General features: G+C 47.1%; 1 protein-coding gene across 1 annotated transcript; it reads left to right on the plus strand.

Moving 5' to 3' along the window:
- The first annotated feature begins 27,365 nt into the window (after nt 1–27,365).
- LOC135921537 (mucin-5AC-like) lies at nt 27,366–59,159 on the plus strand. The gene is made up of 7 exons (XM_065455850.1): nt 27,366–27,572; nt 42,367–42,664; nt 45,204–45,466; nt 47,264–47,413; nt 49,865–50,176; nt 53,371–53,679; nt 58,768–59,159. Exons 2-6 carry the CDS (start codon nt 42,403–42,405, stop codon nt 53,644–53,646), a joined length of 1,263 nt encoding a protein of 420 aa, XP_065311922.1. The 5' UTR covers nt 27,366–27,572; nt 42,367–42,402; the 3' UTR covers nt 53,647–53,679; nt 58,768–59,159.
- Nucleotides 59,160–60,439: the final 1,280 nt, after the last annotated feature.

The raw sequence follows: 60,439 nt of genomic DNA on the forward strand, positions 1-60,439 counted from the left end.
CGCCGCGCATGCGGTGGAACTGCGACGGGAGTCTCGTGTACGGTATTACATGCCACGTTTATATGCATACACGTTTGTATTGAGACCACTTTTTGTTCTTTTTCATAGTTTGTTCACTAGCGGCTTGCTGTGTGCCTTGTGCCTTTGACTTGTTTACCCCCCTTTTGCTGTGTGTGTGTGTGGCACCCTAAATTTTGTGCCCCACTCCTGCGATAACCCTCTTAGGGTTGCATTATGTATGTATGTATGTATGTATGTATGTATGTATGTATGTATGTATGTATGTATGTATGTATGTATGTATGTATGTATGTATGTATGTATGTATGTATGTATGTATGTATGTATGTATGTATGTATGTATAAATAAGTAAACAAATAAATAAATAACGGCGTCGCGTTTACGGACGGGGAGACGCGCACTTGCTGCACATCTCGTCTGCGAGAGCGTCGAAGCGACGTTGAAGCACTTACGGCGTGTATAACTTCACCGTGCAAAAGTTAACGGACCGGGGATATCCCCGCGATAAAGATGATTTCCTTCACCGCCTCTGTACAGATGTCACTTTCGAGTGAGGGCCCCAGCGCTGCGCGGGGCCGGGCCTGATGCCCTCGGGCCTCGAAAGGGATCGGGCTTGAAGCCGCGGGCCCGGGATGGGTCCGGACTACGAGCACATTGGCTTATAGGCCTGTTGTGTCTATAGGCCACACCGTTGGACCCACGTGAGCTAGCTCTCAGCATATATTCAACGCATTCTGCAAAGCTCAAGTAACAAGTCGGAAAAAACTGGCTGTTAGTGACCTTCGCAAACAAAATTTTAAAAAAAGAGTTAGAATGATCTTTCTAAAGAATGATTCATTCTTTCTGTTGCTGTGAAAACAAACTTTGTTCTCGGGAAAGAAAAGAAGAATGATTATATTAGGAACCACTGGTGATACGGTCTGGCTGTTATCGCTTTTGCGATTCCACTATTTCATCGCTCTCCATAGGACTATATTTACTGCAGTTGCGTCGTCTTACCGCCTCTTTTTATTATTTGCTGTACCAAATTGCTCGATGGTCATTATACAGTACCCATAAATGACTTCCACCCTATCATTGTTCGCGGTGTTCTTCGTGGGCCTTAAACTATGTACACGAGCAGCGCTTTGCCGTGTGTCTGGCGGGGTTGGTGTGGCAGTGCACGTTATTTTCATGCCCGAATTAGAATATGCGCGTTTGAACTATGCACAATCCTGTTGCACCTAACATATAACTAAGTTCTTTTTTTTTTTACTGTAAGAACTATTCACAAGAGCCGTTTCATTGTGATAGCAACGGGACACTGAAGGAGCGCTCGCGCCGGCGCCGCCGTGCTGTCACGGTATCGATGCGTGTGGTCCGGACCGTACGTGCTGTCGTACGCATTGAACGCGTCCCGCCGTGGTTGCCCAGCGGCTATGGTGTTAGGCTGATGAGCACGAGGTCGCGGGATCGAATCCCGCGGCCACGGCGGCCGCATTTCGATGGATGCGAAAACACCCGTGTACTTAGATTTCGGTGCACGTTAAAGATCCCCAAGTGGTCGAAAATTTCCGGAGCCCTCCACTACGGCGTGCCTCATTATAAGACCGCGTGGTTTTGGCACGTGAAACCCCATAACTTTTACGCGCTGAGCGCATCCCGCGCGAACTTGCAGCGACGTAATTGAGGTCCGCCAATACGAGCGCACTTGGCAATATCAACTTTTTTTCATTACCGTTTATCGAGGTGTTGTCGTCGGGCCGGGGCAGACCACATTACGGGGTGTCGCCGAGTCAATCACGTGCTCGATCCTGCACGGAGGCGTGCAGAGTCGAGCACGTGATTGACTCGGCGACACCCTTCGGGTGCGCGCTTGCGGAGGCGTTGTTGTCCGAAATTTTGAGAGGCGACGACGACGGCGACGAAGAGCGACCTTGGCTCGGTCGTCGGCGACTTCGGAGCGCAGACAAGGTCGCCACGCCGATTCTTGTCTGCGCCGCGGCGTCGATCCGACCGGCCGCTGTGACGCGGGCGCGTCCCACGCACTTGCGAGCGAGACTGCATGCTCCCATTTCGCGCCTTGAAAGGATCGAGCCCGCCGCGCTGAACCGGCGCTATTTCGAAAGTTCCACACCCCGCGAATGTGCGTATACAGTATAACATAAGCAGGAGGCCGGGAGGACGTGGGCGCCCAAACCCGACGGTGTATCGCTGTCTTTCTTTCCTGGAGCGCTTTCGTGAAACTGAAAAGGACGCGAAGGGCTGTGCGCATACAGTGACCGTAATTTCCGGAATACACGGTGCGCAGGTTATACGTGCTTAAAGATTGAAATCTCGCTTGGTTTCTTTATGCTTGATTACAGACACGTTAAAAAAATATAAGCGAGGCCCTGACTACTCCCGCAGTTTTTCTTTATCGTGTTACATCAGAGATAGCGAAATCAGCTCCACGGTGATCGTCACCGTGCGCGAGCAATATTTCCAGCTGATTGCGACAGCTTTCGATAAGCAGTTAGTGCAGTTTTATAAGAGTATATCCCAGGGTTGTTGTTGTTGTTGTTGTTGTTGTTGTTGTTGTTGTTGTTGTTGTTGGAGCCTGAAAACTTATCTTACTGCTTGAGAATAACCTCGATCCTTCTATATTAGGAGCGAAATGCGGGAAGTTTGGCTACATGAAATGCCGCGGATATCCCACAATATTAACTAACAAAGGTAGCGGACAACTGAGACAAGAAAAAATGGCTGTGGCTTAGGTAAGGTTAAGCCCAGGATGCGAAGCATACTAGCCTTTATTTTAGTTGTTGAACCACTGTTTAGCCTGGTGAACTGCTGTTGCTTGGCTATATTTGGTTCGGCTAGACGAAGAAACAACTCATGCATTACTTCTTCGCCTTCAAGAGTGGAACGCGACAGCGTTCCCGTCGACCCGCCAAGGGGTGTAAGACAATGGGCTACAGGGCAGCGACTACGCGCCCCGCATTGGACGCGGTGAGCGTCGAGCAAAGCAGCGTTCGGCGCGGCAACGAAATGTGCGCCTGAGCAAGAGACGCACGCCTTAGAAACAGCGCGTTTCTAAGGCAACACCGCATTCACTAGAGGCGCTTTTGTACCGCTTTGAAGCGTTGTACTCGTGGCTCAGTGGTAGCGTCTCCGTCCCACACTCCGGAGACCCTGGTTCGATTCCCACCCAGCCCGTCTTGCAAGAGTTGAGCCAAAGCCACTTCTCCTCTGTCGTGACGTCACGGTGTCACGTGATTTCATGGTCACCGCCGCGCCTGAGGAGCTGGGTTGAGCACTCGTAATATGCTTCGCATAAAAGCACTATATATTCAGTCGGAAATGGTTCTTGCGGGCCATAGTCCGGAAAATACGGTAAGCGGAGTTCTGTATGCCAACGTGGTATGGTGGGAGGGCGTTGGATATGCATACTGCGCGAACTGCTCAAGTTGGTGACATGTACCTGCTGGGCGGCGCCCTTGCGTGGGACAGTAAACTGTATATAGATGCGGGCGATTCTTTTGCATGTGTACTGGGTATTACGTGTGTCCTTGGTAGTTTTTTTTATATGATCAAGGCAGAGATTGGGTCTATATCATGGGTTGGGGGAAGGGGGGTTCAAGGAGTCCCGATTGGTTGCGCTAATTCGTTGTAATTGCCTCGTATGACGAAATTAACAAAGCGCTGCGTTCAAGTGGCTCCTTTGTTTATTTTTCTTTCTTTCTTTGCCTGGCGCCTTGCGGTCGCCGGCGGGGCGAAACCTAGTCTGTGGTGCCAAAAGAAGGCGTTAATATGGAACGAACAGTAAGAGAGAGAAATAAATTGCTTTATCAACACACCATTGTAGTACTTAGCTCCCCTCACCCACAAAAAGTGCAGGAATGCGCAACCAGTGCTGGTAAAACACGCAAACACATACGCACACTCCCATGCACGAACACAAACACACTCGCACACACACACAAACAAATAGATGCACACACTCGCACGTACACACAAACACATGCACATACACACGCACAAACACATACACACAAATACATATACACATTCACAGATATACATACACATACACACACGCACAAACACACACACACAAGCACATATACACATTCGCACACATACATACACATACACACACGCCCACGCATAGACACACGCGTACACACAAACACTCGCACACACATACACACACATACACACGCACGCACACGCATGCACACACATACACACGCACGCACACGCATACACACACGCACGCACACAAACATACATACAAACACATACACACAATCGCACGCACACACACACACCGAGGCGGCGTTGTGCTTACGTCACCCAGCAACCTGCGCGCTGCGACTCCGTGCTCCTCGCTGTTTCGCGCGCTCCGACAGCCGAAACTTCTCGTGCTACAGTTGCGCTGGCAATCGCATTTTTCGAGATAGAACATTTAATACGGCTTGTACGAATAGCTTGCAAATGAGCCGAAGTTAATTAATGCTTTTTGTCAGTTAGCTACTGATAACCACGTATCACCCGTAACCCCGTGGTCGCCATCACTGAAGGCATGCCTGGGAAGGAACCGTCCTTTTATTTCAAAACGGCTTGATTTGAATATAACTTAAGGTTAAGGTCATTCCGCCCTGCGAAGGTGGATGACTCACGGAGCTGTGAACATCGCGGTAAGAAAACTTTTGCTGAAGGCTTTACTGCATCACCCATTGCCCCTGGTTAACGACGGTCACAAAGTCACAATGGCTTTGTGCTCGCTACGGTATACACTGAACGGCACACTCGCAACTGCAAACACATTCTTTGATAATTCCAAACCGATGCAAGTATGCCGCTGGTCGGTCGGTTGGGCCAACTCGGGGTGGCATCGCAAGCGATACGTCTGTAAAACACGAAACGCTTAAACCACTGCCTTTCCAATCGCAACATATCGACTTCGTAATCACCGACAACCACCACAGCGGTAGTCTCACCGCAACTAACCCCCGCAAAGTGGATAGCCATCCGAAAAATCAAGGGTCGGCACTGCGACGGCGATTTTCGCCGAAAACTACGGAAATCGCACTTCCGGTGCGACGAAAATCGCATACGGGGATGGATGGGTAAAACTTTATTGTATCTATTTAAATGTGGTTGGGCCCCTAGACGTCCGGGAGCCCCCTGGCCGACATCTCTAGGCGAGCACGGTCCGCCAGCCAGAGCTGGTCATCCGAGCAAGTAGCCTGAAGAACAGCCTCCCACAAGGAAAAGGAAGGCTTGGGAATAGGCTATATATACCGCCATGGGCGTGGGGCAGCTCCAGTGGAAAATATCTGCCCGGCGCGTTCGACAGGTGGTGCATTGTGGATTATGGAGACCAGGGTGAAATAAATGTGCCAGATAGGGAGAAATAAATGCTTTGGTCTGGATCAGGCTCTCTGATTTATTTATTTTTTTTATTTACAGAATACTGCAGGCCAACTTGTGACCCAGGCAGGAGGGAATACGGTCATACAGTAATGTAATTAAATACGTTCAAAGAAAATAAGTGCCTAAGATATATGAAATACATTGAATCATATGAGGTATACTGAAGGATGACATAAGTACACAAAAAACACATTCTACAAGCATACAATGCAAGGGATTGAATTGAAAGGAGAGAAATATTTACAGTACCAGTTTACACAGTTTTTGCACAGTTTACACTGGTTTTTTTTTTCGTGCTAACACGCATGAAAGTACTTATGCGATCACAAGTTTATTTGAAATGAATTTTCAATGGCATGTAATATGTTATTGGACAGGAATACATCGGTCGGCAGAGAGTTCCAATCATTTATTATTCTAGGAAAGAAGGAATATTTAAAGCAATTTGTACGCGCAAAAATAAGGGTTATCTTGTCGGGGTAATAATTGCTGGTAGCTCTAGCTGGTAGCGGCTGGAGAGGGTGAATGACCAAGTTGTAGTTCCCTTTTCCAAAGGCGGAAAAGCAATGTTAGGCGTGCTACCTTTCTTCTGGATTCTAGGGTGGCAATATTATTTTCATTAATCAATTGAGAGGGGGAGTCATAACGTCCATAACAATTATATATGTAGCGGACGGCAAGCCTGTTTATCTTTTCCAGTTTTTTTAATATTTTTTTTTGTGAATAGGTCCCAGACGACGCAATCATATTCTAATCGCGTCCTTACGAGTGTGTTGAATGCCAATTGTTTCACGGACGGATGAGAATGTTTCAGCTTGTGTCTCAGTAGGCCGAGTTTACGTCGAGCTGATGCACAAACATTATCAATGTGTTGCGACCAGGTTAGACGATTGTTGATGGTTACACCCAAATATTTGAAGGAGTCTGTTTCAGAGATCGCGGATTGATTAATAGTGCATTGATATGTTAGAGGGTGTTTTTTGTTGGTAATGCACATAAAAATCGTTTTTTCTTCATTAAGTTTCATTTCCCAGGTGTCGCACCAGTCAGAAATCGCAGTAAGACATTTATTCAGGATCACTTGATCATTGGCATCCTTAATCTCTTTGTAAGGTAAGCAGTCGTCCGCAAACAATTTAATACTCACACTATCGTCTATGCATGCTGTTATGTCATTAATATATACTAGGAAAAGTAGCGGTCCGAGCACGCTTCCCTGCGGCACTCCCGAATTTACGGGGAGACATCCAGAGTAATGGCCCTCAACATCGACGAATTGTCTGCGCATGCTCAAATATCCACAGGTCCAGTTTACAATGTTAGGTGGAAACCCATAGTTGCTTAGTTTTGTTATCAAACCAAAATGAGAGACCCTATCGAAGGCTTTGCTGAAATCGAGGAATATAACATCAACCTGGCCGGCTTTATCAAGAACGGAGGCAAAAGCGTAGACGCTATAGAGAAGCTGAGCAGTGGTAGACATCCCCTTACGAAAGCCGTGTTGGCACTGGTACAGAATATACGTTTTTCGAGAAATTCCGTCATGTAATTTGAGATAATATGCTCTAAAAGCTTGCGAGATGTAACCGTCAGTGATATAGGGCGATAGTTTGATAGTAATGTAGGGTCGCCTTTCTTAAATACAGGCACAACAGAACCGCCAGTCTGATGGAACGATGCCGCAAGATATCGACGAGCGGAAAATTACTAGAAGAAAATGTGAAAGCCACTCGGCATAGCGACGAAGAAAAGCGTTAGAAACGCCGTCAGGACCGCATGTCTTTTTTGTGTTTAGATTTAAGAGCATAGAAAATATACCCTCGTATGTTATAAAATCAGAATTTACGTTTTGCACATCTTCAGCAATGACCTGAGAGCACTGATTAGACTCAGAGAAGATAGAATGGAAGAAATAATTAAATTTGGATGCCTGGCGTTGCTTATCTTGAATTATCTGACCATCGATCTTTAGGTGGTCAAGAGCTTGCCTCTTCTTATAGTTCAAATGTCGCCAAAATTTTTCAGGGTCAGTCTTAAGAAATTGGGTGAGCGTGTGGGAGCAATAAAACTGCCTACCTGTTCAAATTTGTTTAGTGAGTGCTTGTTTTAGCTCGTCGAATACTGGGCCAAATGTTTTTTGCCTTCGGAATCTTTCACGAAATGACGTGACGAATCTTCGTCACGAGTTCGTCCTCGACGCCATCTCCAAGCTCGACCTGGGCTCGTCCTTCCATGCCTTCGTCAGGTCTTTCTTGAGCAAACGATGCGCCATCCTCAAGGCTGGAGATTTGGAATCGGAGACAATGGAGCTGAGTAGAAGAGGCACCCCCCAGGGATCAGTCATCTCACCACTCCTCTTCAACATCGCAATGGTTGACCTCTCAAGGTATCTAGGCAAGGTCCAGGGCATCGGTCACACGATCTACGCGGATGACATCACTGTCTGGTGCGCGGGTGGCAGTGACGGACAAGTCGAAGCCGCTCTCCAGGAAGCTGTCGACACTACAGAGCGCTTTTTAACCAACACGGGACTCCGGTGCTTCCCAAAGAAATCGGAGCTCCTTCTCTACAGCCCAAGTAGAAAGGGCCGCAAGCCACAGAACTGGAAACACCCCCCCCCCCCCCCCCCTGAAATTGACATTAATCTCTACACCAGTTGCGGAGATCCCATTCCCAAAGTCGCGTCCATTCGAATCCTGGGAATGACACTCGAAGGGACAGGCACAAATAGCATCACCATTCACAAATTAGCAAAGAAGACGGTTAGCGTCATCGGTCTAATCAGGCGGGTAGCTAACAGAAGGAGAGGCCTGAGCGAAGAGAATCTGTTAAGGCTAGTCCACGCTTTCTTGTTGTGCCATTTTACGTACGTAGCGGCCATGCACGTCTGGAAGAGAGCCGAGCGAGACAGACTAAATGCCATGATAAGGAGGGGGATCAAGAGCGCGCTCGGACTACCAAACTACACACGCACCGACCGACTCCTGCAGTTGGGTATTCATAATACCCTGGAAGAGATTGCAGAAGCACAAGAAAGGGCACAGATTCTCAGGCTCTCCGGCACCAGGGCGGGCAGACGACTCCTAACTGAGATGGGCGTCCCCCCGGCCACTGTCGAAGACGCCTACCAAGGCCTACCGAAAGAGCAGAAAGATAACATCATCATATCGCCCGCCCCGCGCAATATGCATCCCCAGCGCAACGTAGAAAGAAGGAAGGCCAGGAAGGAAGGAAAGAAGGAAGGTGGCGCTCCTACGCCGCGCAACAGAACTCCCTGGCGGCAGCTGCTTCGTTGACGCGGCCCAGTATGGCAACAGCGACAATTTCACGGTGGTGTCAATCAACCACAGGGGCTCGACCGTTAACGCGGCTTCGGTACGAAGCACGTCGTCGCGTGCGGCGGAGCAAGTGGCCATTGCCTTGGCCCTCCTGGACGACGGACATGCCAATATCTGCAGCGACTCCAGGGCAGCCATCCGCGCCTTCAGCGTTGGCGCCGTGTGTAAGGAAGCCTGCCGCATCCTCGACGGCAAAACCATCACCACCCACACTCTCACGTGGTTCCCCGCTCACATGGGATCCATCACGGGAGGCCTCAGAAACCTCAACGAGCTGGCCCACTCCAAGGCGCGAGGTCTCACTTTCCGCGACCATGGAGAACTCCAACGCCGGCCCGCAGCGGTGGATAATAGAGATCAACCGACCACATATAACGAAATTGCGCAGCACTTTTATCTCGACAGGAGAGAGTTTCCCCTTCCACACAAGAAGTTAAATAGAGCGCAGGCATTGACCCTCAGATTACTGCAAACAGGCTCATATCCCAGCCCGGCTTTATTCCACAAACTTTATCCCGACACCTATGCCACTAGTTCTTGCAGGCATTGCAATGACATCGCTAGCCTAGATCATATGCTCTGGCGTTGCCCCTCGTTACGAGGCACGGAAGAAATCAATGAAGACAAGTGGCTCTCCGCTATCAAGAGCCCTGATGCCGGGGTGCAACTATGGGCTGTCCAGAGGGCCTACGATGCGGCGGTCGGGCAAGGCTTGGCTGTCCCAACGTGGGAGCGGCCCGCAGCGCGCTGAGTCGCGTACCTCAGGACCTTATTAAAGTTTCGCATCCATCCATCCATCCATTCGGAATCTTTTTACTTTTCTAACGAGGTGGATTATATCTTGATTGATCGGATTTTTTTCGGTGCACCTTCTTCATTTTACTAGGGATGAAGTTATCAATACAGAAGTGGCAAATGGATTTCAGCTTTAGCCATAGGTAGTCAACATCATCACCAGAGAAGTTTTCCAGTGCAAGTTCAAGGTAATCGATAACGGACTCGTCATTTGCTTTAGTATAGTTTTTGACGGATTTGCAATCTTTGAGCGCGTTATTGTTTGAACTATCTATGTTCTACATGTGAAGCACACAAGCCGTGGATCTGATATGCCTTCCTCAACAGTTATTTCAACGTCTCGAAGAGATCTGCTGTGAAAAACCAGATCAAGCATAGAGCAAGCAGATCCCTGCACCGGTGTTGAAACTTGAACTGCTTGGTCGAGATCGCAAGCTAACATTGTGTCGAAAATAATTTGGTCCGCTAGAGTAGGTGACGAAAGTTTCTTCCAATCTATGCTGGGAATCGCCAGCCACTATTATGGTCTTTCTGCAATATTTACAATATGTTCATGAAATTTGGTTAGGAAATCCGACGTGGCACACGGCGGACAGTACACTGCTACAAGGTTAAACAGGAACCCGTACAAATTGATCTGTAGGAACAATCTGTATGATGTGTATGGGAGGTCAGAGAATGGTGAGGGGGAGGTAAATCTCGCCTACCATCCCTGTATTACGTGGTAATCTGGTGGTAGGTGCAAATCCCCTCTCCCGGTTTTTCCATGGGGTTGGGTGAGTGGTCGTCCAGGGTCCGGAGGGAAAGACCTCGGACATGCGCATTAACGCGCCCGTTCCCGGGGACACACTCATGCCCAGGTATACCCACGTGATAGCCACCTGGTGGGGAAGCGAAGGAATGTTTTGCAAGATGTGTGCGACCGTCTTAGGTGCTACGCCTTGAAGGAAGTAACGGTATGCACTTTGGGAATCGGTCCAGATTTCTGTACGGGGCTATGAGCCATTGCATCTTTTGCTTGCTTAAGGGAGTGTGAGCCGTTGCGTACGGGGGTATCACAGCCATTGATGATGGCAGTTTTCGACATGCTGTTCTGTATGTTGCACGCGTGATTGGCAATAATGTAAGCACTGTCCGCTTCACTTTGATGAGCGCTTGTATATAGCCCCTGCCTTACCGAGCTTGAGCCATTGCATTTTTTGCTTGCTTAAGGGGGTGTGAGCCATTGCGTACGGGGGTATCACAGCCATTGATGATGACAGTTTTCGACATGCTGTTCTGTATGTTGCACGCGTGATTGGCAATAATGTAAGCACTGTCCGCTTCACTTTGCTGAGCGCTTGTGTATAGCCCCTGCCTTACCGAGCTATGAGCCATTGCATGTTTTGCTTACTAACGGGGGTACGAGCCATTGATGACGATAGCTTTTGTGTGCGGACACAAAAATTCTATGGTACCCTATAGCCATATACATCTCCGCTGTATAAAGCACGCAAGTCGAATAGGGAAGTCCAAGAGAATCAAATTGAACTATACATGAAGAACCAAAGGCAGCGAAGGAAGAGCAAGTAATAACGTGACAGTAAATCATAATCAATTACAAGTGTATTATCGTAAATTATTGCGTATATCGTAATTATCGTATATTTGTACAGTGCAGCCAACAATATCTTTGACATACATAATATGTATTGATTGCCTCACACAGCTATACATATTACGCACATACTATAAATATTCCACAATTTATAAAAGTTGCGTATATAGTTTCATTCCCATGTCGTCTGCCAACCTACGAACAATAAATTAAAGGGAAAATTACATTTAAAGAGAAGTACATTTGCGGTATACTCAAAAATGCTACCGCATATGAAACAGCCTTCGTCTTTTTTTTTTTTTTTCTTTTTCGAGGCGGCCACGTTCCGGTGGGCGCAACACGCAGCGACTCTCGTGCGCTGATATTTCGGCGCCCGTTAAAGAAGTAGGGGTGTGCGAATATTTGGAACTTTCGAACAACGAATCGAGTGGTGTCGCCTACCTTCGATTCAGCCTTCGAACCGAATATAGTCACTATCAGGGTGTCGAACCAAACCGTAGCTGGACCGTTACGTTCAGCTGAAATGGGACCGCGAACCGGGCCGTTATATAGTTCCGCCATGCTGTGACCGGACCCGTACCGGAATGTATTGGAGGAACCGTTCCGAACCGGTTGGAAATGGGGCTTCGAAGGCACTGTCGACGCTCTGCTATGGTATGGTATGGTATGGTATGGTATGGTATGGTATGGTATGGTATGGTATGGTATGGTATAGGAACAAGTGTTCAAAGTCGTCCCGTTGTCTGCAAACGGTTCGCACGCTACAGACAGCACTCAAATAACATCAGATAACCTCAACGCAGTTGTGACACTCGCTATGTTAATTTCTCGTGCAATCAAAAGCTGCCCCTTAAGCAACAAGAGATGCGGGCGCTTTAAGAGTCCTCGTGCGTCATGCTACAGCAGCGGGGCCAGAACAACTATTTTCAGTTATTTGCTTTGTATTGATGCTCAACGCGTTCGGCAGGGCTGAAGTTGTAGCCCAACCATATATATATATATATATATATATATATATATATATATATATTTATATATATATATATATATATATATATATATATATATATATATATATATATACTCGCGAGAAAACTAAGGCGTTGAAACGCCTGACGTCACTTCCGGTGCTGTTCGGCGTCACGTGTGACGCGACGATGCTTCACGTGACAACGACGGTGAAAGAAAGAGGGAAGGGAAGCCCCCCCCTCCCCCCTTCGCCCGATGAATCTGCACTCAAGATACGCACGGGATAAGCTAATAAATATTTGTAATGAGAATTTCAACTAATTGTCAGCGCGGCGCGAGTTTGCTCTGCTTAGTACATGTACTTGTTGTGATACCAGGTCATTGATGCGGATTGACGTAACTGCGAAATAAGACATGTGAAGTAGAAAAAAATGAAACGTCGGTAGCTGGTTTCTTGGGTGCAGTGTATCATCGCCGTAAAATAATTGACCTACATCAACATTACAGCAGTGTACAAAATCACGCAAGGGTCACTAATGTAATAGCTACGTTAATTCGAACATTGCCAAACACACACACACACACACACACACACACACACACACACACACACACACACACACACACACACACACACACGCACACGCACACACACACGCACACGCACACGCACACACACACACATAAACACACACACACACACACACACACACACACACACACACACACACACACACGCACACGATAGCTTCTAACTTGCAGCTTTTTGAAATAACGAAACTTGTATATGTACCGTCGTCAGAACTCGGTTGCAGACCGTACAGAACGGAGCAGCTTTGTGAGGGCAACTCCTGTCACACAGGCCTGTATCGTCGCTAAATACTAGTCCCTCACTGGTCCCTCAATCTTAGCGGGCAATGTGCACGCATATGTCCGGCAGTTTACAGGTACAGATAAGCATAATTCAATGTGCTTTCAGCGTGTATACTGGGCACTGTGGCTTTGGAAAACAAAAGAATACAGTATGCCTCCGCGCCTTGGTTTATAGTGTACTCAGTATATCTTACTCAATATTAAAATCATCAAATATAAAAGGTTTGTGCTAAATGCTCGTGTATATGCCTTTATAAGAATCATTTCACAAGCTTTCATATACGTCGACGTGGCCAAACATGGCGAGATGGCTCAAATAACAAATCGCTTTGCGAAATACTGACAGTAAAATCGTTGGTAGCCTGAAGTAAGACATGCTTGTTTGACAGATAGAACCTTTGGTGTTTAAGTAATCTCCTTGAGTTCGCTCAGAAACTCGAGCGTCTGCGTAACAACAGCGGTCCTCAGGGAGTGTAGCCTGTCTTTTTGCATCAATCTCTTCCCGCCTGTATAGACTGCAAAAACTGTTTCTCTCCCTTGCAGTTCTTGCAGGAATTCTCAGAAAGGTGGAATTAGCAAAACGCAGGCAAAATGAACGAATTCAAATCTTTTTTTTTTTAGTAGCTGAAGTATTCTTTCATCGTCGACAGACTACTCTAGCACAGTATGACAATGACCTTACATGTCGCCGACAATGACCTTACATGACCTGCAGACCGCTACACTGTCGTCTGCACTGAGAAAAACCTCAAAAGAGACATCGTCCAGGGCACAGCGCAAGTCGTCATCATCACTGCAGGACAGATTGCCGCCTATGGAAGCAGTGACGCCGTCTGCGGATTTTTTTTTTTTCAAGCTTTTAGTCACCACTGCGCACGGGAGGGGGCGCCACAGGGTGTCGAAGTAACCGAAGCGACATGCTTTCGCCTTCGAACAAAACCAGTTTTTTTTTTCACAGCAATGTATAGTTATTACCGGGACTTTTCAATGCGTTCGAATCAAGCGAAACGTCGAATTAACCGAGGTAGAATCGTGGCGACGTGGAGGACTTCTGATAGGTCTTCGCCTATATCTAGCTTCACTGATACCAATCGCATTTCTTGTACAACTCCGCTTCCCGCTTCTAATCACAGCTGTATACAACACCGGCTACCTGCGTTTCCTCTTAAACCGTTCCCTCCCCCCCTGTCGAAGCGTCCAGCACGTATTACGTATCCGGCCTCGTTCCGCGTGTAACGCCCTGCAGCACCCTACTTGGCACGCGAGCTCACTCCCGTACACAGCATAACATAACCATGCCGCTCTGGTCCCAGCCCGCGTTGCGTTTGCCAAAAACCGCATCGCCGCAAACACAAGCAGCGGCGGGGCTCGTATGGCGACCACTGGCGCAGACTTCCGCGTTCGCGAGCATAAGCCACGGCTCGGGCACCCAGCAAGATGCTGCGCCCTCTCCCTCTTTCCCTCCTCCCCGCGGGACACCCATCGCGCGGTGCTCTGGCAGCGAGCGAGAAGCTAGAGCACGGCCGGCGAGACTCTAAATAAAACAAAGTTAACGGGCGCAGCCGCTAGGTGCGAGGCGGCCAGGAGAGAGAGAGAGAGAGAGAGAGAGAGAGTACATATACGAGGCGGTACGCCAGCGCGGGCTTTGCTTATTTCTTTTTCTTTCCTAATGTGTTTTTTATTACTTCGTCCAACCGTCTTGTCCCTGCTTCGGGCTACTTTAATTTGTCCCATCGCCCGAGACAGGGGCAGAAGGTTTCGAGTGCCGCCGGCATTTCCCGTTTTGCTCTCTCTCTCTCTCTCTCCACTTTCATTCGCTTCTCTGCCGTTTTCTTCCTTTCTTTTTATCAAGATTTGTGTCTATAAACATTGCTCGCGGAGCGAAGGGCTCTTCTCTTTCGGACGCTCTCTCTCTCTCTCTCTCTGTTCCTTCTTTTTTCTTTCTTTGCACTTTTGCAGAACTCGAGCGAGCGGCACTTTGATGGAGGAAGGAGGAGTGGCCCGGGGTGCTTGCCCGGTTTAGAACGGGGCGCGCTGTGTGCGATCTTTCTTGGCACGAGCCCCCCTTCCCTTTCCCCTCGAACCACCGAGCTCAGTCTCAGACGGGCCGCCGCTTCGCCTATACCGGAACCCCAAACAGCGCAGGTCGTTCACTTCGCTGCCTTGCGGCTGACCTCTCTCAGTTCAGGCGGTGAGAAAGGAACGGAAAATATATAAATTTATTAAAAGAAGAAGGCACTCCAGGTGTTTTTGCGCGGACAGGTAATATATACGACGTGTACGCGTGCTCGTCGGTCGAACAACCTCTCGGTTAACATGGCCCAACACTTCGCGGCGTTGGCGTTCGAGAAAAAAATAAATGATGCGTGGGTGGATGAACGCGGGCATACCTTTTGCTCGTGCGAATATTTTCTGACAAATGCGTACCTCCCTGGTGTGCACGGAAAAAAAAGGAAAGAAAGAAAAAGAAAAACCATGGAGAACGTTGTGACGAAGCGTTGCCCTGTCTCTGCACCGCTGGCTATGTTGCAACGACGCCGAAGAGAGAGAAAAAAAAAAACTATATATTCAGCGCTAGCTCCACCCAGTTGAACTCTCTCTCACTTCCCTTCCCCGCGCGTAGGATAGCAAACTAGACAAAGTCTAGACCCCCGCATCTCTCTCTCTCTCGTTATCTACGGTCACGAAGCCGTACTGCGTCTGTTCTGTGTGCTCTTCGCGGACCGAAACACAATTCCCGAGAGACGCCGATATTCTAAGTTGTTAGCCTCTGCTGTGACGTCACGAAATGAGCGAACATATAATTGGCTCGCGCACCTGTACGAATTCTCCGGGCTGGACGGACAACGTGGTGTATTTGTATTAAAGTGAAAAGTTGGGCGAGTTGGTATATACGTTCCTAATGGTAACAGCGCGAACAAAACGACGACGGAGTGAAAGGACACAGGACGAGCGATGACTCACAACTAAGTCTGCTGAGACACACATCAAGGAATATAAGCGACACAGGCGATCACGTCGTCAATCGAGGAACGCACAACCGGGCCACGTGGATGCAGGGCATCGGTTATCGTATCGAGATATATAGGTAAATTAATTCCTACTGAGAAAGCGCGATCAAAGGCTGGCTATAATGCACCACGTGCCCTTTCGCTCAATGTGGGCTGCTTCCACGACTAACCCGCTTAACCTGCTTTTGCTTAAGCATACATCAGTATGCTTAAGCAAAATTGTTGACTCTTTGAGCAGAGGCTCACACTTACATTGCCGGCAATGGGCAAACATAATCATAATCATAATCACAAGACATAAGGCATAATCATTCTTGTCCAAGGGCAGTTCATGCTCCCGAAGTCTTACATTCATGCACCGGCCGGTTTGGCTTATTAATTTACCTAGATAGCTCGATACGGTAACAGATGCCCTGTATCCACGTTGCCTGGATATGATCGCCTGTGTCGCTTATATTCCTTGATGTGTGTCTCAGTAAACTTAGTTGTGAGTCAGTGCTCGTCCTGTGTCCTTTCCCTCCGTCGTCGATTTGTTCGCGCTGTTACCATTACGGTGTATTTGCCAGTGGATTCTCAGCTTTTTCACCGACTGCAAATCACTTTGGAGTTGCATATTACGCTTTTTCAACCTCTCGCTGTCGTTTCACTGTTGGCAGAAAGCTGGTTAGCATAGGGGATAACATGAAGGCCATACTTTCGTTTTCTTGAATGACGCGTCCATGTCGTCAGTGTGGTGTCACAGATTACGCGCTATGTTTGTCCATAGGACTGTCAGCGCTGGGAAAGTTCGCAGAAGTTTCCGTGCATGCTGTTGTCTTCGCTCAGTTTCAAATGTGAAGTAACCGTACTTAAGTGGTATGAAAGCATTTTTTCTCTCTCTGTTTGTTGTTGATAAAACGTTTATTAAATGTAAGTGGAACAACAGTGCGTTTTGCCGTAAGTTTGACAGCGTCTGTCTCAAAACAGGTGCTGTGGTTTCATAATTCATTCGCACGGGACCTGCTGTGCGAAGCCACCGGCCACGAGAGAGAGAGAGAGACAGAAGGAAGCAAATGCAAGAAGGTTAACCGGCGCCACTTCCTAAATTTCAATGTATGTCTCAAAGTTATTTAGCGAAATTTTGTTAATTAGTCAGTTATGCATATCAATTTCTCCCGCAGATACCTACCTACTGTTGCAATCGGACCGCTGACGCCAGTTCTTGCAACTGTGTCGCAAGCCCCAAGGGTAGCGTTGGCCTGGCGGCCTGGGGCACAACTGGAAGCATCCGAAGGTCCCGGCAAAGCATGAGTCGACTGCTAACAGAACAACTTGTTTATTCTAGCATCACAAAGAGCGGCCCGTCAGGTCGACCGAAGTGGAGAGACGGGAGAGCACGCTACTCAACGGAAGAAATCGGAGCCTCTCGGCGTCCGGGGGCAGCTGCTTTTATACTCTCGGAGTCGAGGGCAAGAAGGAAGGCCTCGTGACGAGGCCACGTGACGGCGGGGCACGGACACGCTGAGAGACATGTTGAGACGAGTGTAGTGACGCATCCGCCAGGCCGGCGCCGGTCAGACCTCCTCGCTTCACACTTGGGGAGCTCCTCTCCCCGGCTGCCGCGCTTTGACAAGCGTGGGCACCACCATGCACACACACACGCACACTTGAAGACACGTGGCACTGAAACATGCCTGGACGCGCTTGGCGGGGAGGCGTTGAGGCAGCGCTCAACGGGCCAAAATGTCCGCCGCTTTGAATGAAGCCCCGGCGTCCGTTGCATCCGCGCCGGCTATACCGCGCGTCGTAGGCGAAACGTAACACTACGCCTGTTCGAGTGTAGCCCAGTTTAAGCAGTTTGGAATCGCGCAATCTGTCATGAACAATTTTTTTTAACGATCCGTTAGGGCCGATTTACGCCCGAGCCGCCCATTGCCGCAAGCCGCACCGCACGCTTGCGGTCGCGCGAAAAATTGCACGTATCCAGCAATTGTGCACAAATTACCGTTTACACTGTGTGCACAGTGAATACCTTACACATTGTAAACCGAAATTCGTGCACAAGTGCTGGATACGTGCAATTTTCCGCGCGACCGCAAGCGTGCGGTGCGGCTTGCGGCGATGGGCGGCTCGAGCGTAAATCGGCCCTTACAATTCCAAAATGCCACACTTGTGTATTTGCCTGCATATTTCTTCACCAATAGTATTTTCCTGCATATTTCTTTACCGATAGTTCGTGAAAGTTACGAAAGACGTCTGAAGAATGCAGGAGCGGAACTTACACAGTACTTCGTTCGCAAAGTAAGCTATACACCAAAACAGCCGTCAAAGCTTGCTTTGTGGTTACTCTTTTTTTTTTTTTGCGCACCACCGACCACCGCCTGAGCGCATACCCGCAGCTTTCGCGATGCTCAGCAGTTTTAGCCGAGACGGTCGCTAGCTCCCGCTCGCTAAGCCTCGTTTTAGATTCCCAGCTGCAAAGGTTTCACGCGTAGCGGTGTTCGCGAAGCTTCTTTACCGTGCAAACACTCCGTGCGAGACAAGGACGCGTCACATGCATGCAAGCGCACACGTGCGTCATTGAAGCCTGACTGACGTGTGAGTTTGACGAGCGTGGTGCTTTTTTTATTGTTCCACTTGTTCAAAAAAATAAACACAAACAAACAACAACGAGAATTGGGGAGCGCAGGAAAGACCGATGCGCAGGCCGGTGACAGTCCGTGATGACAGCTCAGGGTCAACTGCGATTTCCTATACTCAATATACGAGTGAAGCGAAGAAATGCTCTTGTTGTACAAGCGTTGAACCGATTTCAATCAACCTTTTGTTTTTTGCAATAAGAAGCGATAGATAAATTAAACCGACTCTGGGAAGCAGAATGCTTACTTTAGCCCTCGTGTAGTTCCTGCAGAAATTGCCTAAAATTCGAAACACATAAAAAGAAATTAAAGCACGAAGTTTACATATTTGTAAATCTTCATCAAAAACAGATATCTCAGTTCTGTAAGCTGCATGCATCTGTTAGACCACCCGAAGCGGGTACAAATGTGCTATACCAGTTTGCAGCTTGCGTGAGATAATTACAAAGTATGCTAGAGTTTTTTATAATATCGTACTCACAAAATATTGGTGTAGTAAAAAGAATTATGGGGTTTTACGTGCCAAAACCACCTTCTGATTATGAGGCACGCCATAGTAAAGGACTCCAGAAATTTTGACCAGCTTGGGTTCTTTAACGTGCACCTAAATCCAAGTACCACGGGTGCTTACGCGTTTCGCCCCCACCGAAATGTGGCCGCCGTGGCCGGGATTCGATTTCGCGACCTCGGGCTTAGCAGCATTGGTTTATTTAAAGAGATGCATAATAACATCACCAATGTTCACTAAATAGGTGTGACTTACAGAATCGTTATATCACGTTTCTTTTTTTACTTCCAAGTTACACTTGTAAGCTGGATGCTTCAACTTTCGTTTTTTTTTTTCCCCTTTTGCTATATCCATCAATTCTTCGAAGTAAACGATAGCGCCTTAATAATAAAATATTGCTGCCCAAAATCGGATTCTATGCTGTTTATGTCAAGCAAAACCATTTCTTCATTCCATTATATATATATATATATATATATATATATATATATATATATATATATATATATATATATATATATATATATATGCCCTCGTGAGGTAATACTCCACAGGATATACTAGTTGGTGATTTCTGAGGGGGTAACTGCATGCTTTTTCCATATATTCTACGACATTTTGCACACTTCTTGTACCCACCGACGGAGTATACGCGCGATTGGGCACAAAGAGAACAGAGAGTTTTAGTTTAGGGGACGCAAGCCGCTTGCGCCCCCTAAAGCAAAGCTCTCTAGTAAGAGAGTAAAACGACCTGAGCCCAGCGAACTTACTCAAGCAGTTATTCACTTCCCTTTCCCGAAAGAAAGACGAAATGTAGAGGAGTTGCAGCACCTTATTGCCTCCGAATTCTGCATTCAATCGTTTGGAACGTACGTAGTAAAACATGCGAGATCATCGCAAAGATGCACACTGTCACACACGAAATACACTGAGCGTTCTTTACCCTATTACATTCTCAGAAAAGGTTGCACATTTTGAAGGCTCATCTTGTCCACGAAGAACAATTATGGCGTATTTCGCGTGTAGCTCGTTTCTTTAAGCGGAATGTATATGTCGTCATCGTTGCCGTAGCAACAGCAGCGGCGGCGGCGTGCAAAAGTTCCGACGTCTTCATGGCGGATCGTGTTAATTAGGCTTTTCGCTAGTAGGCTTACCTGCAGAGCTTCGATGCTGCCTGTAAGCATATGTATGCACTACATGAAAATACTTGTGTTGGCTCATCCATGTGTAGTGGTGCGGTGACTGTGCGAGTAGGAGGCCGTTCTCATGAAATTCAAATACGGGTGCCCGTGCGTCAATGTGTGCAACGCTTGCTAGTTCTCTCCTTACTTTTTTGAAAACTTATTTTCTGGTCAGGATATTGGGACAGCCGGCTCTAAAGAGGTCTATCTCCCCCTTTTTTTTTCATTTAATAAAGAAGAAAAAGAGGACGGACAGAAAATATTGTAAGAATGCATGGTGCTTAATTCCGCTGTAAAATACTTATTAATGCGCTTCTTTGGTAGTGTTAAGTGGTATTGGATCTGTGTATGAACAGTTTGCGTATCCTTGCGTGTGTGTGTGCGTGTGTGTGCGTTTAAATTTATTTTGTAGTATTTCATTGACATGATTGGTTGACGTGTGTTTATTGGCAGAGACTCAGAAACTTGCCGTTTTGTTGCTGCTTTATTTTTACAATTAGTTTTCTACATTGACTGCTTAAGCACAATTTGCGAAATGTGCTCAATTGCCTCAACGTTATTCGTAGCCCATCGTGTTACCATTCTTTGATAACTGAACGACTTGTTGTTTGCGGAGAAGCCCGCGACACAGTAACGGACAAACATTTCCTATTTCACCCAAACAAGATACAGAATATAGAACGCTTTTATTTCCCAACAAGTGCCCGTCTCCATGGCTCAGCGGCTATGGTATCGCGCTGCTAAGCACCAAGTCGCGCGGGATCAAATCCCGGTCGCAATGGTCGCATTTCGATGGGGGCGAAATGCGAAAACGCGCGTGTCCCGTGCATTCGGGGCACGTTAAAGATCTCCTGGTGGTCCAGATTTTTCCGCAGTCTCCCGTCGGACACGCCCAACACCTTGCGCCATATGGTGCTTGGATGCAGGAATGATCGAGAAGCACCACCATCATCATCGCCACAAGGCGATAACATGCAGAAAGAGGCGGATTCGGAAGAAGAATCGGAAGACCAGTGGGAGGCTCTGCTGGTGACGCAAGACCCTGACAGCCAGCTGCGGTTGGTGAACAGGGCTCGGGCGGCGGCAGCGAGCCATGGCTACCTGGACTGAGGAGGCCACCCACCTTTGGGCTCAAGATCCTGGTCTCACAATAAAGTTTATTTCTCTCTCTCTCTCCGTACACTACGGCGTGCCTCGTAATGAAGTAGCGGTTCTGGCACGTGAAACCCCAGAATTCATTCCCAACAAGTGTGTCGGGGGGTCCTCCAGGCGAAAAGCTGCGACATACAGCTTGAAAGTGCATGAGGGCCCTCACACGGCATGCAGCAGTACGTCTTCGATCGGCATATACAGCATAAACACACTCGTTGATTCACACATATGTTGCCGTGTCGCTTTACTTTGGGACTTGAATTCAGTGAGTTCAGCAACTTCTCTGCGCAACATGGAGGACCTGCGTGGTTGGGTTCGCGTGGTTCGGCATGACTTTTCGCGAGAAGACGGCCGACGCTGGATGCGGGACGCCGGATTTTCGGCGACACGGGGCCCTTAACGCTGTCGCATTAAAATGTTGAGCAAAGGGCCGCCGGACGCCACCGGTCTCGCTTTTCTCCCTCGCAAATCCTCACGGCTGTATGCAGAGCAACGCGTGCAGAACATTTCAAAAGGGCAAGCAGCGAGCCCTATGGATGGACATGTCGCGTGACAAGCGAGGAGCTGTAAGATTGCGTGCGAGGTGTTTACGAGGCAACGCGGCTTATCGCGTGGAGGGCTCTTCAGACTCATGCACGTTTTAAGGGGGTGCTGTTTGACGCCTCCTAGGTGCATGTGCAGATATGCCCGCTATCGAACGCTGCATCGTCTGACTTCCAGCAAGCTTCCGCGACCACACGCGTGCAACCCTGTTGTTCCGGCGAACAAACATACCGCGTACGGCTGAGAAAAAGGAAATCTTTGGCGGACTTGCGCGAGCTCGTAGCAGGCCTTCATTAAGAAGCAGAGTGGGACACCCCAAATATAAGGCGCACCGGGCTACACTAAGACCTTTTTCATCCGCGATGTGGCAGCAGTGCGTTCATGACCCCACAGTATACTTCCGCTCAACCATTTTCGACAGTCCAGTTAGCCAAGAAAAAAAAGCAGTATTGTGTCGCATAGTATAATGTAGGCCCATATTCTTGATGTTTTCAGATATAAAAAACGTGCGCCGTATGTCGAGCTCACGTATACGTGTTTTTCGTTGCATTTAACGCTGCAATTCACTTGTCAAACACTCCTACTCCGCAACAAAGCTGGTGCCAGATGTAGGGTCCTATAAATTTTTAGGCTATTGTAACTTGCGTTGCCCCGGAGTGTTTAACCGGAAGTCTTCTGGGAACTATGTTCGTAAGCGTGAAAAGGGTCTTGCTGCAGCTCCAACCTACAACCGCGGGCTTCATCGACGTGAGGCATCGCTTCTATGCCGGCAGTGGCTGGGCCTTCACGAAGCCTTACACTGCACACTATAACTGGAATGACCGACAGTGCTGCGTGCGACGTCTGCCGCAGTGAAGAGAACATCGAGCATTCATTGTGCCACTGTCGCCGATTCCAGCCTCAAAGACAAACTCTCTCTCTCTCGCATCGCCACGTCTGGACGATCGGTCGTTGTCCGTGCAGACGTTGGCCGGACACCGTCCCAATTGCCCGTCGGCTCACAAGGCTGTGGAGGAACTGATGCGCTTCATGAGGGTCTCTCGCATGTGGGAATGGCTTTGACTTAGTGGTGTGCAGGTAGACTTTACCCGTTACACAAAGCTTAGTCGGGTTCTGCAATTTACCCTCAGCGTGCCTCTTCTGATGTTCATGTATCACCGCGTTTTCTTTTTGGGAAGGCTCCGAAGTTGCAGACTGCATGAGGGACACCGTACACAGTGAAATGTTTCCAGAACGATCTCGAATCCCTTGAGTTCTTTGACGTGCACCAATAAATATAAGGGCCCGAGCGCTTTTTTTTTTATTCTTCCCCCTTTTTTCTTTCTTTCTTTTCTTTTGTTGTTTGCAATACGCCCCCCGCCGAAATGCGGCCGCAACGGTAGGGAATTGATCCCGCGACCTTTTCGTGCTCAGCGGCACGGCGTCCGTATAGCCATTGACCCGCCCCGGCGGGGATGGCACAACGGCGTGGGCGGCAACGTTTCGAAGTCACCATCCCGTATACGACCAGAGCAGGTAACCCAGACGTGAGTTGAGAGGACATATTTCCTATGGAAGTGCTTTTGAAAGCTGAGATTGCGAAGAGAGGGAGAAGGAAAAAAGGCAACTAAATGAAAGAAGCGAAGCGTGGCACACGGTTTATTTATTTATTTATTTATTTACTTATTATACCTTCAAGGTACGGTTGTACATTGCAGAGGGGAGGGGCAAAGTAAGTAAATACAGAGGCAAATCACAAAATAAGGAAGGAAGGCAAACAACATGGCAAAAAACATCGTATACAAAATAAGAATGGTAAATAGAATGGTAAATAGAAACTTGTAAGCGTGGCAAAAATACATGGCGTAACAAAATAAAGAGTTGTCAGGAGAACAAGGACAACTCAATTGTTAGACCCTCCCCGCCCCAATCACATGGTTCGTTTAGAGGGACGGATTTGCATTGCCGATGTAATCCGATGCGTATGTGCACATGTGCGTGCCGTACTTTTTTTGACCTTCCTCAATCCGCTCACGTATCGTGGAAAAAAAAAAAAAGAAAAAACGATTCCTCATTTTCAGTTGTAATCGATCTCACTTATCTTTCCTATTAACTGAAGCCTCCCGCTGTTTGTCGCTGTAGCCTCGAAACATGGCTCACACTCACGAGGGGGATTGGGCGCACAGAGGCAGTTAAAAAAAAAAGAAAACTATGCACGCAGCTTGAAAGTATACGAAAGATAAAAACATTAAAAATAAAAGTAGAGGTGACACAATGACAAAAGAATCCGATTTCCCTGTATTGTTGTTTTATCCTTGGTCCCTTCTTATTTTTTGACACTTTTGCGAGGCCGGCTACCGCCAGATGTTCTACATGACTCATTTCCCAGTGTCCACAGGGCACGCGCATCGCACGCACTTTAGATGGTCATTGCGGACAGCTTACAAAGCACCAATCAACGACCCTGACGGTACGATATGTTGTAGAATTTCGGCTGCACACAATAAGCTCGGTGATAATCGCAATCAATATAATGGGCTCGGCAAATACAGGTTATAGCGGAAATAATAAGTCAGATGCATGGACCGAACTGAAGGCAGGTTTTAACAAATACCATGGACGCGTAATTTTTTTTTTATCCTTGAGGGAGAATTGCTTCGTGTTAGCTAGCGTTCGAGCTCAATTTATCCTTGCACATTGCCTCCTGCCAGTAATTACTAATCGTTGCAATCTGTTTTCTTAAGGTCGCGCGCAAATTATTTTGCGGTTATTTGACGGCATGGACGCTTAAAAACGAATATTTTTTTTACGAATAAACTCTATAGTTGGCGTATGATCGGTCAGTTTGCGTATTTGTCTTCGTCATTTTGCACCGACCTCGGTACTATTCGGTACGAAGTATCGACCGACTCGCTCAACCCAAGATAATGTCGTGAAGACACAATTATTTATGCTCGGAAAGTTATACGAGCTGCGAGACTTGGCTCATGCATTTCTTCTTTTTTTTTGCCACCGTAACCACAAGTCAACAACGTTCATACGTATAACCGGCACGCTGTTGTCGGTACGTCATAACACCACAAGCCTCACGTACAAAGAGAACGGAACAGCGTCATGGCCATACCATCCGCAGGTATATGCAAAAGAGGACATAACAGACAGCCGTTTCTATAGCATTTACGCGCATTGACACCTAACTGTCTCGTTCCTGGCATTGTTTCGCCAGAGGAATCGTCTGGCGCGAGAACAGAATAGCATGTCTCATTTTGCTAAGTACTATAAGTATGCGTCTCACACCAATGACATAGGCGCCGAGTCCGCGGCTCCCATATAGTGCAACAAAAACTTACTAGGTGAGTGAAATAAATAACAGAAAGAAAGCAAGACAAAGCGAGGAAGGAAACTGCGCGAGCGCCAAAGCCGGAACTCCTCGAGTCAAGATTGCTCGACGATACGAAGATGGATAGCGTATATTATGTGGCCTTCTTCCTAGACAGCAGACGCCGAACCGTGTTATATCTGGGGGAGGGCTTAGCGTCTTGCACCTCTGGCTTGTGTCGTTACCGTTTCTCTTCTGTTCCTGCTTTTTTGTTTTTCTCCAAGACCTACGCTCAACTCGAGCCGCAGTGTATAGCCGTACTAGCCGTTAGATACACTGCAGCTCGGCCAGCGAAAACCGCGGACGCATTATGACTGAGAGTTCAGCGCAGAACTCGTTAGCCCCACGCAAGTGTTGTGGGAGGTTATATAGCGAGGCCAAGTTTTTTTCATTCGGCCTTTCTTTTTTTCGCCTGGAAGCAACAGGCCAGCGCGACGGACGAGGCAAACGAAACCGAAGACAAAACAACCCACTGTTGCTCGCAACGGCTGGGTGAGTCACTGCGTCGCACTTCGCTGAACTCGCCGCATAGGAAGAGGCGGACTGGAGAAGAAAAGAAAGCCGGCAGCAGCTGCGCGAATGTGGAAAAGTAATCAAAAGGACGGAGCGAGAGCAGCGAGCAGCCCCCCCCCCCCCCCCCCCCCGCACTCGTGTCAGTGGAAACACCCAGCCCTAAAGTGCAACTATCTTTTAGCCTCCATTTTGAAAACTTACAGAGTTTTGCGCCATCTATGGGCAAATAACAACAACATATGGCAAATACGTGTGTAAAATTGTGACAGATGTTTGTTGATTTCAAGTTTGCAGGGTGGCGCGCTAGTCTGTGCACACCAGCTATGCTTCAGCAGTTGTGTCACTGTCAGACCCGTCGCTTACTCGGCGTTTTGCAACTAGCACGGTTCGACGGTTCCCAGAGCGCAAGGCACGCTCGCCGTCTGCTACGTCCCTCGAACGCACGTCGTCTGCTTCGTCTGGTACTGAGCCGCCCGTTTTCTTTATGCTTTCCTACGTCCGCCGTTGCAGGCCGCAGCCACCGTGCCCCTTCGCTCTCTGCGTTTTCTTTTTTTCTTTTCCGTTGCCAAAGTTTTGTTGCTTTGGTTTCTCGACGCGCGTTGCCTCACGCGGCATGGACGATTTCTCGCTCGCCCGAAGCGCATGCACGCAGCTGAGGAATTTCGACCGGAAACGGAAAAATAATAAAGAGACGATGAAGAAACGGACTGCTCGGGCTCTTTCAAATGCTCGAGAGTGTCTGCCCTCACCACGCTCCGGAGAGACGCGGTGTAGATGGACGACGGCGCTTTCGAAAGTCGTGTTGAAGTGTCGTCCCACCTCGTTAATGCAACGCGGCCGCGATCTCGCATTACGGAAGATCGCCAGCCACAACAGGCCCTCCCTCTGCGGTGTTGCAGAAAACCAGGCGCTCTGTCGCGTCTGACAGACAGTGGTTGTGAAGGGTTGCTAGCGTTTAGAACGAAACGCATTGCGGATGTTCCTTAAGTGGGTTTCCTGTTTACTTTTCTCATTGCAAACATTAAGAAGTGTATAACTATCAGGAGCCACCTTCTCATTTTTCTTGTTTTTTCAAACGAGTAAACAGGTAATCACTTATCAACACGGAGTAATTCACGACTGGTCATGATCAGGCGAACCGCATTTGACCAAGACGATACGGCACAGTACACCTACAACCGACCTGACGCTTTACAGGCTCACATGTGTAGGCAGGTAGTTGATTAACGCAGGGATCGTGATTTGCATATATTCAGTCAGCTGTGCAACGACAGTACACGCACGAACGCTGTTTTAGATCAGTTCACGACGGGATCTGGCTTTATATTCAAATCGCGCACGTTGTCATCGTATGTTGTTATCTTGCACCTTTTTCTCGCCGTCAAATTTCCCACCCCCTCTCTCGGGCCGCTCTGCGTGCCGTACGACGCTCCGATTGGACGACGCGCGTCACGTGACACTCTCTCCGCTCGCCAGTTGGCTGACGCGGCCGCCGGCCGGTTCAGTCGGACCAGCGCCTTCGCCCGCGACGATGTCAGTGGAGCACGCGTGAAAAAGCGTGCCGGGCGGTTCGTCGTGGTCCGCGTTCGCTCGCAACCGCTTCCGCGAGGCCTCTTAACGAGTTGTGTTCTACTCTGTGGATTGTTGCGGAGCCACCCTCGGTATCTGAGGACCGCTGCAACAGCATCGAAGCCGTGAGTGGTTGCTTTCTTTGTTTGCACCCGCGCGCGCGCACGCTTGAATCGGGCAGGGGCTCTTGCATTGCCCAGGGGGCGCTGCGAAAAAGGTGCTAAAAAGCGCCCTCTGTGCAAAAATGGGTCGTACCAAGCTCGGTCGTCTGCTTCGGAAAGCACGTTTACAATATGGACCCGCCGCTTTCGGTTGTGTTGTTTCACGGCCTGCAGCGAATATCGGGCGCCGAAGATTTTTTCAGGGGTGGCACGCTGCGTAAAGGCAAGAAATTATGCAGTGCCGAATACGTGTACGCCGTTCACGAATTAGGCGGCGAAGTTTTAGCACCGTGTCAATCGCAAGTGAAGCGAGTCGCGTACGAAGTGGAACTTCAGGTAAGGTTTGCACGCCAGCTGCTAGATTCAGGCGCTCAAACGCGAGGAAATGCTTGTTATAAATGAATCCACAGCAGCGATAAGCAGGCATCATGTGTACAGAACTGCTCGAGCACACGACGGTACGTGCCGCGATGTACGAACTGCTCGAGCGCACGATCGTACGCGCCGCGACGGCAGTGGTCTTTCGACATGCCGCGAAACGGTGGGCCTCCTGCATTCTTTGTTGACTGCATGCCGCTAAAGAAGTAGTTATGCCTGCGTTGTAGTAGCGGCCATCTGTTCCTTTTAGTAACTGGTAATAACTGATGCAATGCATATGAGCTCGCACGTAGTACGTACGTGCGAATCGCGCTGCAGCGCGAGCTCGTACGCCGCTCGCTTGATGTAGGTTTTAATGACAGCGCTCGAACATCGATGTGCTGCAATCAATACTGCCTTGCTGCCTTGCCTCAACGTGCTGGCTTGAGATCAAGGATGAGCGCATTTAACTCTCTTAACCTGTGCTGCTCGTAGTGGAGTAGTGAATTGTCATCGAATGAGCCCGACCATTTGTGCTCATTTGCACACACCTGGTCACTTCACCACTTCGCATCGGTCGAATTGTTAATTGTCGCTGTGGCCGGGTCTCGAATCGTGAATTACCAGCCATGCCTGCTGCTATGTCGGTCTGCTGTCGGGACTGTAGGTGCAAAATACCGAACATTAGAACGCAGATAATCAAGCAAGCTTCAAGACAGGCGAAGCAGTCAGCATGGCGCGAAGTTTCGCTTACTCAGCGCGACGAACTGCAGCTATGCAGCGCGCCCGACGCTCCACTTCGTGAGGCCTTGAAGGAAAACGGCAGAATATGATGTTGGGATTCAGGCCTTCTTGTTCATGGCATCCCACGACGCAGAAGTAATGACGGTGACGCCTTCTCGAGGCTGGGCTAGGTCTCCGGATCGGCGCTACCGATTCCGTCTGCTCCCAGCATTGCGTCCCACGGCACACAGAGAGCCCGTTTTCGTTAAACTATAGGCTGCGGCGAGCTCGCAGCGTGGTTGACATGGTCTGCGAGAAGTGACGAGCCTTTTCGCACTCGCAACAGGGCAGAAATAAGTGCGAATCGACGCAAAACTCGGCCTAGAAACGTCCTTCGCCACAGCCAGGGCTCAATACAACCCAAGCTGGTACGACCCAGTAGCGCCGCCACCAGGCGCCGCTACTATACCTCAAACTCCAGCGCAAGACGCCCATGGGGCGGGAGCCTAGCTAGGCGCCCGGGCCTTGCATTTATACCCTCGGGCGTTGCCACGCCGGCGTTTCGCTATTGTCGGCACCTTTCCGCATCGGGTATCGCGACGCTTCCTAAAAGCGAACTGCGGGAGTGCGGCTGCGTCCTGTGGCTACGTCGTCTCGCATCGTAGTCGTTCTTCCGCTGCGTGCACCGGCTCTATGCAACGCGCTCGGTTGCGTCGGCGCGTGATGAGTCATACGTGGCCTTCCGTGTAAAACTCTCGCCTTTCACGACGAGCAGTCCGGGGGGCTTTCCTTTCGTTTTGTCACCGAGTCCCCGATACCGTCGCGCCATTACACCCCCCTATCCTCGAGGCTGCGAAGGTATGCGCTATCTCTGCAGTGTGCGCGGATTCTCCAGGTTGCCGGTGTCTGATTCAACGAAACGATTGTTCCGCGCGCGTGCGATAGATATGAAACAGTCGGCGGTGGAATGTCGGTCGTGCATAGCCACGCGTTACTCGTGTGTGCCTTCGCTGAAAAAAAAAAAAGAGAAAAGCGTTGGTTCGCGATAAGGAACCTAAATTTGGTTCAACCTACTTTTCATGTTTGTTTGCGCCGTCCTTGCTCAACGGCCGCGCGAACTTGAAAATTGTTCTGCGTTTAGGTTCGTTTGCGAGCCTTTAGGTTTCCGTTCGCTCGGTCTTCAGCGGACTGCAATTTGTTCGACACCCGTTTGACATTTAATTTTGTTAGCGGGCTCTCGTATCGGCGGTGATTGGGGCCGTCGGCAGCTGCATATATTGCCTTTACGCGGCGTCGCGATAACTGACGCGGGAAGAACGCCAAATATTTTGATACGGAGCGCATCCGCGATATCGGTTTGACGTGTTTTTTTTTTTTCCACGACGGCTAACGGGTTTTGTTTCACCCTGTGCGCCACGGCTTTGGTATGCGTGCTGTCGTCGCCACATTCCCGAGGTAATCGAATGCACTTTCAGCGCGCGTTCTTTTTACTCGATCGCATGGGAAGTTGCTGCGTACCGCTTGCCGTTTTATCGCACAGTAAGAATTCGATGCCAAAACGATCGATCGATGGGTTCGTAGAAATTCACCCCCACCGTCGGCGTCCGAGACGCACCGTCAGAGACGGTCTGCACAGGTGGCTCAATGGGTGACTTAGGTTCGAAAGGACAAAGCCGCTGTAGTAACGAACGAACAACAACTTGTATTTACAGTTAAAATTACAAAGTTCGGTTACAAGATTGCATAGTTTCAACAGTACATCGGTTACAAATTGTTACACTGGTTTGGACCACATAGGGCGACCCTATTTCGGCAGAGCCGATGGTGCTTAGCACCGAAACCAGGTCCAGAACTCCCCTTCGGAGCTCTGCGGCCGCATTTTGTAGACGCAACGCTCCGCCCACAATCTTTACTGGCGAATTGCCGCCGGGTTGCGTCTCAACTGGACAATCCATTCACCAATCACTGCGTTCAGCAGAACTTGCGTGCGGGATTGGCCAGTCGAACAACGAAAAGTCAAAGAACATCTTTTTTTTAGTACAGTTCACGGTGTAGAATCCTCACCCGAAATACACAATATACAACAACAAAGGGGTGAGGGTCATGCCAGCTGTACACATCGCAAGTTCCGAGCAACGGCTCTCGAGCACAGCCGGCGCAACAAGCACTGACTAACAAAATACATTCACAAAACCTAAAAGCCTGGGATCGTCGGGACCATGTTTTCCAGTGCTCGAACATGTGCGCGACGCGATCGGATTCCAAGAACCCGCAGGCCATGCGGCGCCTTAAACAAGCAATTGTTTGCAAGCCAAACTGTCACAGAGGGGCCCGGGATAATTGCCCACCCGCCGAGGTCGGCCTCGTGTCTGGGCCGTAAGCCGAAGAAGACGTTCCCACGGCGCCTCGGAACCGAGACAAAACGGCAGGGTCTTTTGTGGCTCAAAGAATCCCTACGCCGGTCAGCGCGCGGTGCAAAGCCGTCAAAGTCAATGAGGCTGGCGCGCCTGCTTGAGGCCGCGCTATCTCCGTTGCCCGCGGCTAGACCCGAACCAAGCACTCTTCAAGGGCGCCGATGAGAGCACCGCGGAAGTCAGACGGGCCCACCCGTTACGGCGTTTGACGCCCAGTCGGGGAGATCCCAGCTGGGAAGGAGTTTACCCCCGCCAGCCGGCCGCGCGCAAGGGAAACGCCTGTGGGGATCCCCAGGAAGCACAATGCGACGGGGGTCCGAAGCTCCCTTTTTTACTGTGAGGCGCGACCGCAAACGTGGCGCTGATGGCCTTCTGCGCTCCCCGAACTGTGCGGCAGCCCTGGGTGCCGACGGCGTGGTTACTCTGCTTGCTTGCAAGGCCCCGCTCTGGGTCAACCGTTAACAGCCATTACTCAAGTGTGGAAACAATCTCGTCGAGACGCATGTCCCCTGCCCAGATGGCCCGCGCCGTCCGTATGGGTTTGTTTTGCAGCCGCCCGTAGCGGGGCTTACACGCACGTAGCGCAATTGTGTAGCTGCGTCTTATCTTCCGCTGTCAGCGGACACGGCATATTCGAGATTCCGCGCATGTGGTATATATATAGGTCGGCGACCGCTTGTGTTTGAGGGGCCTGCGCTATCAAAAAGCAGGTATAGCGCGATCCCAAGTTAGCCAGCGCCACCAGTCACATCCTTGGCGGCTGATGTGGAACATCCTTTCTGCCGCAGACGTCTTGTTTTTTGTTTTTTGACGTAATCAACAGCTCTTCCCTTCGAACACATTCTGCAACTCTAATAGACCAGCGGTTATCTGCTTTACGCGTTACGTGACCTGTCCAACTTCACTTAGAATATGAGCTAAACCCGTTTGCTCTCTAATGCAATTTTTTTCATTCCGTTGCTGCTTATCTACGCATCCCTGATATCCTTCTCAAATTTAATCTCTGTGGAAATACGGAATGATCGTACATTATACAGGGTAATGGTAAGGATGCCCTGCGTTGCAAAAATACAGAATAAAGACAAGACAGAACGGCGCATATGCTAATTACGATGCGCGTAATTGAAATTTATTAAGGCTCTGTATGGACTGTGGTACTGTTCATATAAACATCGCCATGTTATTGTTGCAGTTAACTGACTTGTAACCGGCCGGGTTTTCTGTGATATTCCTCGCCCTACACTGCACACTCTTAAAGCGGTTGCTCCCTTTCGGGTGTATATTTGTCCCTCAACGATAATCATCTGCCTTGCCCGCGTTTCCTTTCTTGAAAACTCGGCGCTCGCAACTTTCCTGTCGAGAATGCTGCGTTACACCAGAGTCCTTCCATGTTTTTTTATAGAAGGACTCTGGTTACACTGATAACGCGCAAGCCGTTCGTGACTGGGAAGTGCCGGGCCCGCAGCGTTAAAGAAAGGAAACGATAGCAAGACAGATGAGTATTGTGGGACAAGGTAAGCCTCAAAGGGTGTAATTTTTTAACAGTGTAAAATAATTTACACCCTGAAAAGCGAGAAGGGTGTAAATGGGTCTATAACTCACTCTTACACCCCTATTCGCTAAAGGGTGTGTTTGGTGTGAGGAGGTTACACATTTACACCCTTATTCGTTTTTTTCCACATACAGTAGAGAGGTCTGGAATCTCGACCCGGTAACATTCGTTCACTATATAACACTAAAGGCTTTTATAGCAATCACTGGTAAGCACTTCGCTAACATATAAAGCGCTTCTTTCTGATCATGAATCTTTGTTTATGTGCTTGTTTTTACTGTGTAATGTATAGTACTGCATAATGTTCCCGCTCCTGCTATAGCCATATTGGGTTGCAGTATATATAAGTTCGCTAAAGAGGGTGTGAGTTAGACCCGTTGAAAACCTTTTCACATCTGAGGGTGCAAATTATTTTACAGCGTACTGTGGTATGTATGCACCGTTGATCTTTCCCCGTAATTTTGCCTAATGAAACGTAAAAAAAAAAAAAACGTGAAAGTTAAACGCACGTTATCGAGCACTAATGCATTCGACTACTCCGCTGTGTGGCGGCATTTTTGTTTTTCTTCTCATCGCTACGAATTTGCAAGTGCATTCCAGATCGATGACGTGTCGGAATACTGTCACTTTTTCATGCGTGACTTGAAACTCTGGACGATGCTTCACTGGAGTAGCAGGCACCCTAGCTGTCAGGCTGTAACGCGTTCGAGAACTGTGTCCGCCGTATGACGCGAGAATTCAGGCGTGAAAATAACGGCGGAAGGGTGACATTCCTTTCGTGACGTCCGCTTACCGGCAGACCTAAAGTGATCGATGCCCTTTGCGAGACTTGAGCGCATTGACGAGCCAAATTTAAAAAAAAAATGCACATATAACATGTATGTACTGGAATGAGTTGTTTCGTTTTTTTTCTTCGCTTTAGGTTGACGCGCGAACTATTCCTTTTTTATTTGTGTACGCCCAACTTTCCCGTGACATGGGTCCGAAGTGGTTTTCTGGTTCCAGCTGCCGGCAAGAGGAACTGTCTTGAAATCTAGCCTTCTTTTATCTATATATGATATTAAAAAATGTTAGAAACCCTGCGGCATAAAGTTTTTTTTTTTGTAATTAGCTTGGCATGACTAGAGGACATGGACATTATATATCCGCCGGCGCTTACGTGAACCATGAAATTGACGAGGTCTCAGGCATCCAAAGGTGTTTAGCCGTTTAACTAAATTGCGTGGTTTAAAGCGGTGGCTACTTGGTGCGAATTCGCACTTTGTACTTTGGAATCCAATTAATTTTTTTTGCATTGTTAAGGGATTCGAGACAAAGCCGTGCAGTGTTGGTTAGCCGCGGGCGGGTCTTAAGACCGACTTTTCCACGTCACCCGTGCGGTCCTAAATAATTATTGAGCGCAGAGCATGCAGCATCAGCTGCCGACTCTACCAGGTTTTTCGGTCGGTGTCCCGCACGAACTTATTCTTAATGAATTCTGTTCCCGATAGAGACGCGACTTCGCCTGCCAGTTGACTTGGTTTTCATACTGCAATAACCATTTCGCGTAGAACTGAACGCAACGAATATGTCGTCGCGAGCAAAAAGCACCCTCCTTCCTTTTAATTACGAATATCCTATCTGCACATGGCCACAATTAGTACATGACCGGGGTAATTGGCGAAGTATGGGAGAGGCCTTTGCCCTGCAGTGGGCGTAACCAGGCTGATCATGATGATTATTATCCTGTCTATGCTACATCTGTACGAGGCGTACACTGGCAATATCCCTGCGCAGCAGAACGAAGTTCCGGGCGTAACTGTACGATTAGTGGCGGGATTATAGTTGCTTTTGCTTAGTACATGATACGTTACAGCGGTACGTGTCACGTTAAGACCTTGGCGAAAGCACGCCGCCTACTGCACGATTCAGCAGCCGCTGAGCAGACGACGCGGCGCGGATGAACACGTCTTGAGGAGCATAGGGAGCCTTCCTATTGGCTAAGGAGTGCTGCGGGTTCCGCAGTGCCGCAAACGAGTTTTATGCGAAGCATACTAGCCGCACAACCACGCTCTTCCTTGCTGCGCCGCGCGCGGCCGCGTAGCTACCATATGACGTCATAACAGCTGCAAAAGCGGAGGCTCAACTCGTGCGCTCGCTTGCGGCCGCGTATATAGCTACATAGCCGGGTCTCAGCTCGTGCGCTCGCCTGCATGAGTTGTTTCTTCGTCTAGCCGAACCAAATATAGCCAAGCAACAGCAGTTCACCAGGCTGAACAGTGGTTCAACAACTAAAATAAAGGCTAGTGTGCTTCGCATCCTGGGCTTAACCTTAGCTAAGCCACAGCCATTTTTTTGTAGCTCACGCCAAACGCGCTGGCTGTAGAGTACAGATCGGTGTTGCTTACCGCGAGGTCGGGAATTTGGTTTTAGATCTGGCAGGAAGGAAGGAAAACAAGAGGTGAAAGGCAGATAGGTTAACCGAATTAAGTGTCCAGTTAGCTACTCTGCACAGAGGGATGGGGTGAGGGTAGAAAAAGATAAGAAAACGAGATTAAAAAGTGAAATAGGAATGCATCAGTTTTCACATTCCATAGTTTTTCAATGAGTTCCGTTTCCTTTAGAAAGCACGCTATAGCGCCTTTAAAGCAGTTAATGCCGACGTCGGCTGGGACCGGGGTTCAAGAATTTTGCCTTCCGTAAAGGGACAGTTGTCATTCCTGTCGAGCATGGGGCTGAGGACTTTTCCTTGTGCACCGAAACGACGACAATCACGTAGAAGGTGCGCTATCGTCTCTTCGCACCCGCAAACTTCGCCATCTTGACTTGTGGCCATTCCGTTGAGGTGCGAGTACGCATTCGTAAAAGCTACTCCGAGCCATAGGCGACAGATGACTTAACCTCTCGTCGTGGTAAGCCAATATGTGGAAGTCGACCCCCAGCAGAGCTTCGCCATGAAACCCGCTCGTGTCGCAGCGTAATTATGCTCGGAATTAATCTAGAGCCCCCGCTTCGGTACGTGTCACGGCGTTTCATGCGCGAATCGCCATCAATTTGTGTTATTGGCTTTGTTCGATCGTCCTTCTTTGTGGGGCGGTGGCCCCTGTTCTGTGAAAACCGGTTGTACGCTCCTGTATGTACGGAACTTACTCGGACGCTGCAATTTTAGAGCAAGCGGTCCAAAGACACGGCGCAGGTTGCTGGAACGCACTGATATTTTGACCCGATATGTCGACCGCCCACCAACCGCGAAACTTAAATGTTTTTTTTTTTTTAACAACGCTGAAGGGATCAAGGATATGTGGTCGGCACGGTCGATCTTCCACAAGACCTTTTCTTTTGTAATGCACCGTACTTCTACGTATGTTGCAGCGATTTGTGGAAATTTGATGATTGAAATAAATCGAGCTGCGCTCGATCACGACCCCCCCTCTGGAACGTGTAGACGCAAAACGCGACACACAATTCGGGCCCGCGTCGTCTGGATCCTTTTGTGCGCACACCACGAAAGTCGAATGGAGTAACGCGAACCCGCGTCCTCATCGTCGGCGTCTTTCTCGCGCCAGGAGCACCGCGGACGTGCGAGACGACACAGTTAGAAGGCAATTAACACGCTGCTAATTTTTTTGACGGAGACCCTACCTCTGTCCGCGCATATTTCTATTAGCATGTGAAAAGCAGCAGCAGCTGTCGCCACCAATCGGCTAACAGTCGTCCTTGTTTCTTCTTGAAAGCGCTGCTCTAGCTGCTACTTAAAATGCGGCAACTGCAGCCTGCCATTCTGCGGTACCGCGCCTTGCCGAGACCGCTGCTCTGAGGGACGGACCATGATCGGGCGACGGCTTACTTCGCGCGGCCTGGCTGACCGGCCACTGTCCTCAATTTGTGCGCCGCTCCCACCTCATGCGTCGTTCCAAATGGCTTTAAAGAGACGGAGGAGGAAGTGATGAGGAAAAGCGGGCTCCCGCAAAATTGAAACAAACGGAAAGCCTATAATATATATATAGGACGGAGTCGCTGGGCTGGAGGATACGCTTGGGGTCGGTCGGGAGAGAGGGTGCGTCGTCTGCTACAGAGCGCTCGTCTGGCAGCGGCGCGAGCGGACGACGACGACGTGGGCGGTGCGAGTTGACACAGCCGCACCACTTGTTGTCGAGCTGGCGTTTGTCCGTTGACACTGGCGTATACGCCACAGAATGCCTAGCCGGGGTCGCGAACGTAACGACGTGCACACATTGTTCGCCCGGTCTAACTCGTGCGTCCGGTTACGCTTCGCAGCGTCTCCGTCCAAGAACGCCACCTCCTGCGGCATGCGCCGAGGTCTTGCGCTGTCACGACAAAGAACACACACACACGGTACGCCTGCGAAGGATTTGCGAGTATGCGTCAGGGCCGCGCGGAGGCCCTTTAGTTGCGAGACGACAGCGAGCCGGAATTGAGAGACGTGTTTGCGCTTGCTTATTCTGCGTTGCCGCTGCATTCAATGCCGAAACTTCCTGTCGGTCTCTTGCAGGAGGCGTCTGTGAGGGTGAAATAGCTGTACACTGACGTGGCTTTTTATACGTATGGGGTGATCATTTTTTTTTAGGTGTTACAGAAAGAAATCGCCTGCCAAATAGAGTAAATGTATATAATTATAGTACTTGAGCTGGATTATTCAAGGAGGTGGATGTTACTTGAGCGAGAAATTTAACCGTATGTTCAGATAATTGACAAAATTCTACTAATTAACTTATGTGCTTTACAGCACTTATAGCAATTTATGAATTGTAGCCGGTGAGTTTGCAGGGCGTATACACTTCGATTGAATTTTCAAGATGACGCCAGTTTTGAGACATGAATTCTCAAACTATGCGATGAAATACATGGGAATTCTAGTTACTCGTGCCTTTTTTTGGTTAAAAAACATGGGACAACATTGCATTTTTACTGCTAGTTTCATCGTACCATCTCTCAGAATTATTTCAAAGTGGATATGACTTGCAAATTTATCAGGCACAATTTGTAAATTGTAATATGTGCCATAAGGTAATTAAGTTAATTAGTGAATATTTGTTAGTTGATTATGTCTTTCGATTTCTCATGCAAGCAATATCCGCCTCTGAATGATCCAGCTCAAGGACAGAATTATGCTATTTTCCACCCGCTATATTTAAACATTCCCTAAAGCCTAAAAATGATCATCCTTATTCCGTTCTTGTATTAAACAGTCAGGTGCAAGAAACAAGACAAATCCTGGTTCATAAGTCTTTCATCTTAAATGCATACAATAATAATGGTGCTGAAATGTAACTTTGAATAGGATGTTATCTCGCAGGCTTATTAAAATGACTGTGAATGCAGTAATATAGTTTTTCCAAGAAAGAAATAAAGGAAAGTTAAACCGGAATTTTATGTTGGACCAATTCATTTATTCCTGCCTGGACTAGCCAATTAAAGAAAAATGAAAGACCTTTGCAGAGTTTCTCTTACTTTACTCCTTTCAACAAATTTGGTGATCACTTGGTGAATAAGACACTGCCATTGAACAGGCTAATTTCAATGTAAACCTACCTGCAAGTATTTTTCGTGGAAAGTACCTACAATTTTGCCTGATGTGATCTTATTTACCTGCTGAATTTATTCCAACAAAATTTAGTTCACCGAGTAGTGCCTGTGTATCGAAACAAACAAGTACAAAGTTTTATGGCGGATATTGTAATTTAGAGAAACATAAGGTAACATACTTTATTGAGCATACCAAACTAAAAGTACCTCATTTTTAAGGACTTGCATTTTAGTTATGTGGCTATTTTTATTCACCATAAATTGTTTCACGGCATTACTCATCCTGTCAATTCCAAGTGGCACTCTATTGAACTCCAAATCAAGCAGCATTTAAGGCTGTCTGCCATCACAATTAGCATTTCAGTTAGTGGCCATGGAAATCTCCGAATAAACACTTTACTGACATGGATTGAAGCAATGACCCTTGCGCATAGTATGTGCCGATAATTGCATGAGGATCATCTGTATCTGCCTTTCACTTGAAACCACAATACCCATTGGGCACATGATGCATACCTGCCAACTCTCCCAAACTTGTAATTTATAAATTTGTGCTCATTCTACAATTTGTAGCTACGATACGATAGCCGCTACGATAGTGTAGCGGGCCAAGCCAAGACAACCCAGAAGCCAGCTGCAATCGAAGAAAAAAAAAGCAATCGACATACAGGAATTGTAAAACTGAACGACTGCTCCGCAGCTGCATTTGGACAAATTAGTTGGGCAGGCAGTACGAGATTGGACCCCATCCATGTCAGTCCTCAATGCCATGCTCTCAATGTGATCCTGTAGAACCAACTCCCTTTTCTGAAGGGACCTTGGGAAAATTTGAGCATCGACTTTGCTCGTCCATTTCCCAACGGCTAGTACCTGTTTATGCTCATTGATGACTATTCCCGCTTCATGGTAGAAGTTGGGTCGTCAACAAACGCAAACTCAACAATTCATGTGCTGAGCCGAATATTTGCACAAATTGGTGTCCCTTGCCAAGGGAAGAGCGACAATGGACCACCTTTCAGTCCAGCGGACCTTAAACTGTTTGTTTCGGAGTATGGTTTTGCACACCGCAGACTAACACTGCTCTGGCCCGACGCAAATGGCGAGGCAGAACATTTCGTTAGAATGTAGACTGAAGCAATCAAGGCACTACATGTCCAGGGAAGAGTTTGTGTACCGGGCATGTATCAACTTTCTCAAGTGTTATAGAGCAAGTACTCCACATGCAATGACACGAAAGGCTCCATCTGAATACAGTTTGACAGGTGGATGCAGGCAGCACTACAACAACCTGATAACAACTTTATTGTTCTGCCAGATAAGGAGGCCCCCTACTCCCCTTCCCCGGCACTCGGGCCTAGAGGACGGAGACTGGTACCTCTGCGATTAGAAGCAAGCATTAGAGGTCTGGACTCTTCGCGACTTCTTCTGCCAGGCAGATGGCTTCACCAGGGCTTGAAGCTTATGATGATGAAGTGCCCCAAGATGATCTTTCAAGACTGAAATCCAAAGCATATGCAGATGAAAGGTGCCACACCAAGCCACATGTGCTTAAACAAGGACTCTGAACTGTGCAAGCTGGTCAGGCGGAATACGCTCGCACCATACTTTAACCTTGACCTGCACATTGGCACAGAGGTGCAAGGATCTAAAGTCGCTGCAGTCAGGCAGGCGAAGAATATAACATGGAATGCGAGCTTCTTCTAGGAAGTCCAGTGTGGACGTAGGAATTGCTAATCAGATGGTGAAGATGGAAGATCCCTTGTTTCGAAGGGATGCAGCCATGTCACCCCTAGAGAGAACCCCATTCCAAGCTGACAACAGTGGAGGGTAAGGAAGTCTAGCATGACTCTCCGTCAGTGTCATGAGGCATTAAGCCGCTGCGCTACAGGCTTTGACTGAAGCATTAGTTTTTCATTCTCTCCTTCTTGCACAACCTTTTGTTTTATTCTCTTTTGTTTTGTACATTCGTAAACTTTATTACTCAACTTTTCATTCAATACAGGGATGAATATAGTGTAGTGGGCCAGGCCAAGACAACCCGGAAGCCAGCAGCAATCCAAGAGAAGACAGAGAATAAAGGCAGTGTCGTTTTGGAAAGCATGGAGGTATCCACGGCTTCCCTTGATCTGTAGCGGTGAACGCCAACTAAAGCAATGGAATGACACAATATTGCAAAATATGTGTGCAAAAAAAGGCATGGTACTTACACTGCCTTCTTGTGGCAGTGTGAGGTAGACAAGTTATTAATGGGGCACTTGCCTCAAGCAAGTTTATTAAGTATACAGTTCCTGAAGCAGGGGAAATCGACAACATCGAAGTCTCTGCAAAAGTCGGTGCAATTTGGAGACAATGCATTTACTTGTTGGCCTCTGCTGTTGCAAGTTTGATGTTGCTTTCGTGCTGCATATAAAGTTAAATCATTAATAAAGTGCATACATATGCTATAAAAGGTGTGTGCTCTGCACAAAATTTTAGATAATGTGTGCATCCTTTCCTCTCTACACATGCTTGGTACATGTCTACAAGCTCACTGGTTGGCAGGTATGATGTTCGATTGGTACTGTCTTGATTATGGATTGTAAATGTTAGTAGCAAGTACAATATGTTGCTGGCCTATCCATAATATTAGTCTGTGAACGAAGGATAATTGGCAAAGTAAAACATTTTAGCATTTAAGCTAAGTAGCAGTTTGCAACCAAACGTGGGGCATTCACTTGCAAATGAAAAAAGACAAATTTGCGTGTATCACTTTCCTCGTAGTGAGATATATAGGCTGTAGAAGTCTCCTGGTATTTTAGTACTAAATGTAGTTCTTGTACTGTCTAGTAGTGTTTTCGTACTGTTATAGTGTGCTGTTCTTCATACACGTCCTACAATGTTCAGTTGAAGCTAGACTGGCACTGACATCTAATTAGTACTCATAAGTGACAAATTTTTGGTTAAACACATTAAGGTCCAGTTCTGCCTCATTGAAAAACACAATTGGGCTCGATTTCATTGCCTTTTTGACTATAGTTTGCAGTAATATTTCCAAATCAGTGAATGATTGTATGGGTAGTTAGACCTTAGTATATGCCTTTAATTAGATATATCATTTACTGCCAAACTTTGCTGTATTTTCTAAAATGACTGGCATTGCATATTGTCTACCTAAGAAGTTTAATGAGCAAGTTTTGACTGAATGCTCTGAAAGATCACGATTAAGAATAGCTAATTGTTCAGTGAAGGAAAGGGAAGCTTTAGTTTCAGCCTCCCTTTTGAAATGCATGCAGAACATAGGTGCTTCTTTTTAGCCAACTGCTAAAATTCTTTGTCAATCCAAGAATCAAGTGATGTTAGATCAGCTGGTAGATAAATGATTTAATCATGTTGCTGGGTAATTGTTTGATAGACAGGTTGTCTACTGTTACAGGAAATTTGGAACTTTCAGAGAACTTGTCAGTTATCCTGGTTGCTTTGAATAGGGAAAATTGGCGACCGCATTGGTTCTGGCAAAGCTAGTGGTACACCAGAAGGAAGCTAATGTTTTCAACTGAAATCCAGGAGTGCAGATTTTTTTGGCTAGTTGCTTCGCTGCATTAACTGAGGTCATAGTGCTCAATTCACACGGACAAGAAAGACGGCAGGACATGCGCTACACGTTAGCGCATGTCCTGTCTTTTTTTGTCCATGGAAATCCAGTGCTATGACCTGTTATTTTCGACTGAACCTGCCTGATCCACAAATAACGGTGCCTTTTGCTTTTTTTGCGAGTGTGGCTGGGTGGTTGAAGTATTGTGAAACGCATGATTGAGTCAAAAGTGCATCAAGCAGCTTAGTGGTAGTAGTTGAACACAATGGGCTGGCATATTCACATGGCCAACTCTGAAGTGCCATTTTTTTTTAATCCTTGTGCCTGAGTCTTCAGAGTCATAGATGCTGCCAGGGAATTGGAATATGCCAACATGATGGACACCCTGATGAATCGGTCTGTTGTGGTATTATGTGTGCTACCACTGGGCAGATGGGAGCTCCCGCGTCCACACAAATATACACCTCCACCTCGCAGTTGTCTACAAGACTCATTTGAATTTGTCAGAGCAGCTGGTGTGGCGTGATCTGCCCATATGGCACCATTGTCCGATAGCGCACGATGCATGAGCTGCACGGTCCTGCCGAATTGTCATTGGCACCTTTCTTGCAACAGGAAGCGGGTGCATTGTAGCTCCCCGGCGGCGCCACCATGTCGGCCTCGCGCCTCGAGCAGATGAGAAGCCAGTTCCAGCAGAACCTCCAGCAGCGCAGTGGTCTCCCGCGACCAACACGGATCCCTGGACCAACAACTACTGCCACCAAGGCTGCACCCATCGTCAAGCAAGCCACACCTTCCTCGTCACATGTGAATGGCCACACCCTGACAGCTGGAGAGGCGGTTCCACGGGCCAACATCAACGGCAAGATTCAAAATGGGGGTGTTCTCAAGGATGCCTCAGCCATCAGGAATGGTACGTTGAAAGATGCTGAAGTGTACACAGATGCATGGTGCACCAATAGTGTCAACTGAATGGGAGAACACAAGACTTGTCGAACATTTACCTCAAAGCTAAAGGTTTGACGAACATTTCGAATGTATATAACAATGTGTTAACTGTTTCATCACCCCTACAAACAGGCTCATTTTTGGTGCTTTTATGTTTTAATGTTTTCTTTCAAGACATAGTAGTCGCAACGTATACCGCAATACATATAATTATAGGCTGATCATTGGCGTTTTGAATGGATGTAAAGCAGTAATAATTGTCCAGACAGTTTTTCAGAATTCTTGTTAAAATTCGAAGGACCTCAAGAACACGAATGAAACTAATAATTTGCAATTTTCAGTATAGTTACTGAGAGTAAAGAAAACCTTAAGTATACAAAATATGCAACCTGGCTTCTAGTTCCCAACTGTTTTACTTTTTTTGAGTCGGATCATGCAGAAAAATGATTTGTTGGTGTCAGTGCTAGTGATAGCGATGCCCAAGCTATGGTGAAGAGCAGTAGCTTCACCAGGGTGAAGATGGACTATTCCTGGTTCCTATTCTACAAAGAGCATTTGTTTTTATTCATTCTAGCAAACACCTGGTTTGTATTTTCACTGCATTCTTTTAGGTTTGCAAAGCAATGGCTGTCGCATCAGGGAGTATGCAGAGGCTTCCTTATACTTCATCATTGCATTCGAACAGCTTTTCAGTGCAAGCAAGGTGGTCTGTGTGCACTCAACTGGTGCTGGAACCTGCACGTGCTTTGTTCAGTTCCTGTACAGTAATGTGCAGTGTTGCACATATTGTAATAGGGGCACTTGCGCAAGCAGTGTTAGAAATGTAAGAGATCAATCTGCTTTGGTTGAAGGTCAGTCTGAAATTGACTGCGTTCTCTTGTGAGCGAAAACCCCACATGACGGGAAGGATTGCTCATAATAATTTGTACATATGCTGTCGAAATGCTGATGGGTAAAGGCAATTCATGGTGGGAAAAATTGGGTTCTTATTGATATTAGTTGAACACAATTATCAATGTAATGTGTGCTCATGAGCACCTACCATTGTTTGAGACGTCGCTCAAACAGCCTAGATGTGGGATCGAAAAGTTGGACAACTCGAGAGAAGTCTCTGTAGCTTCAGATTCTGCCATTTAAAAATTATGTTGCCGAGTCTACCAAAGTGCAAATTTTGTGCCATTTAGTTTTGTCAATTAAGATGGTGCTGGACATTGCTGGTAGAAGAATTCCAGTGTAAATGTTTAACAGTGCACAGAAAAACTTTCGATCAAACTGAACGATTTCTATAGGTGCTGTAACGAGAGCTAGCTTAATCAAGCAATGCACTTTCTTGTGGAAGTGCAAAAGGAGAAAGCCTAAGAGCAAGCAAATCATGTGAATGGCATAGTAAATATGGAATTATGCTTTAGTTCACTTTTGTGAGCTAAGAGTTACCTAAAAACTTGCTCTTGTGCTTGGCCCAGTTGTCATTCCTTATTCTACATACAAAGACAGTCGTTGCAAAGTGCATTGCAGGTTGTATATTTAATTTTCATGACTATGCATGCGTTCAGTTTAGTTTTGAGGGGTGTGTACGTGCACAAAGTGGTAAACAATGTCAGTTTGCTATGGTACAGTCGTATGCCACAGTGAATAATCGTCGGATGATTCCTACATTTATTCACTTCAACCAAGGCGCACATTTATTCTTTGGCACTTTTTCAATTGCAACCCTTTAACCGGCTTCTAGGCTAATCGCTTGTGCGAAATGAATCAGTTGTTCAAGGCACACAAGGAACGGGAAAAGATTCATAGCTGTGCCTTGAATGTATGGAGCAGCAATAAGTCAATAACTCAGATATAGTTAGCTAGACTAATTAAATGAAATTATGTCAAATTCAGCATAGCTAAAACATGTGTTGCTACTAAGAAATAAGAGTGGATAAGAGATAAGAAACAGAGTTTAGGGGGCAGGCGATCTTACCTAGTAGCAAGATCAGCAGATTTGCAGGCACAGTTTCGAGATGATGGCGATGAAAGGACCGATTTAGATGACTTCTACGTTTTGGTAAGCGGCATATATTATGAGCAGTTGATAAAGGGCTGCACCTTTTTACTCGACCTTTGACATCCACTTTTGTCGTGCACTGTCTCAAACTGGGACAGCGTTCGTTACTGTAAAAAGGGCAACACCTTTTCAGGTTTGTCATCCGACAGCGCTTGTCATCAATCTCGTGTGCATGTCTGTTTACAATGCGCCCCTAAGCATTTTCTAGTTGGGAATAGCACATACATATAAGCTGATGCTCCTGACAAAGCAGTGAGCACAGTGCTATGCAAATGAAGTACACACAATTGTTGCAGGACAAGCATAGGCCTGAAAAGGGGTGAAACTTTTTTTTATAGTTTAGGTGTGATAGCCTTGCCTTATCGGCATTGTCATGCTCGGAAAGAATGCTGGCGGATATGACGACTGGTGCTGGTGCAGGAAGTGTGACAGCTGACTTTGATCGATTTCCATCCAGGTCAGCACAATGGGACGCCTCGGCCAGTGACAAATGGGACGACTAGGCCAGTGACAAATGGGACACCTCGGCCAATGACAAATGGGACAACTAGGCCACAGACCAATGGGATGTCAGCAGGCAAAACGGTTGTGGCAAATGGCACTCGGCCCCAGACAAATTCTCCACAGCATACGTTACCTCCTGTTGCCAAGGGTGGTGTCCTCATGACCATGACAACGACCCAGCTGAGGCAGCTCACTAATGGACACCAGAGTGGCTGTGTATGTTGGCTGCACTTCCAATGCTTTTGCCCTTGAGATTACATAGACCCTGAGGCGTTGGCTTACGATGATTTTCATGTCCAGTTTTGTTTCCCATGGATCGCATGTTTTTTCTAATCTGAGGTGTTCTAGTAAATGTATCAAAAAAGGGATGATGGCATCATGTTTATTGTAAGCTAGCCTGCAAACACTGACATGTATTCTTTTTCCACTTCATAAATACTGGAAATATTCTTCATTTCATTTCCTGTGGCTATGCTGTAGTCCATCTGCTGCCTCATGACTGAAAAATGTGCGCAAGTTAGAAATGACTGCTCCTAATTCAAGTTAGCTTCTCGCTGAATCACTCTGAATATGGTAGCAGAACACTGATTTTCACACAGAATATCGATGCCAGTCCCAGCTTTAAGTGCCTCAGCATTGAACTGCATCTGGAATTTTTTGTTGATACTTTCGTAGAAAATTGAGCAAGTTTGTGGGAGCAAGAACTATGACCAGAGTTTGTAGTTCCGTATCACAGGTCCGCACTGTTGTCCTCAACGGCATCGAGGTTATTGCGTGGCAATATCGCACTAGGTGCATGCATCTCTGTTCGCGCCTCCTCTGGTTGCTCTAGGTGGACATAAAGTGCAGTTCTGAATGTTCATTTTAGTACTGCATAACAGGTAGTACTAGTACAGTTACACACTAAGTGATACTGCTAGTATGGCTCTCCAGCTAGCATGGCAGTTATGAGCGTTTCACATGCTTAAAAATATGAAACTTGGCAGCTGTGAAATTCGGAAAACACCTAATGAAATACTTCGATGCTCTTAATGGTCCCGAAAGGCAGGGGCCTGTTCTGGCTGTTGAGGTATTGTGGCACAATATCAAAACTTACTGATGTTGTGTAGTAATAGTGCTTGGTATATAATGTAACAAGAGTGGTATGCACATTTCTTTCTTCTTTTTTTTTGCTTTCCTTTTTGGGGGGCTGTGCTCAAGTCGGGTAGCTGCACCAATTGCAGGAATGAAGTGAGATAGTAGTCAAGAGTTCGACGAAAGTTCGTCTGGTCAGGTAACATGATGAAGAAATTGCGGCCACTGACCAAGTCAAGGTGAAAAAACAGACGTTTCGGGACCCGTACGGGTTTCTTGATCACACTAAAAGCGGGCAAGTGTGATAAGAAACCCGTACGGGTTCCGAAATGTCTTTGTGTGTTTTTCACCTTGACTTAGTCAGTGGCCGCAATTTCTTCATCGAAGTGAGAGTGTATCGCATTGTCGATGCGTCGAATTTCTGCATAACACCACCAAAAGTGGTTTATAGAAACCCATACTCTTAATTTATTTAGAGCACTGTGATGCTTCCCAGTGTTTTTTTTTAGCATTTAGGGGGGCTTGCAACTTTGCTTTAACGAGATTCAACTGTATATCATTCAGATCGGCCGACTGAGGGCCTTTGCAATGCATTAGCCCTCGCCACTTCCCTTCCATGCCATTGGCGAGTCTGGTTCGTTCACACGTTTCTGGTAAAATCGGCCGAGAAAGAGCTCAGCTTGCCGACTGTACATTTCATTTTCTGGCAATGCCATGGAAGAGTTGGTTTCATCTCGCTGATTTGTCATGTTTCTGGCGGATGGCAGCACACAATCCACTGGGAAGCGCAAGCAGGAACAAGTTTGTTCTTGTGGAGCAAGTAAAAGTCGGTGGCAACTGGGACATTTAAAATAATCTGCACTTGTCTAGTACAACTTTCAAACATGACAGAGAGATAAGGAAGAGTAACCAACACTGATGAAATCGTGCTCGTTACAGGGGTCTGAAAAGCCTACTGCGAAGACTGTTTCCATGCCGCGCTTGACGTCTGCGAGCTCCATAGCACGAACTCAAGCTGTGCCATCAAGCAGAACTCTGAGCACCACGCCACCTGCTGCCAAAGTAGTTCCAGTCGAACAGCCAAAGAAGGTATGTTACTGCATGAGGTAGTTGTAGCACGGATGAGGCTCCAGTGTTGTTGCTTATGTTTCAAGGTTACTGCTTCCATACCTCCTCTAGTGGCCGAGTGGCTAGAGCACTCTGATTAGGTCGTGGGTATTGACTTTGATGCTGCACTTTGTTCTATGCCGTATGCCTAGACCAACTGACAGTTCTGCCCTTTTTCTTTCGCTCTGTGTAAATTACTGCTTGGACCATACAGTGCACTACAATTCCTTGAGCTTGTCCTGTGATGGTAAAACAGCCATGCCTATCGTGAGAGGACGCTTGCATGATAAGCCAGCAAAAGAACAAGGGAACACACAGGTGGCAATACCGTTTTGATGTTCCTGCACCAGCTCGCCAAGATTAATTTTGAGTCTAGTTGGGTCTGCCTAATTGTTTGACAGTAAAAGACTGCACTGCATTCTTAAGATGCCAAGGACTTAAAGTAGCAAATGTTGATAACTTTTCCTGCATCATAACGACCTGAACAAAAATGAATACTTGAAACTTGCATCGCACTGATGTACCACTGCTGATATTTTGGTATAAACTTAATAAAAGAAGAAGGTACCTGCCGTGGTTGTTTAGTGGCTTTGGTGTTGGGCTGCTAAGCATGAGGTCACGGGCTCCAATCCTGGCCACAGCGGCCACCTTTCGATGGGGGCGAAAGGCAAACGCACCTTCGTACTTTGATTTAGGTGCAAGTCAGAACGTCGGCTGGTCAAAATTAATGCGCAGTCCTCCAGTACTGCATGCCTCATAATCAGGTTGTGGTTTTGGCACATGAAATATGCCAAATGAGTGGCCTGAGACATGCTTTGTCATTTTCCTGTAGCATAGTGTTTTAATGCGGAGACGGGAAACTAAAGCAAGTCGAGCTGGCGGGTGATGCCTAAATGCTATGCTGCCGAAGCGGAACATGACGTTAGCTTCCAGCCACCTGCAACAGGGAATGGCAGCACGCGTAAGCTATTGACTATTAAAAGTGTGCAGTATGCTTTCAACAGCAGTATGTTGCATGCTTGGCGAAGCAGGTAGGTGAAGATGCTTATCACAATAGAACTGGTGGGGATAGCTGCATGTGCAGCACGCAATAACCCACGAGGTGATGTGCTGGAGTGCATTGGAAGGCGAGTGCTGCAAGGAAGCCACCGTGGTGGACCCTACTGCTGTCTGTCGTGCATGCATTTCGCCTTTTATTGTTAACGTGGGATCTCTGCCAGCCGGAAAACATATACTATTGCAGTTTGGCGATTTATTGGCTGTTGGTGCCGAAAGATCGTTTTCCAGGAGCGTAGTAACTGGTAAACAAGGACGTGTATTGGACATAATTTTTTGCATTCTTGATTGGGGATGTTGGTGCCGAGAAATTATGCAAAACAGGATCGTATGAATGAGTTTCCACTGTACACAGAAACATATGTACTGTGTGCAGTAGTGGTGCACATGTGCTGCTGTGCTCTCTGTCGATCATTAAGCCACTCAGTGTCGCCACGTGTTAGTCAGGCCGGTCTCCTCTAGGAAGGTTGCCGAGTTGTCATGGACCCTTTCACGAGACTGTGCATTAGTCCTTCTATGGGACAAAATTACTCGAATTGCCAGGAAATACAAACCGGAACTACTTTGTCCAAAAAGAGTTCCTATAATGCACTAACTTAACATACTGAAACACAAACCACCAATGTTACAACAGAAAGTTCATACTGGTACACAAGTTTCATCAGGAACTGTCTGTGTAGAAGCTTAAGACACATGGGCGCGCACAAAAATGTCCATTTTAAGCTCTTCACGTGTCCTTAAACTATCTGAAAATTGCACCACGAAACGAACCAGCTACCTCGCACAACGTCCAAGGTTGCGTTATGTACGTGTGTGGAAATTGTCCAAATATTTCTTCTACACTAGCAGCAGTTGTAAAAGAATTCCAGTATTTTGTTAAACCTACTGTTGTGTTACTGCAAATCTATGGGTTCTGTGTTCGTTATGGTAAACAGTATTGTCATGGCATAAATAACCTAGAGGGCCACAAATGGCTGGCAAGGAAAACTTTGCTTTGAACAAAACTAACCACGAAAGGTTGCCAGATAACTACGTCGATGCCACCATTTATATAATAATAGTGAAAACTGTTTCACCACCTGCTTTCAAGCTATACATAATGTTCCTATAGCAACAGTAATCATGATGAGTCAAAGCAAGGATATACCTAAATACAACTTGCTGGACACTGAGGGTTAAGCTTAAATGGCCCTTTGAAATGGCCTTATGAAAAAGAAAGGTTGAATGTTTTGACAGGTTTATATTCCAAAGCACATTTGTCTTTACTAGTTTGAAAATTGCTTTGTTTGGTGTGCTAAGCATTGATTGGCTAGCTTTAATGGGCTCTGTTCTGAGCATGCCTGACGATGCTCTCGCCATAACTGCTGTCGATTGCAGCCCACCACCGCACCAGTGTCAAGGCAGGCTCCATCTCGGAGCGGTACCGCACCCGTCGCCATGCAGCAGAGGACGTCGGCAGCAGACGTCTCGAAAGTGGTCCCTCCCGAGTCTCGACCCCTGGGCCCGAACCAGGAGCGGTGTGACATCTGTGGCCGGGGCTTCAACAAGGACCGCATTGAAAAGCACAGGACCATTTGCCAGAAGGCAGCATCCAAGAAGGTGAAGGTCTTTGACGCGACCAAGATGCGGACAAAGGGAACAGAGGCAGAAGCATTCGTGAAGAAGGGCTTCCACAAGAAAGAAGTACCGGTGAGTTGGTGTGTTTTTTAGATGCGTGAAACAGCCTTCTTTGCTCCACACAGTGCTGTCCTCCTCTAGAATGCTCTTTTAGAGTATTCTAGAATGTTCCTCCGCTCAGCCCTCCACCTCATCTCGAGGAAGTGGTTGGCAGCAGTGCCCCTTGACAGAAGTGGTCACTGCTGTTAATTGATGCTCCATGGCAATTCTTGAGAAGCGTAGTGTCTTCTTCAGTCGAAGGGTGGCACTCCGTTCCACTCGGTTTATTGGAGGAGGAGCCTCGAGTGGAGAACGTTTCAAGAATATGGGAGTTAGCCTTCTGTCCGTGCCTCAACATGCAATGCAATCTCCCTCGGTCCCGCTGTACACTGCCCTGTCGTTCTTGCTGTCATCCTGTTCCAGCTGCTTTTTCAGTTGCTATGCACCAGCCGGCCTGAGTATGCACCATTCTTGAAGTTCCCTCAACCCACCTGCCGGGGTGTGGTGCAGTGCACCGGGAAGTTTTAAACCTGCAATGATTTGAAAGGAGTCGTCTGGCACCTGTTCACGGTCTGCCATGTCTAGCTGCTGAAATATGCTCAGATCTGCCCGAGCATTTACAGCAAAGCTGTGTAGGAGAGTTCAGCAATGGTTTTCGTCTGATGGCTGCAGTTAGGTTGTGTGTTGCAGCATGGTTGTGTGTTGCAGCATGGTTGTGTTGTAGCATGGTCGGTATTGACGAAGTAAGGGCACATTGTGAGCGCAGCTCTATCGGTCCCATGGGAAACAAACAGCTTCCTCTCACTGGATACTATTAGTACCAATACCAGCCTATTGGTCCTATCAGCGACAAATAGCTGTCACTCATTGTTATGGATGCAAACTATATATTGGCCTTATAGACGTCAAAGAGACATAGCCTGATGGTACCCGTAGAATCTAAATAAATCCCATAGAGTTCCAATAAGTTAAATATTGTAACGCCTTGTAACAGTATAGAACACGTAGGATTGCTTTAGTGGACCAATAAAAAATTCTATCAGCATTTTTGCTATGGCCAGAAACATGTCTGATATCATCATCATCCTATTTGTTCATGTCCACTGCAGGATGAAGCCCTCTCCCTGTGATTTCCAGTTACTCCTGTCTTGTGCTAGCTGATTCCAAGTTGCGCCTGCGAATTTCCTAGTTTAATCAGCCCACCTAGTTTTCTGGCATACTGAACTGCGCTTCCCTTCCCTGGGCACCCATTCGATAACTCTAATGGGCCACTGGTTATCTACCTTACGCATTACATGGCCTACCCAGCTGTTATTTTCTCTTTACGTCAACTAGAACATTTGCTGTCCCCGTTTGCTCTCTGATCCACACATCTTCTTGTCTCTTCATGTTACACCTAACATTTTTCGTCCCATCACCCTTTGCTCAGTCCTTAACTTGTTCTCGAGCTCCTTTGCTTCTGCCTCATGTTAGCACTGGTAGAATGGAGTGCTTGTACACTTCTCAACGACAGTGGTAAGCTCCCAGTCGGGATTTGGCAATGACTGCCGTAGCACTCCAACCCATTTTTGTTCTGTAAATTCCCTTCTCATGATCGCGGTCCCCTGTGAGTAATTGACCTTGATATACCTACTCCTGTACAGACTCTAGAGGCTGACTGACAATCCTGAATTTTTGTTTTCTTGCCAGGCTATTGAACATTACCTTTGTATTCTGCATATTAATCTTCAATCTCACTCTTACACCTTCTTGGTTAAGGTCCCCAATCATTTGCTGTAATTTGTCCCCAGTGTTGCTGAACAACACAGTGTCATCTGCAGATCAAAGATTGTTTATATGTTTGCCGTCTATTTTACTCCCAAGCCTTCCTCCCAAGCCTCCCAAGTCTAATAGCTTGAATACTTCTTCTAAGCATCCAGGGAATAGCATCGGAAAGATTACCGTCCACCCCTTTCTTCATAGGTAATTTCCTACTTGTGGAGGAGCAAGCTAGCTGTGCAGTCTTTGTAGATATTTCCAAAGATATTCACATATGCTTCCTGCACTCCTTAATTACGCAATGCCTCCATGACTGCTAGTATCTCTACGGAATCAAATGCTTTGTCATAAGCTAAGAAAGCCATATGAAGCTGTTGATTGTATTCTGCAGATTTCTCTATTTCATAATTGGTGACATGGATGCAGTTCACTGCAGAATATCTCTTCCTGAAGCCAGCCTCTTCTCTTGGTTGATTTAAGCATTGCTCTGATTCTGTTGGAAATTATCTTGGGGAACATTTTATACAATGCTGAAAACAAACTAATGGGACTATAATTCAATTTTTGAATGTCGCCATTCTTGTGGATTCATGTAATGTTGGCATTCTTCTAGCTCTGTGGTACACTGGAAGTCATGAGGCATTGCGTATAAAGGGCCACAAGCTTTTCAAGCACAATATCTCCTCCACCTTTGAATAAATCTACTGTTCCATCTTCTCCTGCCACTTTTTCCTGGGTCATGTCTTGCGAGGCCCTTCTAACTTCATCTCTAGTTATAGAGGGATATAGCAGCGTCTGATATAGCAGAGGGTATAGAAGTACTAAGCTCAGTTGTAGTGAAGTGGTGGAAAGACTTGTGCGCATCAGAGGAATTGCACTGCATATGGCGAAGCATTTGCGGATGTCTTGGCCAGACTTTGGGTAGTGGAAAACCAGACCCCTAGAACCACCATATTACTTAAGCACTACCTTATACAGCATTGCTCTTTTCTGTGTACGAGTTTCTCAGATTTGCATATGTCAGCAAAAGCTTTTTTTTTGTTATTCAGAATTTTGGTAGAAATTTCAATTGCTACTACAGTTGACTTCCATTAATTCAACCTTCATGGGGCCTCCGAAATTGATTGAATTATCTGGTTGGTTGAATTAAACAAGGTACACAGCATCAGAAGCACTTGCAGGTATAACGTGATTAGGACTCTTACTTAAATATGCTGTACTAACTACACAGGTGCCAAAATCGAACAAAAGAACACATTGCCCTTGCTTCCACTGCCTAGGCATTGCGGTGGTGTCATTGGCCCGAAATGTCTTTATGTTGATGCTGTCATTGTGTCATCACCGGGGCCTTCGACATACTAAATGTTTACTGTCTGTAATATGTCGATGACAGAGATAGCAGCTCTCTGAACTTGCATCTCCATGTGTAAAATGTCCACATGCTAATCGCGCTGATGTCGCATTTGCAGGTGAAAAAGGCCAACTGGCGTGCCAAGCATGAGGAGTTCCTCAACGCAGTCCGGCAGGCAAGGATGGTGCAGGAACACCTGGCCGCCGGCGGCAAGCTGTCGGACCTGCCACCACCACCTCCGTCGGAGAACCCTGACTATGTGCAGTGCCCCAAGTGCCTCCGCAAGTTCAACGAGACTGCTGCCGAAAGGCACATTCCTCGCTGCAACCTCGCCCCCAAGGCGCCTTCCAACACTCCTACCAGAAGGCCAGCTGCCCTCTATGGTCGCAAGTGATGCAACTTCATGCGGTTGGCCGGCCATTGGCAGGTGAGGCATTTTTGGGGGCTCAGTGGAACATCCTTGAGGGTAGTATTTGTGGATGATCATCTTTAGGGGATATGTGATCATTTCTGTAAAATCTTATGAAACTTGGCACCGGACACATTGGCATATAAAGCTGTGTCTCCGGCACTGTGCCAAGCTTGCTGTTGGCTGCATACTTGAATGCACCCGGTGTCAAGTCGCACAAAATTTCAAGCAAGCAGTCGTCTTCTTGAAAGTGATCGTTGGGGAATGCCACTCCTGGTTAGTGTAACAGCCGAGTAAGTGCCAAGTTGAGGGAATGGCAGGTGGGCACGCCGAGACCTTGTGGCATCCTGAGTGGTATCTTCCCGTGCCTTTAATACTGCAGGTTGCATAATCTCAAGTTTCGGAGACGCTGGCGACTGTATACGCAGACATATGCGGTGTCGAGTCGCACGAAATCTCGTGACACTGATACTATCCCCCCAAAATAATTGACCAGGAATACACTTCTCGATCATAGTCAAGCGCAAGATGAACCCGCAGCAACCTTGACGAAAACGTGCTCTGTCAGTCTTGTAATGGCAACGGTGCTACGTCTGATGGATCTGGCAGTAGGTCCTTGACAATGACACACCCGTGCTTTTGGTTTCGTATCAATTGTAACACACAGGCATTTAGCTGGCCCACTTTCTTAGAAAAAATGTTTTGCGTTTCAGTCCAGTAAATATGGTACTTTTTCTGTTGCTTTTGTATCACCGGGTTTTGGTGAAGGCCTTCTATCCTGTAATCCTGCATTTTGAAGTGGTCTTGTGGCGGTGAATATTTTTCAAGCTGGCTTTAAGCGTTACGCGAAAACAAAATGGATGAAGAGTTCCAGTAGTTAACTCTTGTGCTTGGCTGTTATTCAGCCAAGAATTTTAGTAAGCAAACATAAGACCATCTTCCCTCACTTGCAATTTTAGACTTTCCTTCGCTCTCTTAATTTCACTTTCTCACTGGCATGACGTGTTGCAGGTGATGCCACATAAAAGCCAGTCATGAACACACAGAGTTGAATCATCCAATCAATTCATATCGTTAGTTTACGCTTCCACAAAGCTTGCAACATTTGTATTATGCCAAGGGATAACTTACCCTACTTTCATTACTGAGAGCACATTATCTACTGTCCGAAAAAAATTTGAAAATGTGAAAAGGCAAAAAACAATGTGAATGTCCGTTACATGTAATTATGTGGAAGTTATGTGCAGCCACTCTATAGCCTCCCAAAATCCAGAGGAAGGTTTGGAGCTTGAAGTATGCCACTCTTACGAATGCAGCAATGCATTCTACTTGTTTGCAGCCTGGTGGCATTACTATTTCTTATGACAATAGTACACAAAGGGGAAGTTAAACAGATAAAGATAAACGTAGCATTTCTTCACGCAAATTGTAGCATTTGGTGGCACAATTGTCAAATTGCAATATACCGTGACAGGTCGTATTTTACCAAGTATCTCAGAGGCCATGCTTTGAAAGACACCGCTGTCTTCATTTAGACAAGCCTGCACAGGGAAGGCACAACACTCCCACAGATGGGGCTGGCAGAACAGGGTGAGGATGTATCAAGCAAGTAAAATTGATGAGGCTGCATTTCCTTTGATGTTTCAATGTAGCGGAATTTAAGTGTGGCAGTTGACTGATTTGTAGATGGGATATGTAACCTCACAGGAGCTTGTTTTGAGCTTTGCATTTACTGTCCTACATTTACGTCACATTCATTCTGACTGAAACTGTTCAGTATAAGCAATGTTTTGAATACCTGTGAATGCAGATTTATTGGTTCAGCTTGACTTACTGTATTAAGGATACAGTTGAACCCCGTTATAAGAGGCACGGATATAACGGACAGTCGGGTATAATGGATACTATTCGCACACATGGTTGGCCGCCCTATCTCTCCCATTAACTGGACCTCTTTTGTAAGAGACACCGGATGTCGGAGACAAGCGGTTGTAAAGGACAAGTTGTCCGTAAATTTTGGTCAATAACCTTGCTTGTAACAGACATTCAAACCTTACATGCGGTGCCGTCTGCCACTGACTGCAGTTACGTCCGTTGTGGAAGTGAAAAAAAAAGAAATATATGGTTAAAGACCACTGCAATGGGAGTGCTTCACAGAGAAGCACTTCAAGCTTACCACCAAGGTTACGTAGCAAGCAACTATGCGCCACAGTGATCAGACCATGAAAGACGATGAGGACATGCAAGCACGCTCCCAGTGCGCGAGCAACAAATCGGCTGTGACATGACAAGACCGAAGGCCAACGGCACTTCGCCCCGTTAAGCGGGCCCGCTTTTCAAAAACCAGGCCTCAACGTCTGTCTGGTTTTTCCTCGCCCAAAGGTACGAGCGGCGACCACGCGTGCAGGCACTTGTGCGAGGCAAACTCTCGGAATTGCTCGGCGACAACTCAACTTCAAGCCGCCGGCATGGCGGCTGGTGCGCGCGGAGAGACCGGAAAGAGTGGAACATATGGGAGTGATGAGGGGAGCGTAGTTGTGAGGAGAAGCGTAAAAAAAAAAAGCTATGACCTCCGAGATATGCGCGCTAGCGTGCGCATATCTCGGAGGTCATAAAGAGCAAGTTTTGTTTTCCTACTCGCCTAATGGATGGCAGTAATTGCTTCTTCCACCTAGAATTACTCTATATGGCTCCCGCAGAAAGCCATATATACTAACTCTACTGCCACCGAAGCGGCGGAGACAGGAGCTTCATATTCCGAGGTCGGCTTGAGCGAGCTAGAATCAGCTGAAAGCGAGACAATAGGCAAGCCAAATAAAAACAAGCTGGTTGTCGTTATGGGCGACAGTGGTCTGAGCAACACATCTCAAAGGCTATGCTTTTAGAAATCGTCTATTTTACCCATCATTTTCACCATTTATACATCCGTGTATATTTTTTTTTATTTAGTTTCGTTATGATTTCTAGTTTTGCTTCGCCTGGCAAGCCTGCAGGTAACTCAATCAACCCTGTCCACAGTGTATAGCCGAATCGCCATCGCCATTGCCCTATTGTTCCAATTTTCTTTCTCCATGTGCTGTTGTCCGACTGATCCATGTGCAACTGATCTTCACGTGCTTCATTGATGTGGACAGCTGTTGCCTCGCTGTCATCGCATCAGTATGGAGAACAGCTTCGTTGCGAAAAAGTTCCGTGACCGTTGCGAAAAAGTTCGACATCATTGCACATATAAAGTGCGGAATGAAACAAGCTGACTCTGCTAAGAAATTTGGGTTGTCCAGAAAGACGGTCATTGGGATTTGGACCCAATGAGAGAAGCTGCTAAAAGAAGCGCCAACCGGAGCAAGCAGATCGAAACTGCGTAAGTCATTTCATCCTGCCTTGGAAAAAGCGCTTCTTTGGATACATGATGCGCGGAGCAAGAACATACCGCTCAGCGGACCCTTGGTTCAAGCCAGAGCCAGGAAGCTTGTGTTTGGCCTTGGCATTGAGTTTGAGGCCAGTCAAGGATAGTTCGACCGTTTCAAGCATAGGCATGGAATCGGCTACAAAGCTGTTTGCGGCGAAAGCGAAGCTGCCAACGAAAATTCCGTAAGGCAGTGGAAAGACAGGACATTGCAAACATTGCTGAGAGGAAGGAAGGCTTGCTGGATTAGTTCAACCTGGATTAGTCGGGAATATTTTTCAAAATGCTCCCTGGAAAAACGTTTTTCCTTGCTGGTCAAGATTTCAGTGGAGGCAAAAAGTCAAAAGATTGTATTACAGCCATGGTCTGTACTAATATGGACGGAACTGAAAAAAAAAAAATTCTGGTTATTGGCTGGTACAAAAAGCCACGCTGCCTAAAGAACTACTCTACGACTGTAGAGTACACTGCAAATAAGGCTGCGTGGATGACAGCTGAGATTTTCAACAAATGGCTGACTAGCTTTGATCAGAAGATGGCAATGAAAAACAGAAAAATTCTCATGTTTCTAGACAGCTGTTCGGCACACATGAAAACCCTGCCACTGAAAGCTGTTGAGCTGAGCTATTTCCCACCCGGCTGCACGTCTTTGCTACAACCTCTGGATTAAGGGGTCATAAGAGCTGTTAAAGCAAAGTACAGAGAATGGCTTGTTCAGCAGCTGCTGTTTGATATGCTGCAGAAGCGGGAAACAGCGATCAACTTGAGGACAGCAATTGAAATGCTGTTTGGCTCCTGGAATGACGTTAAGTGCAGCACTGTGAGAGGGTGCTTCCGTAAAGCAGGTTTTAATCTGCAGCAGGAAGACACCGACAAAGACATTGCAGATGAAGACTTTGATTCTGTAGATAACGAGCCAGAATCTTGGCCAATCATTCAGAGGAACTTTAATGAGTCGGGCACATTTCAGGGCTTTGTTGAAGCAGATGACAATCTTGCTGTTACAGAAGACCTCTGTGATGAGAACATAATCAGGATGGTGCAGGAAGATGAGAAAAGTGAAGACAGTGCCACAGATGTGTCTGACAACGAAAGTGATTGTGCAGCACCAATGACTTCTGGGGAGGTAATGACAGTACTTAGCCGAGTTCGTCACCACATACAGCTTTGGACCACTGACCGTGAAGGATCTCAGCCTTGTCACCAAGCTGGAAGAAGCTGTGCTGAAGAACACTGTGAATGCAGCCGTGAAGCAAACCAAGCTTGAGAACTATTTCACCACTAACATTTTAACAACAAATGTCATATAATAAACCTTTCTTTCAACGGGTTGTAGCCTGCTTTCGTGCTTGCTTTAATTATATGGTGCCAACATCGAAATAAGGGCTGGTTAGAAAATTGGAACTTTGTACCTTGCTTATAAGAGACCTCTCGTATAAGAGACATAAGCTGCTCACCAGTACGTGTCGGCTATAAAGGGGTTCAACTGTTATGTATAGGCACTGAATAGGCACCCTTCTCACATAGTCATATTCTAATGGCTCAGTGTAGGTATGGAGCCTTGCGGAGAAACTGTCTTGAGGATTTGCCACTGAATAGGTGCATTATTAATTTCATGTTACTTGATTTGTGTACACTTTCAATCGTGACTGTGCTAGGATACAATTGCTGATTAACTCATGTTTGTCATATCCTTGCAGTGACTGCGGACTGTCCTGAAACATGCTGAGAAGTCTCGAATCTGTTCTGCTGCTGAAGTGACCAGCGATATAGACGTTCAACGACCTTCTGCAACAGACCAGTTGATTCCCACCAATATTTTTATTCCTGGTTGTTCTTTACGACAGCATGCCGCAGGGCATTGGTTCATGTCTTCTGTAATGTTATTTTTACAGCCGTGCAATTTAAAAGCAAGAACTGCCATGTTGCATCCTGTGAGAAGGTTCCCTGTGACTTTTGTTCCTCTTCACTGCAGCTTTTACTTCCTTCTTCATAGCGTCTAATATAGCTTTACCGTGCTTTGCCACAGCTCTTGTTATGCATGGTCATTTTCAGTGACAATGTGATGTAAATAAATGCTTTTTGTCTCGTATTTGACAATTTTTTTTATAGGTGAATTGAAATGAGGTTGGCACTTTTGGTGATGCTACCTACTCCTTGTTGCAAGGAAAACTAAACAGTGGAAGGCACTGTGGACAGTGAAATATCATGAACATTTGTGGAGATCTCCACACAACTGAACGAAGGCACAGAACATGTGAAAGTACACAAGAGTAAAAAAAACCGTGCACAAGTTGACAGTTTAGCATACATAACTACATACTGTGATAGTGGGTCAAGACATGAACATTTAGTAGTCTTAGTCCAAGATTTTTGCATTTCATAGCAAATATTTTTAAAGCGACAAGTGCTCTTTTCTGTATGTGCTCTGTTGGCTATGGCCCAAGTATTTTTTTTTTTCCAGGGTGTAGTCTTTGTAGTCTTCAACTACTGAAGTACTATAGCGCCAAACAGACGACACAAGAAGAGACACGGACGAGCGCTTACTAACGACTGATGCTTTAATGACGGAAACACACAATATATATACACAAATATAGTACTATAGTACTTCAGTAATGCACCAACTAGCCCAACAAAAAGCTTTGCTGGAATATCTTCAACTACATTTGTGCAAAGTGGCATGATATGTCTTGAAGCAGTATGAATAAGGCCTGTGTGGGTTGTATAGAGCATGGCAGCAGGAAAACCAAACGGGCCCTGAAGTTGCTCTTTGCTATGCCATGCTTTACAGAGCAATTGAACAAGGCCGACAAAGGCTGCGAGCGTAAAGAAGGGAAGCAGAGCTCCTCTTAGTCCACTTGGTGCCCACAATAATGCCGTGGGACACCCAAACTTCCCATTTGCCCTGCACAGGTGCAGGTTCAATTTAGGCATCCAGATGTCTATACCCTCTTCTTATAGGGGCCCTGAAACACTTTTCTGAAAAATCTTAAAATGACTGCTATTAAAGCACGTTGTCCCACGAGCCTCGCCCAGAAGAAGTGTTCGAATACTTCAATATGAAGTGGTATTTTCCCATCCATTCCTGGTTTTCTCTCTCTCTCTCTCTGCTAGTGCACTGGAAGCTATACAGTGGAGAAGCCACTAGGGCCCCAGCCAAAAGCTGTGTCGCTGTGGCGAAAATGGAGAAATAGGGAGCCTACATGCAAGTGCTGTTTTAATGTGACAGCCTTTGTAACGGTACTTGCCACCGCCAGATAAATTGGCGGGTTAAACTTTCCGACAAATTGTAAGATGTGGGCCATACGATAGCGATAGACGAGCCGACAGACCACGTTTCCCGCAATCCTTGGCGGCGTGTGGTACTAA

Source organism: Dermacentor albipictus, chromosome 7 (assembly GCF_038994185.2).
Source record: "Dermacentor albipictus isolate Rhodes 1998 colony chromosome 7, USDA_Dalb.pri_finalv2, whole genome shotgun sequence".
Classification (NCBI taxonomy): Eukaryota; Metazoa; Arthropoda; class Arachnida; order Ixodida; family Ixodidae; genus Dermacentor; species Dermacentor albipictus.

Excerpts from the sequence above, each read along its gene's own strand:
- LOC135921537 (XM_065455850.1), top strand. The coding sequence starts at position 42,403 with ATGTCGGCCTCGCGCCTCGAGCAGATGAGAAGCCAGTTCCAGCAGAAC. Across the intron at positions 42,665-45,203 it reads TGCCTCAGCCATCAGGAATG|GTCAGCACAATGGGACGCCT; the intron begins GTACGTTGAAAG and ends ATTTCCATCCAG. Across the intron at positions 50,177-53,370 it reads TCCACAAGAAAGAAGTACCG|GTGAAAAAGGCCAACTGGCG; the intron begins GTGAGTTGGTGT and ends TCGCATTTGCAG.